The sequence below is a fragment of the Ranitomeya imitator genome, chromosome 6, assembly GCF_032444005.1.
Source record: "Ranitomeya imitator isolate aRanImi1 chromosome 6, aRanImi1.pri, whole genome shotgun sequence".
In the NCBI taxonomy this organism is placed as follows: Eukaryota; Metazoa; Chordata; class Amphibia; order Anura; family Dendrobatidae; genus Ranitomeya; species Ranitomeya imitator.
The window spans coordinates 364,641,594-364,713,682 of NC_091287.1; the positions used below are offsets into that span (position 1 = coordinate 364,641,594).

Sequence of the window (72,089 nt, forward strand, 5' to 3'; positions counted from 1 at the left end):
GCGTCTCCGTGCTGCGACATACTGTGCCCCCTTAGTTAATCCGGACCCTTCCGGTCCTCCGCTTCCGTCGGGATAGTGTAGATTCGTTCCGCTGTGCAGCAGGATCGATTTTCCCCTTGCTCTGATGTCAGAGCGCTCAGCTTGGTGCCGCCCACAATGACACGCCCCCTGCTGCTCCCACCCACCGCGCTCTGTAATTTCGGATTCTGAAGTTTTTCAGTTAGACTGGGGCTCAGGTGATGGCGTAGCTCAATTAACAGTCTCGTGCCTAACGGTTATGAAGTGATTACCTCAGGGGATGGCGGCCATCTTTACTCCATTATAACCAATGGGGAAAAGTCACTTTCAATATTTTTCAATGGGGAATGGATTTTTCTTTAATAAAGTCAATTTTCAAGATTTTTCATCCCAGTTTTCACAGTTTTGGGCTCCAATCACGGCACACAATACCCGGTATACGGGCTGGCTAGATCCTGTTCGTGACGCCAATTGTGACGCCCAAGAGACCGGGATACCCAGCACCGGACCAATGGAGTCTGTCTCTTGAGGGGGATGTCACGGGTGGCTTGACCCGGTGCTGTGGCCTCAGGCAATGCACAGTGTAAGGGGTATCATGAGGGGACAGGCACTTACTTGATCAGCAGCAGGTTCTCCCAGCGGTGACGATCTCGATCCTGGATAGATGGCTATTGTCCAAATGAAAGACTGAGGCACTGAAACGTTTAACCAGTTTACTTTAACATAAAAGGATTTACAACCAGTCCTGTCACCGGAGTCTGTATGGGAACTCTGAGTTACTTTGACCCTGCCGGGGTCTTCGCCTCTTATTGTGCGCAATTTCTGTGTGGCCCTGCTGCTGTATGTGAACTGGCTGCCGGCCCAATCTGTCCCCTCCGGGTCCTGGTTCGACGGGCAACCCGAGTCCTTTTATCGGTTTACCCCCTCTGGGAGTACCGCTGAACTCTGTGTCTTTTGCTGCATCCGACCCTAGTGAAGCTGATATCACCTCACGTTTTTCCGGTTGCTGTATTATATATAATGAATACAGCCACGGATCCGGTATCCGTCTTTGCGCCTGTTCTGGGTAGTGATTAATGCTACCCGGTTCTCACAATGTCCTTTTTCTCTATCCCTCTTCTCCTCAGGCCGGTGATTTAGGCCTGGTAACAGTCACAGGGCTGTTAGAGATTCAACTGTATGACCTCTCACTATGAGCTCCTTGGCCCAACTGCCATTTCTTCTCTCAGACCAGAATGGATCAAGGGGAGTCTCTGGAGCTCCCCCTTCTGGCCGGAGGTGGTAGTGCAGTCTTGCTATTTTAGTATTTGTACTTACTGTCAGTAACTATTTTTGTGGCAAATACCCCTATGGGTGCCACATAAGCTAAATTGGCAGCCTGATAAATCCCCAGCCAACAGGAAGCCCTCCCCCCTGGAAGTATATATTAGCTCACACATACCCAAAATAGACAGGTCATGTGACTAACAGCTGCCGTATTTCCTATATGGTACATTTGTTGCTCTTGTAGTTTGTCTGCTTATTAATCAGATTTTAATTTTTGAAGGATAATACCAGACTTGTGTGTGTTAGGGGTCGAGTTCCTGCCTCTGCACAGGGGGAATCTCGGGCCATCTCCGCTGCGGTCTCCCATTCTTCTCCTGCCGCAGTGGAGCTTGCTCAGCAGAGACGTTGATCCCAGCATCTCGCTCAGTCTGACTCTGTGCTTAGAGTTACTGCTGCGTTTCCTGCTTCTCCCATTGAAGTCAGTGCTGGGCAGCGGCGAGCGGACGCTTCTGGGGCTAAGTCCTGCTTTTCACATTCTGAGCATGCCCAGAGTAAGATCTCTCAGTGGGGATCGAGGGTCACATGATCAGATACTGCAGCTAAGGTCCTTGTAGCTGCTAGGACTAAATCCTGCTTTGCACTCTGAGCATGCCCAGGGCGAGATCTCTCAGTGGAGATCCAGGGTCACATGCTCAGGTGCTGCAGCACTCCATTGGTCCTTCTTTGGAAGGTCATAAACATGCTGCAGCTATTTAAGCCTCGCATGGCCGCACGGCCATGCGCTAGTATTGTCTTTTGTAAATGTGTGTGTGTTGTGAGTGAAAGTCGTTCTTTAAAATCCCCTCCCTATTGTATGACTGCTCGCGGAAGGTGGGTGATTGCTACCTAGCGCCCGACTTAGCCATCAGCACGGTACACACATTACAGCGTCTTATTGCTGTGACCGCCAGTGCGGCGTCGTGCGCTTTCCTAACCCAAGCCTGGGTGGATAGTGGCATCCGCCAGTGCGGCACCACACGCACTCTCGTGCCTCTAAAATATATTTTCTTGGTGCGGTACCGCGGCCCTGTGGCTCAACAGGGTTCGCTTCCTTCACACTGGGGGAAGTTAACCCAAGTGTGTATTCATATTGTACCGCCATCTCGTCCGTCTCTACTAGCAGCAGGGTTTTCACCTGCACGGTGGACCTCGGACAACGAACGCACCTAATACAATTACACCTTATACTTGGTGCGTTCCGCCAGTCCTAACATAATACTAGCGCCAAGGTCTGGCTAGTAATGACGGACGATCAGCGTTCACAGCGGTACATCCAGCAGCTGGAGGGAAGGTTGGCGGCTCTTGAGCGTTCAACCTCAGCTGTGGATGTTACTGCTGTCGCTGTTCAGGCTGCAAGTGTGGCTGCAGCTACCTTGTCCACTGCCGCCCCTGTACCGACGCTATCTCGCCTCCCGCTACCAGAGAAATTTTCTGGTGACAGTAAGTCCTGTAGGGGTTTCGTGAGTCAGTGCTCAATACATCTCGAGCTTCTGGCCTCTCGTTTCCCTACAGAGCGGGCTAAGGTGGGCTTTATCGTATCTTTATTGTCGGACAGGGCGTTGCAGTGGGCTACGCCGCTGTGGGAGCGTGGCGATCATGTGGTGCAGAGTGCTCCGTTATTCCTCAGCACTCTGAAACAGGTCTTTTTAGGACCTCGTGTCACCCATGATACGGCGCTCCAACTGTTGGCATTGACTCAGGGCTCGTCCTTGGTCAGTCATTTTGCCGTCCACTTCCGCACCCTAGCATCTGAGGTGGAGTGGTCGGATAAGGCCCTTATTCCTATATTTTGGAGGGGGCTGGCTGACCATGTTAAGGACGCCCTGGCCACTAGGGAGATTCCCGCCACACTGGAAGAGTTAATAACAGTGTCTACTTGTATTGACCCCCGTTTTCACGAGCGGAGGTTAGAGCGAGCCCAGTGTAGGCAGAGGTTTTGGCTGGCTCCCACCTTCGCCAAACCTTTAGAGTCTCCAGTCCAGGCTCCTGAGTCCCATGAGCCTATGGTAGTGTCACGAGCGGGATCTAAGTCCTGGACCGCTCGTGCACTCCAGGTTTGTCATGTGTGCCAACAGTCAGGACATCTTGCCACCAGATGTCTCAAGCGGTCGAGGAAACGTCAGCGTCTAGTGGTAGTAGGTGGAGGTGCAGTAGACACGGCGTCGTTTGCCTCCAAATTGTCCTTTAAGGGGACAATAACATTAGGCTCTTCCTCCCACTCGGTAGAGCTCTGCGTGGATTCTGGGGCGGAGGGCAATTTTATGTCTTCTGCCTTCGCCCAACGTCACGCAATACCCCTGGTTATGCTACCTCAACCAGTAACGGTACGAGTGGTGAATGGGTCGACACTGCCCGCACAGATAACACATCAGACCATCCCTTTTACTCTGTCCATGTCACCATCCCATCAGGAGATTATATCTCTGCTCATCATTCCTGAGGGGATTGATGAGGTCCTGTTGGGGATACCTTGGTTACGGTACCACTCTCCTCACATCGAGTGGTCCTCAGGCAGAATTCTGGGATGGGGTGAATCATGTGGGGGTAGGTGTCACCGAGAGTGCGTTCAGGTTGCTCCTATGGAGGTATCCGCAGATCTATCCTCTCTCCCCAAGCAATATTGATCGTATGCAGACGTCTTCTCCAAAAAGGCGGCGGAGACCCTTCCGCCCCATCGCCCCTATGACTGTCCGATTGATCTCTTGCCTGGTGCTGAGCCTCCCCGGGGTCGAGTCTATCCTTTATCTCTCCCGGAGACGGAGGCAATGTCTCAGTACATTCAAGAGAATCTGGCAAGAGGGTTCATCAGGAAGTCAGTGTCACCTGCTGGGGCAGGGTTCTTTTTCGTGCAGAAGAAGAATGGGGAACTACGTCCATGCATAGACTACAGGGGTCTTAACGCTATCACCGTTAAGAACAAGTATCCTTTGCCCTTGATATCTGAGCTTTTCGATAGGCTTCGGGGAGCAAGGGTGTTTACCAAACTAGATCTGCGGGGTGCTTACAACCTGATTCGCATCCGTGAGGGGGACGAATGGAAAATGGCGTTTAACACCAGAGATGGGCACTATGAGTATTTGGTGATGCCCTTCGGGCTCTGTAATGCCCCAGCTGTTTTCCAAGACTTTGTCAACGACATCTTCCGGGATATGCTTTCCACCTCGGTTGTAGTCTATCTGGATGATATTCTCATCTTTTCTCCAGATATTGACTCCCACCGGAGAGATGTTGGCAGAGTCTTCGACCTCCTACGGGCAAACTCTCTTTATGCTAAGTTGGAGAAGTGTATGTTTGAGCAGGAGTCTTTACCGTTCCTGGGCTATATCATCTCCGCCCAGGGATTGGCTATGGATCCTGCCAAACTACAGGCTGTGATGGACTGGCAAGAGTCCCATTCTCTTAAGGCGGTGCTGCGCTTTATGGGGTTCATTAATTATTACCGCCAGTTCATTCCCCACTTCTCAACTCTGGTAGCTCCCTTGGTAGCCCTCACCAAGAAGGGAGCAAATCCCAAAGTGTGGTCTGAAGAGGTCTCCAGGGCCTTTTCTTCTACTAAGTCTCATTTTGCTAGCGCTCCCATCCTACATCGTCCTGATGTCGATAAGCCGTTTATAATGGAGGTGAATGCCTCTTCCGTTGGTGCTGGAGCAGTCCTCTTCCAAAAGGATGCTCAAGGTTGGAAGCATCCCTGCTTCTTCTTCTCCAAGACCTTCACACCAGCGGAGAGGAATTATTCCATCGGGGACAGGGAGTTGCTAGTGATGAAATTGGCTTTCTCAGAGTGGAGACATCTCTTGGAGGGGGCTCGTTTTCCCTTTCAAGTTTTCACAGACCACAAAAATTTGCTATATTTGCAAACAGCCCAGCGGCTAAATTCTCGCCAGGCCAGATGGTCCTTATTCTTCTCCCGATTCCACTTCACCCTCCATTATCTCGCTGGGGAGAAGAACATTCGAGCTGATGCCCTTTCTCGCTCTGTTGTGTCATCTGAGGAGGAGGAAGGAGAGCCTCGGCTTATTGTTCCTTCTGAGAGCTTGAGAACCGTGGCTCCGGTGTCGCTTGAGTCTGTGCCTCCGGGCAAGACTTTTGTGCCCATAAATTTGCGACCGGAGGTTCTCTCTTGGGCTCATTCCTCCAGGGTGGGTGGACACTTTGGGACAAAAAGGACATCTGAGCTGCTGGCGAGGACGTACTGGTGGCCGCATATGCTCCGAGATGTCAGAGATTACGTTCTGGCGTGTGTCTCATGCGCCAAAAATAAGTCTCCTTGACAACGGCCGTCTGGGTTACTCTATCCCTTGCCGGTGGCAGACAGGCCCTGGGAGATGGTCGGGATGGACTTTGTAGTGGGTTTGCCCAAGTCTCGCGGCTGTACCATCATTTGGGCTATTACCGATCATTTCTTGAAAATGGTGCATTTTGTGCCGCTCCCACGGTTACCTTCTGCACGGGCCTTGGCAGCGTTGTTCATAAGACACATCTTCCGCCTACACGGCATGCCAGACAAAATTGTCAGTGACCGGGGTCCCCAGTTTGCGTCTCGGTTCTGGAGAGAGCTTTGTCGTCTTCTCAGCATTGAATTGAATCTCTCTTCCGCATATCATCCCGAGACGAATGGGTTGGTAGAGAGGGCCAATCAGACTCTGGTCACATATCTACGACATTTTGTTTCTGCCAGGCAGGATGACTGGGCATCTTTATTACCATGGGCAGAGTTCGCCCTTAATAACGCTGTAGCCGACTCCACTGGTCAGACTCCTTTCCTCCTTAATTACTGCCAGCATCCGCGGGTTCCTGTGCCTATGCCCGTGTCCTCTGCTGACTCCAGGGTGGCAGACTGGGCAGTGGAGGCACGGGACATTTGGGACTGCACTCAGGATGCCATTCGGGCCTCAAAGGAGAGAATGAGGTCCTCCGCCGATGCACATCGGCGCCCTGCCCGACCTTTGCTCCTGGCGATTTAGTGTGGCTCTCCGCCCGTAACATCAGGCTGCGTGTAGAGTCCACTAAGTTTCCACCTCGCTACTTGGGTCCCTTCAAGGTCCTCGAACAGGTTAATCCTGTGGTCTACCGTCTGGCCCTTCCTCCACGCCTTGGTATCACCGACACCTTTCATGTGCCCCTCCTTAAGCCCGTATACATGTCCCGGTTTTCTGAGTCATCTGCCGGGACATCGGGTTCGTCTACGGATGATTACGAGGTGAACGCTATTTTGGGGTACAAGGTGGTACGTGGTAAAAAATTCTATTTGGTGGATTGGAAGGGTTATGGCCCTAAGGACAGGTCCTGGGAGCCTGCTGAGCACATTCGGGCTCCGCAGCTCATTGCTGCCTTCGAACGTAGCGAGGCCCAAGGAGGGGGGGTAATGTTAGGGGTCGAGTTCCTGCCTCTGCACAGGGGGAATCTCGGGCCATCTCCGCTGCGGTCTCCCATTCTTCTCCTGCCGCAGTGGAGCTTGCTCAGCAGAGACGTCGATCCCAGCGTCTCGCTCAGTCTGACTCTGTGCTTAGAGTTACTGCTGCGTTTCCTGCTTCTCCCATTGAAGTCAGTGCTGGGCAGCGGCGAGCGGACGCTTCTGGGGCTAAGTCCTGCTTTTCACATTCTGAGCATGCCCAGAGTAAGATCTCTCAGTGGAGATCGAGGGTCACATGATCAGATACTGCAGCTAAGGTCCTTGTAGCTGCTAGGACTAAATCCTGCTTTGCACTCTGAGCATGCCCAGGGCGAGATCTCTCAGTGGAGATCCAGGGTCACATGCTCAGGTGCTGCAGCACTCCATTGGTCCTTCTTTGGAAGGTCCTAAACATGCTGCAGCTATTTAAGCCTCGCATGGCCGCACGGCCATGCGCTAGTATTGTCTTTTGCAAATGTGTGTGTGTTGTGAGTGAAAGTCGTTCTTTAAAATCCCCTCCCTATTGTATGACTGCTCGCGGAAGGTGGGTGATTGCTACCTAGCGCCCGACTTAGCCATCAGCACGGTACACACATTACAGCGTCTTATTGCTGTGACCGCCAGTGCGGCGCCGTGCGCTTTCTCTGCGCTTTCCTAACCCAAGCCTGGGTGGATAGTGGCGTCTGCCAGTGCGGCACCGCACGCACTCTCGTGCCTCTAAAATATATTCTCTTGGTGTGGTACCGCGGCCCTGTGACTCAACAGGGTTCGCTTCCTTCACACTGGGTGAAGTTAACCCAAGTGTGTATTCATATTGTGCCGCCATCTCGTCCGTCTCTACTAGCAGCAGGGTTTTCACCTGCACGGTGGACCTCGGACGGCGAACGCACCTAATACCATTACACCTTATACTTGGTGCCGTGCGTTCCGCCAGTCCTAACAGTGTGTGCTTTAGGGTGAGTTTCATGTGTCAAGTTGTGTGTGTTGAGTTGCATGTGGCTACATGCATGTAGCGACTTTTGTGAGATGAGTTTTATGTGGCGAAATGCGTGTAGCAACTTTTTGTGTGTCGAGTTGCATGTGACAGGTTAGTGTAGCAAGTTGTGTGCAGCACGTTTTGCGCATGGCGAGTTTTGCACGTGGCGAGTTTTATGTGTGGTGCGTTGAGTATGTGCAACTTTTGTGTGAGGCAACTTTTGCATGTGTTGCAACTTCTGTGTATGTGACAATTTTTCCGCGTGTGCAAGTTTTGCGTGTGTCAAGTTTTCCATGAGGTGAGTTTTGCATGTGTGGCGAGTTTTGCGTGAGCCTAGTTTTGCATGTGGTGAGTTTTGCGCGTGGCGAGTTTTAAGCGGCGACTTTTGTGTTTCGACTTTTATGTGGCAAGGTTGGTGTATGGGTGGTGAAATGTGTGCTGAAGGTGGTATATGTGTTCAAGCACGTGGTAGTGTGTGGCGCATTTTGTGTGTGTGTTCACATCCCCATGTGTGGTGAGTATCCCATGTCGGGGCCCCACCTTAGCAACTGTACGGTATATACTCTTTGGCGCCATCGCTCTCACTCTTTAAGTCACCCTTGTTCACATCTGGCAGCTGTCAATTTGCCTCCAACACTTTTCCTTTCACTTTTTCCCCATTATGTAGATAGGGGCAAAATTGTTTGGTGAATTGGAACGCGTGGGGTTAAAATTTCACCTCACAACATAGCCTATGACGCTCTCTGGGTCTAGACGTGTGACTGTGCAAAATTTTGTGGCTGTAGCTGTGACGGTGCAGAAGCCAATCCCGGACATACACACATACACACATAGACACACACATTCAGCTTTATATATTAGATTGGCCGAGAATCTCATAAATGATGCTAACTTTTATCCCCCAAAAATTTTTTCAATAATAATAGAGAAAAATAGAAACATTTAAAAAAATTGTATATAATCCTCCATAAATCCATGCTTCTCTCCGAACAAATGTAGTGACTGGTGACTAGTGTTGAGCGATACCGTCCGATACTTGAAAGTATCGGTATCGGATAGTATCGGCCGATACCCGAAAAATATCGGATATCGCCGATACCGATATCCGATACCAATACAAGTCAATGGGACATCAAGTATCGGAATGTATCCTCATGGATCCCAGGGTCTGAAGGAGAGGAAACTCTCCTTCAGGCCCTGGGATCCATATTAAAGTGTAAAATAAAGAATTAAAATAAAAAATATTGTTATATTCACCTCTCCGGCGGCCCCTGGACATCAGCGGGAGGATCCGGCGTCCGGCACGGCTTCTTTCTTCAAAATGCGCGCCTTCAGGACCTGTGGAATGACGTCCCGGCTTCTGATTGGTCGCGTGCCGCCCATGTGACCGCCACGCGACCAATCAGAAGCCGCGACGTCATTCCTCAGGTCCTAAAAGGCGCTTATTCTAGGACTTTAGCTGAGGAATGACGTCGCGGCTTCTGATTGGTCGCGTGGCGGTCACATGGGCGGCACGCGACCAATCAGAAGCCGGGACGTCATACCACAGGTCCTGAAGGCGCGCATTTTGAAGAAAGAAGCCGTGCCGGACGCCGGATCCTCCCGCTGATGTCCAGGGGCCGCCGGAGAGGTGAATATAACAATATTTTTTATTTTAATTCTTTATTTTACACTTCCGATACCCGATATCACAAAAATATCGGATCTCGGTATCGGAATTCCGATACCGCAAGTATCGGCCGATACCCGATACTTGTGGTATCGGAATGCTCAACACTACTGGTGACAATAAGTGATGTATCTGTAAGAAATTAAAAATAAAATTAAATATATCCATTTAAAAATTACAGTTATTTTACATTATAGACAACTACATACATATATAGATCCTGGATCTCAATCAGCTAAGTATTAAGAACAAAATATCCTGAAAGATTATTAAATAACTGAAAGAATCTTAAAATCCACATTAAGTCCTGACGGTTTCAAAGCATTGAATTCATATATCCATTTAAGTTCATGTTTTTTCAAAAGCCGCTCTCTGTCACCCCCTCTTCTTTGTATTGGAATTGCATCAATTATTTTGATTCTAAGCTGTTTTACCGTATGTTTAAAATCCACAAAGTGCTTAGGGACTGGGAGATCCACTCTCTTTTTCCTAATGGTATATTGGTGCTTGTTTATCCTCGTTTGAAAGTCACAGGTTGTCTCTCTATACCACAGATTGCAAGGACATTGGTAAAAAATTGTTTTAAATAGTATATTTTGTGTGTGATAGGATGCGCGAAGGTCGGGCGTTTTAATATAAGCTCACAATTCACACTAAGTGATATAAATGATATATCACTTAGTGACACCAGTCACTACATTTCATAAAGTCTGTATTTTCATGACTATGAAAATTGTACATTCACACTGAAGGCATCAAAACTATGAATTAACACATGTGGAATTATATACTTAACAAAAAAGTGTGAAACAACTGAATATATGTCTTATATTCTAGGTTCTTCAAAGTAGCCACCTTTTGCTTTGATGACTGCTTTGCACACTCTTGGTATTCTCTTGATGAGCTTCAAGAGGTAGTCTCCGGGAAGGTCTTCCAACAATCTTGAAGGAGTTCCCAAAGATACTTAGCACTTGTTGGCCCTTTTGCCTTCACTCTGCGGTTCAGCTCACCCCAAACCATCTCGATTGGGTTCAGGTCTGGTGACTTTGGAGGCCAGGACATCTGGCGTAGCACCCCATCACTCTCCTTCTTGGTCAAATAGTCCTTACACAGCCTGGAGCTGTGTTTGGGGTCATTGTCCTGTTGAAAAATAAATGATGGTTCAACTAAACGCAAACCGGATGGAATAGCATGCCGCTGCAAGATGCTGAGGTAGCCATGCTCGTTCAGTATGCCTTCAATTTTGAATAAATCCCCAACAGTATAACCAACAAAGCACCCCCACACCATCACACCTCCTCCTCCATGCTTCATGGTGGGAACCAGGCTTGTAGAGTCTATCCATTCACCTTTTCTGCGTCGCACAAAAACACGGTGATTGGAACCAAATATCTCAAATTTGGACTCATCAGACCAAAGCACAGATTTCCACCAGTCTAATGTCCATTCATTGTGTTCTTTAGCCCAAACAAGTCTGTTCTGCTTGTTGCCTGTCCTTAGCAGTGGTTTCCTAGCAGCTATTTTACTATGAAGGCCTGCTGCACAAAGTCTTCTCTTAACAGTTGTTGTAGAGATGTGTCTGCTGCTAGAACTCTGTGTGGCATTGACCTGGTCTCTAATCTGAGCTGCTGTTAACCTGCGATTTCTGAGACTGGTGACTCAGATAAACTTATCCCCAGAAGAAGAGGTGACTCTTGGTCTTCCTTTCCAGGGGCGGTCCTCATGTGAGCCAGGTTCTTTGTAGCGCTTGATGGTTTTTGCCACTGCACTTGGGGACAAAGTTTTCCCAATTTTTCAGACTGACTGACCTTCATTTCTTAAAGTAATGATGGCCACTCGTTTTTCTTTACTTAGCTGCTTTTTTCTTGCCACAATACAAATTCTAACAGTCTATTCAGTAGGACTATCAGCTGTGTATCCACCAGACTTCTGTACAACACAACTTATGGTCCCAACACCATTTATAAGGCAAGAAATCCACTTATTAAACCTGACAGGGCACACCTGTGAAGTGAAAACCATTCCCGGTGACTACCTCTTGAAGCTCATCAAGAGAATGCCAAGAGTGTGCAAAGCAGTCATCAAAGCAAAAGGTGGCTAGTTTGAAGAACCTTGAACATAAGAAATAATTTCAGTTGTTTCACACTTTTTTGTTAAATATATAATTCCACATGTGTAAATTCATAGTTTTGATGCCTTCAGTGTGAATGTACAATTTTCATAGTCATGAAAATACAGAAAAATCTTTAAATGAGAAGGTGTGTCCAAACTTTTGGTCTGTACTGTATATATATATATATCTCCTTGATGCCTATATGTTTATTAAGTATAAATGATGTAGCTCATATCTCTAAAAAAAAGTGCTAGTGCAAAAAACAATCAAGTAGCTGACCAAAGAATACAGACCACCCACACGTACACTACAGTTCCCAACACTTGTCTCACCATAATTTTGAAAAGGGAATGAAGTAATGAGCATATACTCAAATATTTACACCCAAAATGGCCAATCATATGAAGCAGTTAATTAAAGCCAATATAAACAGCTGATGTCAGCTCGTGAATATATCATGCATGGTATCGCCGTCATTATGTCCGCTCCGTGAGACGCATCTCCATAGAGCACATCAGCGGGGTGGAAAGTTTAGCGGCGTGCGCTCCAGGTTGGAATGCAGGAAGTGTTAGTGAAACGTTCCACCCTGGAACTCAAAATCCGTGATAGTGAAGATATGGAATAAATGCCTAATGTAAAAGAGGTGAGTTATGGTATTCAATCCCATTACCTTAAAAATCCATTTGTGGTGGACATGGAATAGGAATATACAGTGGTTGGACAAAATAATGGAAACACGTGGAAACATCAACAAAAGTTAGTTTAATATAGGTAGGTCCACCTTTTGCGGCGATTACAGCCTCAATTCTACTTGGTATGGATTCATACAAGCTGTGAATTGTTTCCAAAGGAATTTTAGCCCATTCTGCAGTTAAAACACCCTCCAGCGACGATGGCGGCGGAAATCGACGTCTAACTTGAAACTCTAAAATCAACCATAAATGCTCAATAATGTTGAGGTCTGTGGATTGTGGGGGTCAGATGAGATGCTCAACTTCATTAGAATGTTCCTCATGCCATGATTTAACTATTCTAGCTGTATGAATTGGTGCATTATCATCCTGAAAGATGGCGTTCCCCTCCGGGAACAGTGCTTGAACCATTGGATGCACTTGGTCGCTCAAAATGGCTATATAATCTCGGCTGTTAATTCTTCCATGAAGGGATATCATTGGCCTGGCGGATCTCCATGAAATAGCACCCCAGATCATCACAGAACCTCCACCATGTTTTACGGTTGGGAGAAGGCAGTCTGGACGGAATGCTTCTTTTATCTGTCTCCAAGCGTACACTCGGCCGGAGGTCGGAAAGAGGGTAAACGATGATTCGTCAGAGAATATCACATGTTTCTACTGCTCGAGGGACCAATTCTGGAGGTTTCTACACCACTCTAAACGCTTGGAAACATTTGTCATTGAGAGCAACAGTTTTCTAATTGCCGCTCTTCCGTGGAATCCAGATTTGTGCAGCTCCCGATGAACAGTTTTTGTGGAAACTGGGTTCTGTAGGTGTTCATTGAGCTCAGCAGTGATTTTCGGAGCCATGGTCTTGCGATCCTCTCTCACAATTCACTTTAGAGTCTAGCAGTCTCTATCAGTCAACTTCGACTTTCAGCCGGACCTGTGCTTTGCTGCAGACATTTTTCCTTCTCTTTCAAACGCAGTCATTACTTTGGAGACAGTACCTCTTGACACGCCAAGCACTTTCTGTTACACTAGTGCCTGCCATACGAGCACCAACAATTTTGTCTCTTTGAAAATCCAAGAGCTCTGCCATTGGTATCAGGTTCTCATCAATGTTCTTACAATTATGCAAAAGAAACAGTTAATTTACATACACATATAACATAACACACATAATCAACTACAAAACATTACCATATATCACATGTTCAAAATTATGATGCCAAAATGCTAGGTGTTTCCATTATTTTGTCCATCCCCTGTATATATATGTACATGTATATATATGTACACTGCTCAAAAAAATAAAGGGAACACTTAAAGGGAACCTGTCACCCCGAAATTTGCGGGTGAGGTAAGCCCACCGGCATCAGGGGCTTATCTGCAGCATTCTGTAATGCTGTAGATAAGCCCCCGATGTTACCTGAAAAAGGAGAAAAAGACGTTATATTATACTCACCCAGGGGCGGTCCCGCTGCTGGTCAGGTCAAACGGGCGTCTCCGGTCCGCTGCGGCACCTCCCATCTTCATTACAAGACGTCCTCTTCTGATCTTCAGCCACGGCTCCGGCGCAGGCGTACTTTGCTCTGCCCTATTGAGGGCAGAGGATAGTACTGCAGTGCGCAGGCGCCGGAATGGTCAGACGCGCCCGGCGCCTGCGTACTGCAGTACTTTGTCTGCCCTCAACAGGGCAGAGCAAAGTACGCCTGCGCCGGAGCCGTGGCTGAAGATCAGAAGAGGACGTCTTGTAATGAAGATGGAAGGCGCCGCAGCGGACCGGAGACGCCCGTTTGACCTGACCAGCAGCGGGACCGCCCCTGGGTGAGTATAATATAACCTTTTTTTCTCCTTTTTCAGGTAACATCGGGGGCTTATCTACAGCATTACAGAATGCTGTAGATAAGCCCCTGATGCCGGTGGGCTTACCTCACCCGTGAATTTCGGGGTGACAGGTTCCCTTTAAACAGCAGAATATAACTCCAGGTAAATCAAACGTCTGTGAAATAAAACTGGCCACTTAGGAATCAACACTGTTTGACAATCAATTTCACATGCCGTTGTGCAAATAAAATAGACAACAGATGGAAATTATTGGCAATTATCAAGACACACTCAATTAACCCCTTCCCGACCTTTGACGCATACGCTGCGTCATGAAAGTCGGTGCCATTCCGACTCATGACGCAGCATATGCGTCATGGAAAGATCGCGTCCCTGCAGATCGGGTGAAAGGGTTAACTCCCATTTCACCCGATCTGCAGGGACAGGGGGAGTGGTAGTTTAGCCCAGGGGGGGTGGCTTCACCCCCTCGTGGCTACGATCGCTCTGATTGGCTGTTGAAAGTGAAACTGCCAATCAGAGCGATTTGTAATATTTCACCTAAAAAAATGGTGAAATATTACAATCCAGCCATGGCCGATGCTGCAATATCATCGGCCATGGCTGGACACACTAATGTGCACCCACCCCACTCCTCCGATCGCCCCCCCAGCCCCCCGATCTGTGGTCTGCTCCCCTCGGTCCTGTGCTCCGCTCCCCCGTCCTCCTGCCCGCTCCCCCCGTGCTCCAATCACACCCCCCGTGCTCCAATCAAACCCCCCCGCACTCCGATCCCCCCCACACAGCGATCCCCCCCCGCACAGCGATCCCCCCCCGCACAGCGATTCCCCCCCCGTGCTCCGATCCACCCGCCCGCACAGCGATCCCCCACTCCGTGCTCCAATCCACCCCCCCGTGTTCCGATCCACCCCCCGTGCTCCGACGCCCCCCACGTGCCCTGATCTCCCCCCCTTATACTTACCTGGCCTCCCGGGGACCGTCCGTCTTCTTTCCTGGGCGCCGCCATCTTCCAAAATGGCGGGCGCATGTGCAGTGCGCCCGCCGAATCTGCCGGCCGGCAGATTCGTTCCAGAGTGAATTTTGATTACTGAGATAGGTTATATATCAGTGATCAAAATAAAAAAAAAAATAAATGACCCCCCCCCCCTTTGTCACCCCCATAGGTAGGGACAATAAAAAAAATAATTTTTTTTTTTCCACTAAGGTTGGGGTAAGAACTAGGGTTAGGGTTAGGGTTAGGGGTAGGGTTAGGGTTAGGGGTAGGGTTAGGGGTAGGGTTAGGGGTAGGGTTAGTGTTAGGGGTAGGGTTAGGGTTAGGGGTAGGGTTAGGGTTAGGGTTTCGGTATGTGCACACGTATTCTGGTCCTCTGCGGATTTTTCCGCTGCGGATTTGATAAATCCGCAGTGCTAAACCGCTGCGGATTTATGGCGGATTTACCATGTTTTTTCTGCGCATTTCAATGCAGTTTTACAACAGCGATTTTCTATTTGAGCAGTTGTAAAACCGCTGCGGAATCCGCAGAAAGAAGTGACATGCTGCGGAATGTAAACCGCTGCGTTTCCGTGCAGTTTTTCTGCAGCATGTGTACAGCGATTTTTGTTTTCCATAGGTTTGCATTGAACTGTAAACTCATGGGAAACTGTTGCGGATCCGCAGCGTTTTCCGCAGCGTGTGCACATACCTTTAGAATTAGGCTATGTGCACACGGTGCGGATTGGCCGCTGCGGATGTACCATGTACCATGTAAACATATGGAAAGCGGGAACGCTGCGTTGTATTTTCCACAGCATGTCAATTCTTTGTGCGGATTCCGCAGCGTTTTACACCTGTTCCTCAATAGGAATCCGCAGGTGCAATCCGCACAAAAAACACTGGAAATCCGCGGTAAATCCGCAGGTAAAACGCAGTGCCTTTTATCCGCGGATTTTTCAAAAATGGTGCTGAAAAATCTCATACGAATCCGCAACGTTGGCACATAGCCTTAGGGCTAGGGTTGGGTTGGAATTAGGGTTGTGGTTAGGGTTAGGGGTGTGTTGGGGTTACTGGTGTGTTGGGGTTAGGGTTGTGATTAGGGTTACGGCTACAGTTGGGATAAGGGTTAGGGGTGTGTTGGAGTTAGAATTGAGGGGTTTCCACTGTTTAGGCACATCAGGGGGTCTCCAAACGCAACATGGCGCCACCATTGATTCCAGCCAATCTTGTATTCAAAAAGTCAAATGGTGCTCCTTCACTTCCGAGCCCCGACGTGTGCCCAAACAGTGGTTTACCCCCACATATGGGGTACCAGCATACTCAGGACAAACTGCGCAACAATTACTGGGGTCCAATTTCTCCTGTTACCCTTGTGAAAATAAAGAAATGCTTGCTAAAACATCATTTTTGAGGAAAGAAAAATGATTTTTTATTTTCACGGCTCTGCGTTGTAAACGTCTGTGAAGCACTTGGGGGTTCAAAGTGCTCACCACATATCTAGATAAGTTCCTTGGGGGGTCTAGTTTCTAAAATGGGGTCACTTGTGGGGGGTTTCTACTGTTTAGGCACACCAGGGGCTCTGCAAACGCAATGTGACGCCCGCAGACCATTCCATCAAAGTCTGCATTTCAAAAGTCACTACTTCCCTTCTGAGCCCCGACGTGTGCCCAAACAGTGGTTTACCCCCACACATGGGGTATCAGCGTACTCAGGAGAAACTGGACAACAACTTTTGGGGTCCAATTTCTCCTGTAACCCTTGGGAAAATAAAAAATTCTGGGCTAAATAATTATTTTTGAGGAAAGAAAACGTATTTATTATTTTCACGGCTCTGCATTATAAACTTCTATGAAGCACTTGGGGGTTCAAAGTGCTCACCACACATCTAGATAAGTTCCTTTCAGGGTCTAGTTTCCAAAATGGGGTCACTTGTGGGGGGTTTCTACTGTTAAGCCACATCAGGGGCTCTGCAAACGCAACGTGACGCCCACAGAGCATTCCATCAAAGTCTGCATTTCAAAACGTCACTACTTCAATTCCGAGCCCCGGCATGTGCCCAAACAGTAGTTTACCCCCACATATGGGGTATCACCGTACTCAGGAGAAACTGGACAACAAATATTGGGGTCAAATTTCTCCTGTTACCCTTGGGAAAATAAAAAAATTCTGGGCTAAATAATTATTTTTGAGGAAAGAAAACGTATTTATTATTTTCACGGCTCTGCATTATAAACTTCTGTGAAGCACTTGGGGGTTCAAAGTGCTCACCACACATCTAGATAAGTTCCTTTCAGGGTCTAGTTTCCAAAATGGGGTCACTTGTGGGGGGTTTCTACTGTTAAGCCACATCAGGGGCTCTGCAAACGCAACGTGACGCCCACAGAGCATTCCATCAAAGTCTGCATTTCAAAACGTCACTACTTCACTTCCGAGCCTCGGCATGTGCCCAAACAGTGGTTTACCCCCACATATGGGGTATCAGCGTACTCAGGAGAAACTGGACAACAACTTTTGGGATCCAATTTCTCCTGTTACCCTTGGGAAAATAAAAAATTCTGGGCTAAATAATTATTTTTGAGGAAAGAAAACGTATTTATTATTTTCACGGCTCTGCATTATAAACTTCTGTGAAGCACTTGGGGGTTCAAAGTCCTCAGCACACATCTAGATTAGTTCCTTTGGGGGTCTAGTTTCCAAAATGGGGTCATTTCTGGGGGATCTCCAATGTTTAGGCACACAGGGGCTCTCCAAACGTGACATGGTGTCCGCTAATGATTGGAGCTAATTTTCCATTTAAAAAGCCAAATGGCGTGCCATCCCTTCCGAGCCCTGCCGTGCGCCCAAACAGTGGTTTACCCCCACATATGGGGTATCAGCGTACTCAGGACAAACTGGACAACAATATTTGGGGTCCAATTTCTCCTATTATCCTTGGCAAAATAGGAAATTCCAGGCTAAAAAATCATTTTTGAGGAAAGAAAAATTATTTTTTATTTTCATGGCTCTGCGTTATAAACTTCTGTGAAGCACCTGGGGGTTTAAAGTGCTCAATATGCATCTAGATAAGTTCCTTGGGGGGTCTAGTTTCCAAAATGGGGTCACTTGTGGGGGAGCTGCAATGCATAGGCACACAGGGGCTCTCCAAACGCGACATGGTGTCCGCTAACAATTGGAGCTAATTTTCCATTCAAAAAGTCAAATGGCGCGCCTTCCCTTCCGAGCCCTGCCGTGTGCCTAAACAGTGGTTTACCCCCACATATGAGGTATCGGCGTACTCGGGAGAAATTGGCCAACAAATTTTATGATCCATTTTATCCTACTGCCCATGTGAAAATGAAAAAATTGAGGCGAAAAGAATTTTTTTGTGAAAAAAAGTACTTTTTCATTTTTACAGATCAATTTGTGAAGCACCTGAGGGTTTAAAGTGCTCACTAGGCATCTAAATAAGTTCCTTGGGGGGTCTAGTTTCCAAAATGGGGTCACTTGTGGGGGAGCGCCAATGTTTAGGCCCACTGGAGCTCTCCAAACGCGACATGGTGTCCGCTAACGATGGAAATAATTTTTCATTCAAAAAGTCAAATGGCGCTCCTTCCCTTCCAAGCCTTACCATGTGCCCAAACAGTGGTTTACCCCCACATATGAGGTATCGGCGTACTCAGGAGAAGTTGCCCAACATATTTTAGGATCCATTTTATCCTGTTGCCCATGTGAAAATGAAAAAATTGAGGCTAAAAGAATTTTTTTGTGAAAAAAAAGTACTTTTTCATTTTTACGGATCAATTTGTGAAGCACCTGGGGGTTCAAAGTGCTCACTATGCATCTAGATAAGTTCCTTGGGGCGTCTAGTTTCCAAAATGGGGTCACTTGTGGGGGAGCTCCAATTTTTAGGCACACGGGGGCTCTCCAAACGTGACATGGTGTCCGCTAAAGAGTGGAGCCAATTTTTGATTCAAAAAGTCAAATGGCGCTCCTTCCCTTCCAAGCCCTGCCGTGCACCCAAACAGTGGTTTACCCCCACATATGAGGTATCAGCGTACTCAGGACAAATTGGACAACAACTTTCGTGGTTCAGTTTCTCCTTTTACCATTGGGAAAATAAAAAAATTGTTGCTAAAAGATAATTTTTGTGACTAAAAAGTTAAATGTTCATTTTTTCCTTCCATGTTGCTTCTGCTGCTGTGAAGCACCTGAAGGGTTAATAAACTTCTTGAATGTGGTTTTGAGTACCTTGAGGGGTGCAGTTTTTAGAATGGTGTCACTTTTGGGTATTTTCAGCCATATAGACCCCTCAAACTGACTTCAAATGTGAGGTGGTCCCTAAAAAAAATGGTTTTGTAAATTTCGTTGTAAAAATGACAAATCGCTGGTCAAATTTTAACCCTTATAACTTCCTAACAAAAAAAAATTTTGTTTCCAAAATTGTGCTGATGTAAAGTAAACATGTGGGAAATGTTATTTATTAACTATTTTGTGTCACATATCTCTCTGGTTTAACAGAATAAAAATTCAAAATGTGAAAATTGCGAAATTTTCAAAATTTTCGCCAAATTTCCGTTTTTATCACAAATAAACGCAGAATTTATTGACCTAAATTTACCACTAACATGAAGCCCAATATGTCACGAAAAAACAATCTCAGAACCGCTAGGATCCGTTGAAGCGTTCCTGAGTTATTACCTCATAAAGGGACACTGGTCAGAATTGCAAAAAACGGCAAGGTCTTTAAGGTCAAAATAGGCTGGGTCATGAAGGGGTTAAGGAGTGATTCAGCAGTTGGGGGTCACAGTCCACATCTCAGTACCAATGCTTTCTGGCTGATGTTTTGGTCACTTTTGAATGTTGGTTGTGTTTTCACACTCATGGTAGCATGAGACGGACTCTACCACCCACACAAGTGGCTCAGGTAGTGCAGTTCATCCAGGATGGCACATCAATGCAAGCTGTGGCAAGAAGGTTTGCTGTGTCTGTCAGCGTAGTGTCCATAGGATGGAAGCGCTACCAGTAGACAGGCCACTACACCAGGAAGACGTGGAGGGGGCCATAGGAGGGCAACAATCCAGCAGCGGGACTGCTACCTCACCCTTTGTGCAAGGAGGAACAGGAGGAGCACTGCCAGAGTCCTGCAAAATGACGTCCAGCAGGCCACATATGTGCATGTGTCTGCACAAACCGTTAGAAACTGACTCCATGAGGATGGTCTGAGTGCCTGATCTCCACAGATGGGGGTTGTGCTGACAGCTCAACACCATGCAGGATGCTTGGCATTTACCACAGAACAACAGGATTGGCAAATTCGCCACTGGCGCTCTGTGCTCTTCACAGATGAAAGCAGGTTCACAATGAGCAAATATGACGGGCGTGACAGAGTCTGGAGATAAACTGCTAAAGGGCAACTAGATCCCAACTAAAGGTGAAAATAAAACATAACTTTTAATTCTACTATTAAAGAATAACACAAAAAGGGAGATCTAGTAGTTATTTTTAGAAGCTTGCTTGTGGAATGTATATAATCACCTTATAAGAGTAGTGGTAGCGGCCGCACCATGCTTTAGGAATCAAAATGAATCAATAGGATACTGTAAATCCAGAGGATGAGATAGTTTTTCTTCAATATCCTAATAATTTAAATCCACTAGCAAAGCAATTTTTAGTGTTATTCTTTAATAGTAGAATTAAAAGTTATATTTTACTTCAACCTTTAGTTGGGATCTAGTTGCCTTTCGGCAAATTGTGATTATCGTATTTACACCACGCTGTTCTTTTGAACAGCAATTTTGTATTGGAGATAATTTGAACACTTTGCAGTTGACATACTTACCTTGAAGAAGACACAGTGTCGATACGCGTAGGTCCATGGTCCTGTTTAGCCTGACTGTCTGCATAGGGGGGCGACTAGAAGACTTGGCTTAGGATTGAGTATCTTGCTTTTGATCCCTATACTGTTTTTTTCTTAATCAGTGCCATGCCACATGATGACCAACCTCGTAAATATTACATTAGGAGATTATTATTAAGGGTTTCTGTGGCATGATAGGGCTATTATGCTGACAGCATATAGTTGTAGCAAATAGACTATAATTCTTTGCATATTCAGTCTTATTGCCTGTTTGTTAGGCAATCCCCACATTTATTCAAGCTGTCTAGCAGCCGCAAATCATGCAGCTGCATCGACAAACTAAATCTCTGTGCACGCCGAAATACTCTGAAACCACCCAAGCATGCTCGGGAACACCTGAGTAACGAGTATACTCGTTCATCACTAACAATCAGCAAAGATAACGCTGACAGCTGAGCACTGCAGTCAGCAGCTGTCAGTATTTCCTGTGCTGGTTAGCAAAAATAGAGGGGACCACATGCCATTTTTATATTTTATGTATTTATTTATTGCGCAGGCAACTGTTGATGAAAACTCTCATCGTACGCCTGCTCTTGCTGCTATGAGCGAGACCGGGCGTACGATGATGAGAGTAGTACTCCCATCAGCCAAAGCCTGTGACCAGTGGTAACCTTTTACCACCAGTCACAGCTGCTGGCTCACACGCTGTTATTTGTACGTCAGCATGGGAACCGCAGCTCTCTGACAGGCATTAATGAACTTACTGCTGATTAGAGTCAGTGATTTTCCTACTGTGACACAGATGACAGCATGGAAAACACTGGATGTTTGGTCTCCTGAACAGGAACACAGACTTCAGGAAAAAGTCAGTGGTCTGGGTCCATGCATGGACACTAGGTGTTCAGTACGGACCCCGAACTTTACCATTCAAGTTCGCCCATCCTTAAAAATGATCCCCAGAAAACTTGTTCCCTTGATTTTATATTGCACTCAATGCTTAGATGTCAAATTTGGAAACAGAGATCTGAAAGGGCAGGTGTCTCTAATAAAGTGGTCATTCAGTGTATAAAAGAAAATGTTCATGCTCCAGTATACTAGACTACTCTTCTGCTGATATTCAGCTGTCAATTACTTATGTCTGGGAATAGCATTTGTGCTGAAATGTTAACATTCTTGAACTGTGAACATGCGACTGGTACATTAATGATATAGCGGAAAAAGCTGTTACATATAACGTAATAGAAGGTTTCTTGACAGTTCTAAGCGGACTAAAAAAATGAAAGGAAGTATGCGTCAGAATGTGAAAATGTGTGCATTATTACCTACTTTTTCCAATAAACACATTTTCATAAGCTGCATCCACATATAATGTAGTGTGCCTGGGTGAATCTAATTGTGATTTTCCATGCCAGGAAATGTATATCCATGATATATTTTTCTACGTTTTTAACAGCATGATCCCCTCCTTGTCCCTTATGGTAGACTGTGTAGGAAAACCTGAATGCCATTCAAATCCCTTTCTGAAGCTTTTGGTGTTTGGCACCTTCCATTTCCTCTCATAAGCTTTCCCGATCGGGCAGCAGCAAGTTGTTCTCATTCAACAGCAGGAATACTGCAAGACACAATGGGACAAGATCCAGCTATTCATGAAGCCAATTTTTTGTCACAAACATTGATGTGTTCTGCCTCACACATATTATTTCTATAATTGAAATAACATGTCGAAAAAGGAGGACACATTTTATCTTGTAGTTTTATTCCTGTCTCCGGACCATCAAACCATCAAGAGTTAACTGACAGCTGAAAAAAACGTATTTAGATAAAATGTTACCTTGACATATTCGGTCCAATGGGCAATACTGCCATCTAGGGGTGATTACATTATAATTGCATCATAGTGTTGTCATTCAGTTACACTGGGGAAAAGTATACAAGTCAAAATAAGAATATATTCAATAGATATTATTCATCAAGTCCAGCAGAAAAAAAAAATTGCATTTATGGGTTTATGAGTGGAGTATGCGAAAACCTGAAGAACAAAGGACACATGGGACTAGCACACATATGTCATCCGGAGTGCCTGCATTTAGAGGTTCTCTAGCTGTTAGATGGATACAGATCCATCATCTTTCAAATTGATCTGACAGCCTTGCAAACATCATGTAATGCCAGCGCTTCCTTGTACTTCTTGCTTCCACATTTTAAGGGTCAGGAGTCTGTGCTGGAAAAAAAAGTGAAGATTGTGACTGCCTGGACTTCATATGGATAAGTATTGTAGTGACACCAGTATGTGTCATCAAGTCACCAACCATCTTTAACCATGGTAAGTTACCAGAACGGTTAAATGGTTGCAATGAGACACAGACTGTTATGTGCGGAAGAATCGTGCTGTGTCTTTTTCATCTTACAGTTGCGTAGTAAAGAATCAGAAGCAACGAATGATGAGAGAAATCAATATCAAGTGGACACAAAAGACACAAAGTGTAAAGTGAAAAAAAAAGTAAGTCCTTCATATTACTTCATGGCATCGCTTCCATCTTGTAGAGCTGTGCACAAATGCTTCTACTATTAATGCATGGGAAGATCGTTGAAACGGTATTTAACCATTTTATTTTTTAATGCGAGATCTGGAGAGAGATCGACTTTACAAAAATGCAGATATTACTGTAAGCAAAAGAAATATAAGTCTCAGTACCAGTCCTAGTGTGAGGCCATTTTTACAAAAAATTTTAAATCTAAATTTAGGAACATTCCCATGTGAAAATTATTATAGTGAAAGCTGATTTCTTGAATTTTTCAAAATGCTTATTCTCAAGATTATGGATTTTATGTCATTTGCTCCACCAATTTCCTCCAAAATTCTGCTGAGAGCCAGCAGAGGATTAAAAAAAAATATAGAAAGAATACCTCCGCGCTCACCTGTCCAGCCGCCTTCACTCCTCACTGCACGATGGCCGGTTCTCCATTCTTCTTTTTTACATTGTTGCGTGCCACTTCATCAGCCTCTCCATTCTAGGGTGGAACTTTGAGACACGACAGGCCTCAGTTATCCCTGCACATTGGAAGGATGAAAGGTACAGCATAATATTGTGACGTCACGACCATCCATATTAAAGATACACCTTCACATGGTTGGATGGTTTTAGTGCTCTTTGATAAAAAAAAATCTAGCTAATTACCTTACATAACGTTTACAGCAATGTTGGAGTTCATGTTTTCCTTAATTGCAGCGTAGTGACACACCATATAGGTGTCATGATTCATTCTAGGGTTTAATCCTGTCTGCAATTTTTTCCAGGCTGATCATGTCAAGGGTTAACTTTGCTCTGCCTCATTCTGGGTTCAGGTTTGCTATTTAGCTCTGATGCATCCTGCTGGTGGTGTCAGCCATAGTTCTGCCTTCGGTGTGTGAACCTGACTCTGGTAGCTTTTGATCTGTCCTGTTTTGATCCCTGACTTGCCCCGTGTCTGTTGACTCCCTCTGTCTGCCCTTTTCCTAGTGTTTCCCTGTTTGTTTGTTGGTTTGATTCTCTAGTTTTTTACTTGGCTCATATTCGGAGTCGCTTCTGCCTTCTGTCTTTGTCTGATCCGCTTCTTACCATTGCTGAACCACCTGGCTTGTTCCTTACCACGTATACTGCTGCTACCATTGGTACTTCTGCTTCAGGTGTTTTTTTGACTTGGCTTGTCTGACTACTCTCTCGCCACTTGGTGGTGCCTGTGCTGCTGCTCTATAGTGCTTCTCTGTGTGCGCAGTCTCACTTCCCTCTCAAGCTCCCTCTGGTGGAGGTTGCACTATACTGCCCTGCAATAGCATGACAATATGTTTCTCAATTGGTCACATAGCGCATTTCTGCACCAATACATTAATTTAATACCAAAGGTGTGTGAGCCCTATTTTTTCTTTATTTTGCGTATGCACTACGGAGATGTCCGAAGCCTGATTGTACTTGGGAGTCCCAGATAATGTGAAGAGGCTGGAGATACAGAATGTAACAATGAAAAATTGATCAGAGCCTTAGTCCTTTTTTTAGTTTTATGTTTATTGTGCACTGGGATCTTGGGAGATAATATGGAACATTCAATGTGCAGTGAATAATGTCACTGCAAATTTAATTTCCTGGTGAAATCCACATGATTCAGAGAATGTAAAATGTTATTATTGTAATTGTAATTATTGTAATTATTTCCCACTGTGGATTATTGAAAACCTTTGTTACTACCATATCAGCATTACCACGTTGGTCACTTTTGCAAATTGTCACCTGTTGTACACTGCACAAAAAGTCAACTTTTGAGTCAACCTTAAAAAGAAGAGAACTTAGTTGCCAAAGTTAACAAAATAACGTTATTTTAAGATATTTTGACAATAAAATAATGAAATCATTGTTATGTATAAAAATATTATTCATTTTATTAAGTTGTTTTTTGTCCATTCTCTATTTTGATTATCAGCAAAAAGACATACTTTTACAGACTAACTTATTAGTTAACTCAGCAGCTCAAAGTAGGAGACTGAAAAACTATATTCAACAGCCACAATGGCCACTGAAAATAACACCGCGCAACAATGATTTTGCTACATAGAGAAATACACGTGATTTATACTAAATTGCAGGTGCAGATTCCAAATATGAACTCCGAATTTGCCTGACACATTTAGCATTTTAAGTTGCATATTCAAAGCCTATTCATTTATAATATTAACCCCTTTCCTATGTTGGGCATAATAATACGCCCACGTCGGTATCCCTCCTTTTGATGTGGGCTCCAGCGCTGAGCCCACATCTTTTCTGGCACATGTCAGCTATTTTGAACAGCTGACATGTGCCTCTAACACCCGCAGGTGGAATCACAATCCACCTGCGGCTGTTAACCCATTAAAAGCTGCTGTCAATCTCTGACAGAGGCATTTAACACGTGATTGCGGGTCACCGATGGGTTGCTCATAGCAAGTGAGCATTTCTGCTACATACAGGTGATGTGATCATCGCCTGTGTGTAGCAGAGCTGATGGGACATCTGCGGCTTCTAGTCTCCCATAGAGACTATTGAAGCATGCAAAAATTAAAAAAAAATATAAAAGTTCAAATCATCCCCCTTTCGCCCCATTCAAAATAAAACAAATAAACAGATCAAACATATACATATTTGGTATCCCCGCATTCAGAATCGCCCAATCTATCAATATAAAAAATATTTAACCTGAAGGTAAAGAGTCAAAACGACAGAATTATGTTTTCTTTGGTCGCCGCTACATTGCAATAAAATGCAATAACGGGCAATGAAAAGATTGCATACACACCAAAATGGTAAAACTAAAAACATCAGTTCAGCACACAAAAAATAAGCCATCACCCAGCCCCAAATTATGAAAAATGGAGATGCTATAAGTCTTGGAAAATGGCACCTTTTTTGAATTTTTTTTCACCATTTAAATAAAAAAAGAACCAAAACATGTTTGGTGTCTATGAGCTTATAATGACCTGGAGAATCATAATAGCAGGTTAGTTTTAGCATTTAGAGAACATGGTGAAAAAAACAAAAAACAACTGTGGAATTGCACTTTTTTGCAATTTCACCGCACATGGACTTTTTTTTCCCATTTTCCAGTACACGATATGTGTGACATTCAAAAGTACAAATTGTCCGACAGAAAAAAAGTCCTCACTTGGCCATTTTGACCAAAAAATAAAAAAGATATGGCTCTGGGAAGAAGGGGAGAAAACAACAGGGTGGGCCATTTGTATGGATACACCTAAATAAAATGGGAATGATTGTTGACATCAACTTCCTGTTTGTGGCACATTAGTATATAGGAAGGGGATGACTTTTATACAGATAGCAACACCGCAGAAGAAATGCTAGCACAGGCTTCCATTATCCGTTGTTTCAGATGCTGCACATCTCGAATCTTCACAACATAGACTATTGCCTTCACATGACCCCAGCATCTGAAACAACAGATACTGGAAGCCTGTGCTAGCATTTCTTCTGCTGTGTTGCTATCTGTGTGTCAAGAGTGGGAGAAGAGGGTTGCATTCACAATCCAACACAATGAGCAGCACTTTGAACACATTTTATAAGTGGTCATAAATTTGTAAATTATTCATGAAAGAGTAAAGTTACGTTAAAACCAAGCACACCATTGTTTTTCTTGTGAAATTCTCAATAAGTTTGATGCGTCAGCTGATCCTATTCCCATTGAAAAAATAAAGTTGGATCCAAAATGGCCAACTTCAAAATTGCCGCCATGGTCACTCACCACCCATCTTGAAAAGTATTCCCCCTCCCATATACGAATGTGCCACATACTGGAAGTTGATATCACCAACCATTCCCATTTTATTTAGGTGCATCCATATAAATGGCCCACCCTGTATACTGAAAATATTTTATCGGACATGTCCGAATCTGTCTATCAGGTCTATCGGCCCTACCAGAGTCTGGTAGTGGTCTGTTATAGAGCTATCAGTTTTTAAACTTAAGATGGATAGAGGCATATGTGACTGTTAACATTCTGGACAATTTCTGCTACATATGTGGCAAATACGCTATTTATGATCAGCGCAAGAATCTGACAAAGTGAGTGCGTCTTGCTTACAAGTATTACTTTGACTGTCCATTCTGACTGTAATTTTTGCATGACTAAAATCGCCAGATATTCAAAGAGAAACAAATCACAAATTGTGTATCGTGACTGAGTTTGCTCTTAAGCCAGTACCACACGATGTAGAGAACTAATGCCTGTCCCCCGGAGCAGGACCGCAATTGAATCTAAAGGTTCTGATCCTGATGAAGAATAAGATGCTGATTGACAAGAAAAGTAAGAAGTGCTAGCTTCTAGCCTTCGGGAATGGCATTTGCTACAACAAGGTACCACTAATATACACTTTCCTCATCGACACACCAAGCTAGCTGCATACTATGAAATGGGAAGCAATGTCTGTTTTCATACCCATGTAAATGGTCTTATGACAGAGTTAGATGGTACACATGTTCCCGATGAATGGAGGCTATTCTTAGACTCTAGCAAAAAAAGTTTGAAAGCTGCATTGTTGCACAAGGGTAATTAAAAACCATCTGTTTCATTGGTTCATGGGGTTGGAACAAAAGAGACCCATGCTTTTATGGAGTTAATTTTAAAAATGGTCAAATACTCAGAACATGAATAGAAAATTTGTGCTGACCTGAAAGTGGTAGCACTGCAGCTCTGCCTACAGTAAAGGTACACAAAGCATATGTGTTTCTTGTACCTATGGAATAGTTGTGATGATAGCAATCATTACAAAATGAGATGGAGGCCCCTCAGAGTCAAGCACATAGTTGGTCGGTACAATGTACAATCCAGTAGTCGATACACTTCAAGTTTATCTTCCACCTCCTCATATTAACCTTGGTTTGATCAAAAAAATTAGTAGTTCCTATTGATCATGATGGAAATGGTTTTCAGTATTTGAAGGAGAAATTTAACACACTGAAAACTGAGGGTAAAATAAAGGCCAGAATTTATATTGGCCTTGAAATCAATAAACTATCGCATGATAACAAATTCAGAACAAAGCTCAATCTTTCTAGAACTTGAAGCTTGGGATGCATCTGTGATGTTAGTGCAGAACTTTCTTGAGAACAGACAAGCTGAAAACCATGCTGAACTAGCAGACAACATGCTTAATGCATATGGACAACTTGGCTGCTGAATATAATTGAAAATGCATTTCTTACATTCCCATCTTGACTTTTTTTCGACCCAATTTGGGACATGTACAGTAAGTTACGAAAATACAGAGAGATTCCATAAAGATATTTCTACAATGGAGAACAGATATCAAGGCAGCTCAAATCCCAACATGATGGGGGACTACTGCTGGCTTTTGCAATGGTAACAAATGAATGCTCACAAGTGCAAAAGAAAATGCCTGAAGTACTTTTAACAGTGCGGGACCTTGCTAAAGTAAGATCTAAATAATAAGTAAGGCTGGTTTCACACTAGCGTTTTTGAACGCATGCGTTTTTCCGCAAAAAAACGCATGCGTTTTTTCCCCTATATTTAACATTAAAAACGCGTGCGTTTTTTGATGTCCGCGTTTGTCCGCGTTTTTGAACGCATGCGTTTTTTAACTGCATGCGTTCACTTTCTAAAATGCAACATGTAGTATTTTGCAAAGCGTTTTTTTTTTTCAAAAAAACGCATGCGTTCACATGCGTTTTTTTTTGGAAAAAAATTGCATTGGAGTCAATGGAGACGCATGCGTTTTTTTGGACATGCGTTTGCATGCGTTTTTTTTGACGCATGCGTTTTTTTGACGCATGCGTTTTTTTTGGCACCATAGTTAAGATAAGGTTGTCTAGACACTGATAAGGCTCCCCCATAGCTGAAGGGTTATAAAAGGAAGGCTGGGGGAAGTTTCTGGTCACTTCTCATCAGACTCCAAGGAAGACAGCACCCTGCCCGGACGCATTGTTGCACAAGACACAGAGCAATGTGAGTATATCCTTGCCAATGCATTATTCTTCAATTTTTTGGATCTACATGTCCTAATTTTTTCAATGTTTTTCTTTCAACACGCATCAGAATGTCTTCTCCGGTTTCTTCGTCTGATGATGAATTCCAGCCACGGCAATCAGAAGTGGATCACGTGAGCGAGGTAATTTTTTGTTCCGTCAGCTTGGTAAGTATTGACTGTCACATCGACACATGAGGCAATTATATTTTTTTTATTCTATAGAGCACTTCAACTGAGGGACAGAGAGGTACGGAGCAGCGGAGTCAAGGTCCAGGTGGAAGACGGCAGCGGGTATGTATACCAGGCAGACTGTCCTTATTTAAGTTGTCTTTCATATTTCTGCCCTTTCTCATTTTTTTTTTTTTTTTTTAAATGTGGTTGAGCAAACTTAATTTTTTTTAATTAAATTTTAGGTTTCACAACGGGACGATGACCACATCGATAATGACCTGCTAATCACTCTGGTACAGGAGCGAGTCCCGTTGTGGGACAGCCGGGATCAACAGCACTCCGTCAATAGTGTTATCCGTCGTTTGTGGAGTGAGGTGGCCCAAGCGTTGTGGGATGGCTGGGAGAATTCAACGCCACGGGTCCGTAATGCATTTGGTAAGTATTGCACGGTAGTGTGAAGCAACAGACCTTGGCCATGCTCTCTTGACTGTGTGTGATGACAGAAACTTTTCGTAGTTTCTGTCATCACACACAGTCACGAGAGCATGGCCAAAAGTCCTGATTCTGACCATTATATTTTATTGTTATTTCACAGTGGACAAAGTAAGAACACGTTGGCGTTCCATGAAGGACCGCTTCAACAAGGACCTGCGTGCAGAGAAGAGTGCAGCTAGTGGTTCCGGAGCAAGGCACCGGCTGTACAAGTACCACCGTGTGCTGGCCTTCCTGAGACCGGTCCTTCTCTTGAGAACGTAAGTATTTGTCACATGCCTCCAGTTGTATTGCATTGACATAATCTGTCATTTTTAATTCCATAGGATGTACCGTCTTGTTATCGTTTGGTATTAATTTTCTGTTTTATTTTTTCACAGCACACACTGCACGACTGTCGCCACAGGTTCTGGAGCGGTCCTTCAGCCGACAGCCACGGACCCGTCCCAGCCATCCAGCAGCGCAGCACCAGGTGGGTCTTCCACAGTCACTGGAGACCAGGGAGCTGGCCCATCAGGTCTTCCCCTTTCGCAGTCCTCTTTCGCTGCACCCATTTTTGCGGGCTCATCCCGGCAGCGACAGAGGGCTTCGGATAGGTCCCTCATGCCCGAGTTTTTGCACTTGAGCTCGGTTTTACACGAAGCTATCAAGGCTTTAAGTGACAAAATGGATGTGTCCCATAACCTGTTACAGTGCCGCATCCAGGATGTCGCTAAAAGCCTTGATCAAGTTAAAGCCGACCTCCAGAAGCCAGCTCATCATTTTTTTAATAAAATCCACCAGAGCATGTCGGAACACCTTAGCCCTGATCTCCAGCTGAGTGTGATGCAGGCCTGCAATGTTGCTTTGGGGCAGGCTATGCAGCAGAGTCAGAGTCGTAATGTGGCGGCATATCCAACTGTGCCGTCACTGTCCGAAGTAAACACCATTCCTACCTCTGCTGCATACCACTGCACGGCCACCTCTATTCCCTCAACAGGTGTTCTCCAGTACAGCGCCAACACGATGACGAGTGCTGTTGGACATCCCACCGCCACCACCGTGACGACCGCTGCTCCGGCTTGGACCTCCTCCGCTGACACCTCTATGACGCAGGACCCTGGCGTGGCTTATCGGCCCGGCAACCTCCCGATGCAGCAGGACCAATCCATGCAATATCGGACCGGCCCACCCCCGATGCAGCAGGACCCATCCATGCAATATCGGACCGGCCCACCCCCGATGCAGCAGGACAGAGGCCTGGCATATCTGACCGGACCCACCCCGATGCAGGAGGACCGAGGCCTGGCATATCGGACCGGACCAACCCCGATGCAGCAGGACCGAGGCGTTGCTTTCCGGGCAGGAAACCCCCCGATGCAGCAGGACACATCCATGGCGTATCGCACCGGGCACCCCATGATGCATGACCAAGCCATACGTTTCCGGGCAGGACCCACCCCGATGCACCAAGAACAATCCATGGCTTTATGTTCCCCCCCACCAGCAATGCAGCAGGACGCTGGTATGGGATTTGTTTCCCCCACCCCAACGATGCCCCAGGACCCTGGGAGGGTGTTAAGTTCCCCCCCCCCCCAACGAGGCACCAGGATCCTGGGAGGGTTTTTGTTTCCCCCCCCCCAACGAGGCACCAGGACCCAGGCGGGACTTTATCTTTCCCCCCATTGGACTCAGAGATTGCCGAGCGCTCCACAATGGAGACCGACTGTGAAATTGTGGAGCCGGGTCCTGACGTGTCTCCCACCCAAAGTTTACACCCTAGCCCCAAAAGACTTCCCCCAACCCGGAAAACACAGAAAACTGGCAAAACCCATAAGAAACAGAAAACTTTGTTTATTCCTCCCCCATCACCTTCCGATGTGTCTCAACCGTGCAGTTTGTCTCAAGCCCCTCATGTTTTAAGCCCCATCCCCGAACTTCCAGACCCTTCAAGTTTTGTTGCCCATTCTCCTGCAACCTCTGCCTCCTCCTCCACGGTGAGCCAGGCTTCAGTTCTAAATACCCCCCAGTTACGGCACTCAACCCCAAGCCGGCGTGGTTCAACCCGGCGCGGTAAAAAAAAATAAATTTGTGTTTTTCCCCAATAAAAAAAAGTTTATTTTCAACAATTATGTTTGGTTTATTGTGTCTTTCACCGCTCTAAATACACACCAATAAACTGCGTTTACACACTTTTATTCTTTTGGCCTACACATATCTCCAGTAGTATAAAATACCAGACAACATCTATATGTGTTTCTTTAGTATACAGATATGAGTTGGCCAAAAAAATAGTAGTTATTTCCATACTCTTATTTTTAATTTTTAACTGGTGTAGTGTCACTGTACAAAGAGAAAATGGTGTAAATCAAGTTCAGAACTCAACTGAACCGGTCAGATGTCAAAATAGACACCTGACCTGTTTAGTTGATTACTGACTTGTATATTCACCATATTCTATATAGCACATTATGTGACAATGTTTGTCAAACTGATGGGACAATTGTTGGCACACGCTAACTATCTATCCTCACCTTGGCAGGTGTAAGAAATTTTGAATTCATGATCATGTTTATGTTCATCATGAATTCATTATTTCTTACACTTGACTTGACGGGAATAGAGAGCGTGCCAGTCGTGACGCAATGACGTCAAGAAGATTACCAATAAAGAAATTTAAATCTGGTTACATTATAAGTATGCGTGTTTATATCATTGTTTGTAAACCAAAATAGGGAGTGCAACAGAGGTCAATTATGATTAAAAAAATCAAATTATTACCTCATCAACTATCACCCACTCCTTGTTTTGGATTACAAATTATGATATACTACTACTGCCCATCTTTGTTCAACCTTTAGAGAGGAAAAAGACAGGAGACCTGGTGAACACAAAAAAGTTTATTAATTTGAAAAATTGGTATCAGTATTTAATATTTGGTAAACATTAACATACAACAGGACATTTAAACAACATTGTCCTGCCATGAAACCCGTCCAATATCGGACACAAAATAGGCCGCAAATTGGTCACGCATAAGACCAACGGCTGCAGTTGACCTCATCGGGTGATGATGAAAATCGGGCAATGGGTGTGAAATTGGTTCATCAAGTTCAATGTGGGGTCGCTCCTTAGCCATTATATAATTGTGTAGAACCACACAGGCTTTGACCACCTCGTCCACTGTTTCCACTTTTAGATTGATGGCTGTTGCGAGAATGCGCCATTTTGCAACCAGAATGCCAAAGCTGCACTCTACGGTTCTTCTTGCCCTGGTCAGTCTGTAGTTGAATATTCTGCGAGTATGGTCCAAGTCCCTACTAGAATATGGCTTCAGGAGATTTTCACACATCTGGAAGGCCTCATCCCCAACCATAACAAATGGCAGCGGTGACCCTTGAGTGTTGGGGAGAGGCTGTGGAGGGGGGAAATTAAAATTGTTGCCATACACACGGCGGCCCATATCCGAGCTCTTGAATGTCTGGGAATCATTGCCACGGCCAAAAGCTCCAACGTCCACGGCGATGAAGCGACACTCCGCATCCGCTATTGCCATGAGCACTATCGAAAAATATTTTTTATAATTAAAAAACTCAGATCCGGTTCTTGCAGGTTTAACAATGCGGATGTGCTTCCCATCCACCGCCCCTAAACAGTTTGGAAAATCACACACGTTCAAAAATGTTTTGGATATTTCCCGCCACATGTCCACGGTGGGTACGGGTATAAACTCCTCACGGAGTACATTCCATAACGCACGACAGGTGTCCACAACAATTCCGGACAGGGTTGAGATTCCAAGGCGGTATTGGAAGTGCAGGGAAGATAAACTCTCTCCTGTGGCCAGAAATCTAGAAGGAAAAGAAACCAAAAAAAACATTATAAAACGGCTCTTATTTTATGTTGTTTTTCAATAAGAAAAATTTTAAAAAAACAACCCAAAATACATGTCATAACCCCAAAATTTGACTATCATTGGTTTATTTTTGGAACGTACCGTAATGTCACCAACAGACGTTCCTCGGGTGGAATTGCTCTACGGAGCCGTGTGTCCTGTCGCCGTATGGAACCTTCGACACGAGACAGTAATTCACGGAAAGAATCTTGCGACATTCTGGTGTAATCCTGGAATTTCTCCGGGTTGGCATTCAGCTCCGCATACAGGGTGTGATATGCTCCGCGGGTCTCACGCACTTCAATGATGGGGTGCCTCCAAAAACGCCGACGCTGTCTCCTTCTCCATCTTTGGCGGTTTCGGTCTTGCTCCCAAGCAAAAACACAAGCAAGGAAAATCTTGAAGCTGAACTCCAGTTGGAAATTAAAGTTCGCTATTGAAAGATCCATCGTGACACCGGAAACAGTAGCAAGCTCTGAAACTTTATGTACCCCTAGGGTCTATATATTGAGTCCCAATCATGTACGCCCTCTCTAGCCCACTCTATTCTCATTGGTTGGTTATTGTAACCTTTTTTTTTTTTTTTTTTTTTTCCCCCAAAAATGCACAAAAAACGCAAACGCATGCAAAAACGCATGTAAACGCGTGTAAAGGCTGCGTTTTTTTGACGCACGCGTTAAACGCGTGCGTCAAAAAAACGCAGCGTTTACACGCGTTTACATGCGTTTTTGTACCATGCGTTTTTTTAAAAAAACGCATGCGTTCAAAAACGCTAGTGTGAAACCAGCCTAAGTCGAAATAATAATAATTGGTAATAAACTAGTTTGATGTTAATCCAGAAATTAGAACAAGTGATATGCGAGTGTCATGTGAGTGACATGCAAATACAAAGCAATTTTTCTTAACTAGCATCCATACGATATCCATATGCAATCTGTATGCAATCTGTAGGCAGTGCATTTTTAACATAATCTTTACATCCTGCAATTTTCTACGTAATTTAAAGCTAGTTTTCCAACTAATAAAGCAATCTTATGTACAGAATAGATATATACAATAGAAAGATAGCATAGATAAATACAATAGAAAGTTGTCCACGAGATATAGAATAGGGAATGTGCACAAATTTAGGAAATTTAAGACCATTAGTACCGTTGCCGGTAGAGGTCAGCCAACAAAGGTCACACCAAGAGCAAGGCATATAATAGTTTGTGAGTTTAAAAAGGAACCCAAGGTAACCTCTAATCAACAAAAGGCATGTTTCACGTTATTTTTGTTGCTCATGATTCCATGGTATGCATGGCAGAATTGCAGGGCGAAAGGCACTGCTATAAAAAAAAAAACATGCTGCTCATTTGCAGTTTGCTAATGTTCACTCAGACAAGAAAAAAGGATATTTGAACAATGTCTTGTGGATATAGCAAGATCAAAATTGAACTTTTTGGTTTAAATGAGAAGCATTATGTTTGTAAAAGTAAAAACACTGCATTACAGCATAAAATTTTCATCTGGTGATAAATGGCATGATAATTTGTGCTTGTCTTACAGTATCTGGGCTAGAATGTCTTGCCATCATTGAAGGGACAAGAATTCTGAATTATACCAGCAAACTCTAATGGCAAGGCTATGTGCACATGTTCTGGATTTTTAGCGTTTTTTTAGCGTTTTTTCTGCCATTTTCAGCTGAAAAAAAACGCTAAAAAATGCTTACATACACATCCCATTATTTTTAATGCATTCCGCATTTTTTGTGCACATGCTGCATCTTTTTCCAAGGCGGAATCGCATTGTGGAAAAAACTCAGTATGTTTATTCTTTGTACGGAATTGCGGCAATTCCGCACACATAGGAATGCATTGATCCGCTTACTCCCCGCATGGGGCTATGCCCACCATGCGGGAAGTAAGCAGATCATGTGCCGTTAGTACCCAGGGTGGAGGAGAGGAGACTCTCCTCCAGGCCCTGGGAACCATATATTTGTAAAAAAAAAAGAATTCAAATAAAAAATCGTGATATTCTCACATTCCGGCGGCCCCCGCAGCTTTCCTGCTCCTCGTGATGCTCCCGTTCCCAGTAATGCCTTGCGACAATGACGTGTGATGACGTAGCAGTCTCGTTTGATGCTATGTCATCTGGGGTCATTGCCGTGAGGTATTACTGGGAACGGGAGCTGCCGGGAGCAACGCGATGAGCGGGAAAGCTGCGGGGGCCGCCGGAAGGTGAGAATATTACGATTTTTTTATTTTCTTTATTATTTTTAACATGATATCTTTTCATTATTGATGCTGCATAGGCAGCATCAATAGTAAATAGTTGGTCACACTTGTCAAACACTATGTTTGACAAGTGTGACCAACCTGTCAATTAGTTTTCCAAGCAATGCTACAGATCGCTTGGAAAATGCTAGTATTCTGCAAGCTAATTACACTTGCAAAACGCTAGTGTTTAGCAGGAATATGCATGCCAATTCTGCATGCGTATTTCCTGCTGCAGGGAGTTGCAGAATTGGCGTGGAAATTTCCGTGGCAATTCGGCAACCTGTGCACATAGCCAAAATCTGTCCATGAGCTGAATCTTAAAAGAATGTGAGCCATGCAGCAAGACGAAGACCCAAAGCAGACAAGTAATTCTGCAAGAGGATGGCTAAAGAAAAATCAAAATAAAGCTTGGAATGGCCAAGTCATGGTCCACACCTTAATTCAATAGAAATGTAGACGGAACTGAAGCAAGTAGTTCTTGGGTGAAAACCCACAAACATAACAAAGTTGAAGCTGTTTTGTATTAAGGAATGAGATAAAATTTCTCCAGCCTGAAGTGCTGGACTTAGGAGTTTAGTATAGGCCATTGATTAAAAATCCAAACTCTTAAGTCGGCACTTACATGTAGAAGTGGGGCACAGCTTGGACTACATCTGCATGACAATATACACACAATTTTACACTAAATTAGCAATGTGATACTTTTTAGCATGGGTTTTACAGGTTGATGCACATTGAAAAAGCAACTTTATTATTTTGGTGACATTTGGTGTACAGTATGTTTGTTTCACATTTGCCTTGGGAGAATATGCATAGGGCTCATGAACACCCTTTAAGCTGTAGTGCTCTGTTTGCTCGGTCATCATTCTATCATAGCCAATATTATTAGAAATTTGAAGCTGTTATGTGGAATAGAACAAGGGGTTCAAGGCTTTGCTCCCCTTGTGCATTAATTAACCTTGGCAATCATCAGTAATCCTACCTTTTGGCACTGTAGGTGCTAACCACTCCACACTGGTAACAACTCCGTAGAACAAAGATGTTAAGACCCAGTCTTCTAGCCATCACAGTTGGCTCTTTGTATAAGTAGCTGAGATACTTGCACATGTCCATTTTCCAGTTTCCAATGCATCAACTAATCATCTGCTTATTAAGTATATCCCACCACTCAATAAATTTTACTACAATGAGATAAACCACTTATCAGTGGTTTTTAATGTTTGAGCTGATCAGTAATTGCTATTGAATAGTCATTCTGGTATTCAGAATTTTTATCTACTATCCATTTGTTGTTGTGGCCAACCATTCACTATTACTTATGCAATATCAGTTTTAAAATCGACAGTATACTTACAAAATAAATTTACAAAATACCGTATAAAGTAGACGCGACACATTGCATGTAGACAACATATCACATAGCATCTACAATAAATTGAATTCTGCTATGAATTTAATATAAAGGGGAATTGTAAAACCTAACTTTAATGATACATAGAGATCAAGCAAAGTGGATACAATAAAATCAATAAAACTAGCAATCTTGATCTGTCAAAATATTACTGCCTAAATAAATCTAACAGAATACGTTTTTCATAGTGAATCATAATTTCATTTACAAAATAATGAACAAAGTTTCTAAAACAAAATAATAGAATAGGAAATGTGACAATGGAGGTACACAGCATGTGCATAAAATAGGATATAATATACTACTCAGTGGGGAAAATAAGTATTTGATACACTGCCAATTTTGCAAGTTTTCCTATCTACAAAGAATGGAGAGGTCTGTAATTTTTATGGTAGGCACACTTCAACTGTGAGAGACAAAATCTTTAAAAAAAAATCCAGAAAATCACATTGTATCATTTTTATAGAATTTGAATTTTATTGCATGAAGTATTTGATACAATACAAAAACAGAACTTATTATTTGGTACATAAACCTTTGTTTGCATTTACAGAGGTCATATGGAGCGCCCCTGTAGGGCAGTGGGGTACTTGGTACCGGGCCCTTCGGTTCTCAAGGGGGATGTCACGGTGGCTGACCCGGTCCGTGGCCCTCAGGAGGTCTGTTAATAAAAGGGGAAAGGTTTTTAAAGGTGAAATGTTCGTGACGCCACCTATGGTGTTCGGTCAGGGTGACCGACACTGCTTAGGGGTCCTCTGGGGTGATGTTATGGCAGCTAGATGGCATACCTTCCCACAGGTGAAGTGTGTCCCCAGGGCTTCCCAGAGTGTAGATAGTGAATGGTGTGAGGCGCAGTGAAGAAGGTTGCAGTCTCTTTACCTTTACTGAAGGCTTCAGCATCCACAGTCCAGAGCACCAGATCACAGGGAAGGCAGAGTCCAGCCAGTCTGATCCAGAGTCCCCTTATCCAGGTGGAAATCAGTAGCCTTCCTCTAGCACCTGGGTGTTGTAGTCCCTTCCTGCTGCTTCTCGGTAAGGTCCCCATAACTGATGTTGGTGTTCTGGATGTTATGTCTCTCTCTCTGTCCCCCAGATGGATAGGAACAAACCCGTATGACTGGTGGACTGGGGCTTTTTACAGGGACTCTAGCACGCCACGGCCCCCACAATTTGCCACCGTGCCTCCTGGGTGTAGGTGCAGATCAGTAATGTGCAATTAGCTGTCCTGCTGGTCTCTGGAGCTAGGCATGGAGACGATTGCTCCCTCAGTGTTCTGGCTACCGGATTCTGCGCCTCAGAAGGAGGCAGCCTTTGCAGGGCAGAACTCCTTCTGGTTTCCTCTCCTTTTGCTATGACTTTGTTTCTCACCCTCTACAATACAATTCGCTGATCTCGTCTCTTTCTTAGGATGCTGCTGCATCAGTAGGCAGGCGAAGCTCCGTGTCCTTCCGTCTAGGCCTCTGGTAGGATCCCACCCCCGTCAGGGACCACTCTGTCGGCAACTGCTAGATGTTCCTCTCTGTCTGCCTGACAGGGACTGACTGGGTGAAGCCCAGTCAGCTTCTGACTAACTTCCTATCCAGACCACCAGTTTTACCTAATTGTGAAGAGTGCCCTAATAAATAGGAGCATGGCTCCCCCTGGTGGGCTGGAGTGTGAAGTGTGTTGTGTGGTTTGTGATACCTTTTAAAGCGATATCCTTTATTGCCCTCAAATGTAACATCACTCACCCCTAGAGGAGAATGATATTACTGCAATGACCAGGACCCTGGGGCGCTGCACATACGTTTTTTGTAGTTCTTGACCGAGTTTACACAGGTTGCAGGAAGGATTTTGGCCCACTCCTCCATACAGATCTTCTCCAGAGATTTCAGGTTTTGGGGCTGTTGCTGGGCAATATTGAATTTCAGCTCCCTCCAAAGATTTTCTATTGAGTTCTGGTCTGGAGACTGACTAGCTGACTCCAGGATCTTGAAATGCTTCTTACGGAGCCACTCCTTAGTAGCCCTTGCTGCGTGTTTTGGGTTATTGTCATTCTGTAAGACCCAGCCACAACTCATCTTCAATGCTCTTACTGAGAGCAGGAGGTTGTTAGCCAAAATCATGCAATAGATGACTCCATCCATCCTCCTTTCAATATGGTGCAGTTATACTTTCTACTTTGCAGGAAACCACCCCCAAAGAATGATGTTTCCCAACCATGCTTTACGACTGAGATACTATTCTTGGAGTAGTACTCATCATTTTTCTGTCTGCAAACACGGCAAGTGGCATTGATACCAAAAAGTTCTATTTTGATCTCATCTGACCACATGACCTTCTCCCATGCCTCCTCTGGATCATCCAGATGGTCATTGGTGAACTTCAGACAGGCCTGGACATGTGCTGGCATGAGCAAGGGGACCTTGCGCGCCCTGCAGTATTTTGATCCATGACAGCGTATTGTGTTATTAATGGTAATGTTTGAGACAGTGGTCCCAGCTCTATTAAGGTCATTGACAAAATCCTCCATTGTAGTTCTGGGGTTATTCCTGACATTTCTGAGAATCATCCTTACCCCACGAGGCGAGATCATGCATGGGGCCACAGACCAAGAAAGATTAACAGTCATCTTGTGTTTCTTCCATTCTTGAATAATTGCACCAACAGTTGTTGCCTTCTCACCAAGCTGTTTGCCTATTGTCCTGTATCCCATCCCAGCTTTCTGCATGTCTATAATTTTGTGCCTGGTGTCCTTTGATAGCTCTTTGGTCTTGGCCATGGTGGAGAGGTTGGAGTGTGAATTGTTGAGTGTGTGGACAGGTGTCTTTCATACAGGTAACAAGTTCAAACAGGTGCAATTAATATAGGAAATGAGTGCAGAGTAGGTCTTAAAGAAAAACTAAAAGGTCTGTTAGAGCCAGAATTCTTGCTGGTTGATAGGTGATCAAATACTTATTTCAAAAGGGGGTCCAGAGAACAAACACCCTCCCCTCCTCTATGAGTTTCATAAGCCCTAAAAGGCATATTCACAGGTATTGTCTTTATGCTGCTAATCGTTATAGCAAAACCTGTCATTTCAAATAACTTTTCTATAAAAGTTGTCATGAGTGTATTGCCGCATTTTTCACTATCTAAAATTTCTGCAGCCACTACTTCTGATTTTCAATTCTCCCTGACCTAGTAGGTGGAGACTATCATATCTCAAAACTGCAGAGCGCAAAGCCAAGAGACATTCCTGCTCTTTTTCTATTTAGCGCACGTTCTGAAATAGCAACAGCATAGAAGACGTCAGACAGCTGTAAAAGCAGAGTGTCTGTTAGTCCAGCTTTGGTGTGACATAAAATACTTAGTGAAAAGCAGCATCACTATTTCTTGTGTGTATCTCTTAGGCTATGTGCAAACGTTCAGGTTTTTTCGTGTTTTTTTTCGCAATAAAAACGCTATAAAAACTCATTAAAAACGCATACATTATGCATCCTATCATTTAGAATGCATTCTGCATGTTTTGTGCACATGATGCGTTTTTTTTCCGTGAAAAAAACGCATCGCGGTAAAAAAAAGCAGCATGTTCATTAATTTTGCGGATTTTCTGCGTTTGGGAAAAAACGCACAAAAAACGCACCAAAAATGCATAAAAAACGCATGAAAAAACGTGAAAAAAACGCATGCGGATTTCTGGCAGAAATGTCCGGTTTTTGTCAATAAAATTTCTGCAAGAAATCCTGAGGTGTGCACATACCCTTACTCCTCTTTTCCTCTCCCCTCACCTCCATGTACTTCAGAAATCAGCTGTAATCTGACACCTCAGTGAGCTGACAGTTTGTCTTTGCTTTCTTTAACCCCTTACCAATTAGCGCCTTACATGTACTGCTCTGCTGGAGCTGTGTTCCTGCAAACAGCAGTACAGGTGCAGCGCACCGATCACGTGGCCTCACGCTGAGCGCCACGCCAATTGTGTGCGTGATTGTTGCTAGCACCGATCACGGTCATTTAACCCAACTGATGCCGCTGTCAGTAATGAGTTCCCTGCGCACTACAATCATAGTAACATAGTAACATAGTTATGCTACGTTCACATTTGCGTTGTTGGGCGCAGCGTCGTAGACGCAACCCACAACGCATATACACAACGCAGCGTTTTCTGACGCATGAGTTGTCATAAAATAGTAAAGTTCTGGAATTTTGGCACAGGGAAAATGCTACAAGTAGCGTCATCCGCGCCCTGTCTGGTGCGTCAAAACGACGCATGCATCGTAAAACTCATTACAACGCATACCGGCGCATGTCCATGCGCCCCCCCATGTTAAAGATAGGGGCGCATGACGCATGCATTGGTATCCGTCGACGACGCTGCGCCCAACAATGCAAATGTGAACGTAGCGTTATTAAGGTTGAAGGAAGACTTTAAGTCCATCTAGTTTAACCCATAGCCTAACCTAACATGCCCCAATATGTTGATCCAGAGGAAGGCAAAAAAAAACTATGTGGCAAAAAGAGAGCTCCACACTGGGGAAAAAAATTATTTCCCGACTCCACATACTGCAATCAAACTAGTTCCCTGGATCAACACCCTAACAAGGAATCTAGTGTATATACCCTGTAACATTATACTTTTCAAGAAAGGCATCCAGTCCCCTCTTAAATTTAAGTAATGAATCACTCATTACAACATCATACGGCAGAGAGTTCCATAGTCTCACTGCTCTTACAGTAAAGAATCCGCGTCTGTTATTATGCTTAAACCTTCTTTTGTCCAGACGTAGAGGATGCCCCCTTGTCCCTGTCTCAAGTCAATTATTAAAAAGATCATCAGAAAGGTCTCTGTACTGTCCCCTCATATATTTATACATTAACATAAGATCACCCCTTAGCCTTCGTTTTTCCAAACTAAATAGCCCCAAGTGTAATAACCTATCTTGGTATTGCTGACCCCCCCAGTCCTCTAATAACCTTGGTCGCTCTTCTCTGCAGTCGCTCTAGTTCAGCTATGTCTTTCTTATACACCGGAGACCAGAACTATACACAGTATTCTAAGTGTGGTCGAACTAGTGACTTGTATAGAGGTAAAATTATGTTCTCCTCATGAGCATCTATGCTTCTTTTAATGCATCCCATTATTTTATTTGCCTTTGTAGCAGCTGCCTGACACTGGCCACTGAATATGAGTTTGTCATCCACCCATACACCCAGGTCTTTTTCATTGACGGTTTTGCCCAGAGTTTTAGAATTAAGCACATAATTATACATCTTATTACTTCTACCCAAGTGCATGACCTTACATTTATCCCCATTAAAGCTCATTTGCCATTTATCAGCCCATGCTTCTAGTTTACATAAATCATCCTGTAATATAAAATTGTCCTCCTCTGTATTGATAGCCTGCAGAGTTTTGTGTCATCTGCAAACATTGAAATTCTACTCTGTATTGCCCCCTACAAGATCATTAATAAATATGTTAAAAAGAAGAGGGCCCAATACTCCCCCTGTGGTACCTCACTGCTAACCGCGACCCAGTCCCAGTGTGCTTCATTAATAACCACGCTTCGTTTCCTATCCCTAAGCCAGCTCTTAACCCACTTACACATATTTTCCCCTATCCCCATTATTCTCATTTTATGTATCAACCTTTTGTGTGGCACCGTATCAAAAGCTTTTGAAAAGTCCATATACACTCCGTCCAGTGGGTTCCCTCTGTCCAGTCCGGAACTTACCACTTCATAGAAATTGATCAGATTAGTCTGACATGAACGGTCCCTAGTAAACCCGTGTTACATGTTGGTATTGTGTCTTCAGATACTCCAGTGTATCATTCCTCCAGGATTTTACCCACAGTAGTGGTTAAGCTTACTGGCCTATAGTTTTCTAGTTCAGTTTTTGTCCCCTTTTTGAATATTGGCAGCACATTTGTTATATGCAAGAATAAAGCTGCCTTACCAATTTTACCACACGGTATAAAAAAAAGCAATTCCTGAATTGCTGGTTTTTGTACATTCTGTCTCCCAAAAATCGGAATAGAAAGTGATCAAAAAATGTCATGTGTTCAAAAATGGTACTAATAAAAACGTCATCTTCTCCCGCAAAAATCAAGCCATAACATGTCTCTTTTGGCCAAAATATGGAAAAATTATAGCTCTCAAAATGTGGTGATGCAAAAACTAGTTTTCGGAATAAAAACCGTCTTTAAGTGTGTGACAGCAGCCAAACATAAAAACCCAATTATAAATCTGCTATCGCTGTAATTGCACCGATCCAGAGAATAACGTTGCCTAATAATTTATACCACACGAGGTATGGCATAAGAAAATAAATAAAACCAATTCTGCACATGCTGTTGATTTTTTCATTCTGCCTCACAAAGATAACAGTAAGGCTTAGGACACATGTATCCTGCGCTCTGCGCTGAGCACTTGCACCGGGGTTTCAGTGTAAATCTCTGAAATACGTGATGCAGACGGAACATCTGATGGAAGATTCCCTATAATGAGGCAGATGGAGGCACTGTGGACGCCATATGACCTGTGATCCAGCGGTGTCCATCTTTTTAGGATTGCATAAAAGTGCCGTCGGCCATAGTTTTGCGCACTTCTGAAAAGAAAGACACCCCTGAACAGAGGCTAGATGGAGTCCAGAGTAAGGGTGGTTTCACACTTGCGTTTTTGTCTGCAGCGTTTTTTACCCAAAAAACGCATGCGTTTTTCTTCCCTATATTTAACATTGAAAACGCATGCGTTTTTTGGTGTACGCGTTTGCACGCGTTTGTGAACGCATGCGTTTTTTTACTGCATGCGTTCATTTTATGAAATGCAACTTGTAGTATTTTGAGGGGCGTTTTTTTTCCCCAAAAAAACGCATGCGTTTACATGCGTTTTTTTTGGACAAAAAATGCATTGGAGTCAATGGGGACGCATGCGTTTTTTTGGACATGCGTTTGCATGCGTTTTTTTTACGCATGCGTTTTTTTTGGCACCATTGAATTAACTGTAGATAAGGATGTCTAGACACTGATAAGCCTCCCCCATAGCAGCAGGGTTATAAAAGGAAGGTTGGGGGAAGTTTCTGATCACTTCTCATCAGACTCCAAAGAAGACAGCACCCTGCCCGGACACATTGTTGGACAAGACACAGAGCAATGTGAGTATATCCTAGCCAATGCATTCATTTTCAATTTTTTGGATCTACATGTCCTAATTTCTTCAATTTTTTTCTTTCAACACGCATCAGAATGTCTTCTCCGGTTTCTTCGTCTGATGAGGAGTTCCAGCCACGGCAATCAGAAGTGGATCACGTGAGCGAGGTAATTTTTTTGTCCGTCAGCTTGGTAAGTATTGACTGTCACATCGACACATGAGGCAATTTTTTTTTTTTATTTTATAGAGCACTTCAACTGAAGGACAGAGAGGGACTGAGCAGCGGAGTCAAGGTCCAGGTGGAAGACGGCAGCGGGTATGTATACCAGGCAGACTGTCCTTATTGTAATATTCTTTACTTTTCTGTACCCTTGTTTTTCTTTACATTGTTCTTGTATCATCCTTTTCTGAAAGTTGTCTTTCATATTCCTGCCCTTTCTCATCTTCGTGTCTTATTTTTTCCAAATGTGGTTGAGCAAACTTAAATGATTTTCTTTTAATTTTAGGTTTCACAACGGGACGACGACCGGATTGATAATGACCTGCTGATCAGTCTGGTCCAGGAGCGAGTCCCGTTGTGGGACAGCCGGGATCAACAGCACTCCGTCAATAGTGTTCTCCATCGTTTGTGGAGTGAGGTGGCCCAAGCGTTGTGGGATGGCTGGGAGAATTCCCCGCCACGGGTCCGTAATGCATTTGGTAAGTATTGCACGGTAGTGTGAAGCAACAGACCTTGGCCATGCTCTCTTGACTGTGTGTGATGAAAGAAACTTTTCGTAGTTTCTGTCATCACACACAGTCACGAGAGCACGGCCAAAAGTCCTTATTCTGACCATTATATTTTATTGTTATTTCACAGTGGACAAAGTAAGGACACGTTGGCGTTCCATGAAGGACCGCTTCAACAAGGACCTGCGTGCAGAGAAGAGTGCAGCTAGTGGTTCCGGAGCAAGGCACCGACTCTACAAATACCACCGTGTGTTGGCCTTCCTGAGACCGGTCCTTCTCATGAGAACGTAAGTATTTCTCACATGCCTCCGGTTGTATTGCATAGACATAATCTGTCATTTTTAATTCCACAGGATGTACCGTCTTGTTATAGTTCGGTATTAATTTTCTGTTTTCTTTTTTCACAGCACACACTGCACGACTGTCGCCACGGGTTCTGGAGCGGTCCTTCAGCCGGCAGCCACGGACCCGTCCCAGCCATCCAGCAGCGCAGCACCAGGTGGGTCTTCCACACTCACTGGAGACCAGGGGGCTGGCCCATCAGGTCTTCCCCTTTCGCAGTCCTCTTTCGCTGCACCCATTTTTGCGGGCTCATCCCTGCAGCGACAGAGGGCTTCGGATAGGTCCCTCATGCCCGAGTTTTTGCACTTGAGCTCGGTTTTACACGAAGCTATCAAGGCTTTAGGTGACAGAATGGATGTGTCCCATAACCTGTTAGAGTGCCGCATCCAGGATGTCGCCAAAAGCGTTGATCAAGTGAAAGCCGACCTCCAGAAGCCAGCTCATCATTTTTTTAATCAAATCGAACAGGGCATGTCGGAACACCTTAGCCCTGATCTCCAGCTGAGTGTGATGCAGGCCTGCAATGTTGCTTTTGTGCAGGCTATGCAGCAGAGTCAGAGTCGTAATGTGGCGGCATATCCAACTGTGCCGTCACTGTCACAAGTAAACACTATTCCTACCTCTGCTGCATACCACTGCACGGCCACCTCTATTCCCTCTACAGGTGTACTCCACTACAGCGCCAACACGATGACGAGTGCTATTGGACATCCCACCGCCACGACCGTGACGACCGCTGCTCCGGCTTGGACCTCCTCCGCTCACACCACGATGACGCAGGACCCTGGCGTGGCTTATCGGCCCGGCACCCTCCCGATGCAGCAGGACCCATCCATGCAATATCGGACCGGCCCACCCCCGATGCAGCAGGACTGAGGCCTGGCATATGGGACCGGACCCACCCCGATGCAGCAGGACCGAGGCATTGCTTTCCGGGCAGGACACCCCCCGATGCAGCAGGACCCATCCATGGCGTATCGCACCGGGCCCCCCATGATGCAGCACGACCAAGCCATACCTTTCCGGACAGGACCCACCCCGATGCAGCCCACCCCGATGCAGTAGGACCCATCCATGGCTTTACGTTCCCCCCCCACGATGCACCAGGAACCTGGGAGGGTGTAATGTTCCCCCCCCAACGAGGCACCAGGATCCTGGGAGGGTTTTTGTTTCCCCCCCCAACGAGGCACCAGGATGCTGGGAGGGTTTTTGTTTCCCCCCCCAACGAGGCACCAGGACCCAGGCGGGACTTTATCTTTTCCCCCATTGGACTCAGACATTGCCGAGCGCTCCACAATGGAGACTGACTGTTTAATTGTGGAGCCGGGTCCTGACGTGTCTCCCGCCTACACTTTACAACCTAGCCCCAGAAGACTTCCCCCAACACGGAAAACCCAACGTAAAACTGGCAAAACTCATAAAAAACAAAAAACTTTGATTATTCCTCCCCCATCACCTACCGATGTGTCTCAACCTTCCAGTGTGTCTCAAGCCCCTCATGTTTTAAGCCCCATCCCCGAACTTCCAGACCCTTCAAGTTTTCTTGCCCATTCTCCTGCCACCTCTGCCTCCTCCACAGTGAGCCAGGCTTCAGTTCTGAATACCCCCCAGTTACATCACTCAACCCCAAGCCGGCGTGGTTCAACCCGGCGCGGTACCAAGAAATAAATTGTTGTTTTTCCTCAATAAAAAAAAAAGATTATTTGCAACAATTATGTTTGGTTTATTGTGTCTTTCACCGCTCTCAATACACACCAATAAAGTTTGTCACACACTTATTCTTTTGGCCTACACATATCTCCAGTAGTATAAAATACCAGACAACATCTATATGTGTTTCTTTAGTATACAGATATGAGTTGGCCAAAAAAATAGCAGTTATTTCCATACTCTTATTTTTAATTTTTAACTAGTGTAGTGTCACTGTCCAAAGAGAAAATGGTGGCAATCAAGTTCAGAACTCAACTGAACCGGTCAGATGTCAAAATAGACACCTGACCTGTTTAGTTGATTACTGACTTGTATATTCACCCTATTCTATATAGCACATTATGTGACAATTTTTGTCAAACTGATAGGACAATGGTTGGCACACGCTAACTATCTATCCTCACCTGGGCAGGTGTAAGAAATTTTGAATTCATGATCATGTATATGTTCATCATGAATTCATTATTTCTTACACTTGACTTGACGGGTATAGAGAGCGTGCCAGTCTTGACGCAATGACGTCAAGAAGATTACCAATAAATAAATTTAAATCTGGTTACATTATTATAAGTATGCGTGTTTATATCATTCTTTGTAAACCAAAATAGGGAGTGCAACAGAGGTCAATTATGATTAAAAAAAATCTAATTATTACCTCATCAACTATCACCCACTCCTGGTTTTGGATTACAAATTATGATATACATATCTACTGCCCATCTTTGTTCAACCTTTTTTTAGAGAGGAAAAAGACAGGAGACCTGGTGAACACAACAAAGTTTATTAATTAGAAAAATTGGTATCAGTATTTAATAATTGGTAAACATTAACATACAACAGGACATTTAAACAACATTGTCCTGCCATGAAACCCGTCCAATATCGGACACAAAATAGGCCGCAAATTGGTCCCGCATAAGACCAACGGCTGCAGTTGACGGCATCGGGTGATGCATCGGGTGATGCTGAAAATCTGGCAATGGGTGTGAAACTGGTTCATCAAGTTCAATGTGGGGTCGCTCCTTAGCCATTATATAATTGTGTAGAACCACACAGGCTTTGACCACCTCGTCCACAGTTTCCACTTTTAGATTGATGGCTGTTGCAAGAATGCGCCATTTAGCAACCAGAATGCCAAAGCTGCATTCTACGGTTCTTCTGGCCCTGGTCAGTCTGTAGTTGTATATTCTGCGTGTGTGGTCCAAGTCCCTACTAGAATAGGGCTTCAGGAGATTTTCACACATCTGGAAGGCCTCATCCCCAACCATAACAAATGGCAGCGGTGGGCCTTGAGTGTTGGGGAGAGGCTGTGGAGGGGGAAAATTAAAATTGTTGCCATATACCCGACGGCCCATATCCGAGCTCTTGAATGTCTGGGAATCATTGCCACGACCAAAAGCTCCAATGTCCACGGCGATGAAGCGACACTCCGCATCCGCTATTGCCATGAGCACTACCGAAAAATATTTTTTATAATTAAAAAACTCAGATCCGGTTCTGGCAGGTTTAACAATGCGGATGTGCTTCCCGTCCACCGCCCCTAAACAGTTTGGAAAATCACACACGTTCAAAAATGTTTTTGATATTTCCCGCCACATGTCCACGGTGGGTACGGGTATAAACTCCTCACGGAGTACATTCCATAACGCACGACAGGTGTCCACAACAATTCCGGACAGGGTTGAGATTCCAAGGCGGTATTGGAAGTGCAGGGAAGATAAACTCTCTCCTGTGGCCAGAAATCTAGAAGAAAAGGAAACAAAAACAAAAATTAAAATCTGCTCTTAATGGTGTTTTTAAATAAGAAAAAGGTAAAAAAAAACAACCCAAAATACATGTCATAACCAAAAATTTGGACTGTCATTGGTTTAGTTTTGGAACGTACCGTAATGTCACTAACAGACGTTCCTCGGGTGGAATTGCTCTACGGAGCCGTGTGTCCTATCGCCGTATGGAACCTTCTACACGAGACAGTAAATCCCGGAAAGAATCCTGAGACATTCTGGTGTAATCCTGGAATTTCTCCGGGTTGGCATTCAGCTCCGCATAGAGCGTGTGATATGCTCCACAGGTCTCACGCACTTCAATGATGGGGTGCCACCAAAAACGCCGACGCTGTCTCCTTCTCCATCTTTGGCGGTTTCGGTCTTGCTCCCAAGCAAAAACACAGGCAAAGAAAATCTTGAAGCTGAACTCCAGTTTGAAATAAAAGTTCGCCATTGAAAGATCCATCATGACACCGTAAACAGTAGCAAGCTCTGAAAATTTCTGTTCCCCTAGGGTCTATATATTGATTGCCAATCATGTACGCCCTCTCTGTTCCCATTGGTTGTGTCTGGTAACCTTTTTTTTTATTTATTTTTTTTTTTTTAAATCCCCCAAAAAACGCAAACGCATACAAAAACGCATGTAAACGCGTGTAAACGCTGCGTTTTTTTTTTACGCACGCGTTAAACGCGTGCGTCAAAAAAACGCAGCGTTTACACGCGTTTACATGCGTTTTTGTACCATGCGTTTTTTTTTAAAAACGCATGCGTTCAAAAACGCAAGTGTGAAACCAGCCTAACTCTGCTGCCTCTTTATAGTGAATGGGTCCTTCGGGGGTTTCATCTGTCATGTAACTCTGAGATTTAGATGGAAGCCTCGATGTAAGTGCTCAGTGTAGAGCGCTGAATAAATGTGATCATAAATGTTATGTAAAATGTTCCCAATAAAAGCTACAACTCAATACACAAAAGAGCAAGCCCTCACTCAGGTTTTCTCATCTGTTAACTGAAATATAGGGGGTTTCCAAGTTACTGGTAGGACAAAGGCTCTCAAAAAGCAAAATGGCTCCTCGCCCCCCAAAATAAATTCAACAAATTCTTCAATCCCAAATCCAAATGTCTTCCCTTCCTTCTGAGCCTCAGTGTGCCTAAACCACATTTAGCGCCTACATGTTTGGAATTTCTTTAGTGATGAGCGCCCGCCTAATTTACTGGTTTGTGTCTCTAGAAGCATGGGCTAGGCATAACGTAACATAACATAACATAAGGTCACAACAACGGCAGTTTTCAATTTTCACCAGCAACATCGACTGCTATTTGTTTCTGGAAAACACCGATGGAGTCAAAATCGTCACTACACCTGTAGATAAATTCCCAAAGGGGTATAATTTCCAAAATGGGTATAGTAAAAGAAACCAGGGTGCGCCTATGATGGAATAATATAGAGAAACACCAAGCTAAATGCACATAAGGGTGCTACACTTTGTATGGGAGAGAAAATACATGTAAAAGGGAGAAAAAGACCAATACAAAAATAGGTGTGTCCCTCTGTTAACCCCTCTGTGACCTTAGACGTACTATCCCGTCGAGGTGCCCTGGGCTTATCTGACCCTGGACGGGATAGTACGTCATAGCCGATCGGCCGCGCTCACGGGGGGAGTGCGGCCGATCGCGGCCGGGTGTCAGCTGCTTATCGCAGCTGACATCCGGCACTATGTGCCAGGAGCGGTCACGGACCGCCCCCGGCACATTAACCCCTGGCACACCGCGATCAAACATGATCGCGATGTGCCGACGGTGCAGGGAAGCATCGCGCAGGGAGGGGGCTCCCTGCATGCTTCCCTGAGCCCCCCGCAGCAACGCGATGTGATCGCGTTGCTGCGAGGGTCTCCTCACCTCCCTCCCTGCTCGAGCCCCGGATCCAAGATGGCCGCGGATCCGGGTCCTGCAGGGAGGGAGGTGGCTTCACAGAGCCTGCTCAGAGCAGGCACTGTGAAGCCTGCAGTGCTGCAAGTCAGATCAGTGATCTGACAGAGTGCTGTGCACACTGTCAGATCACTGATCTGTGATGTCCCCCCCGGGACAAAGTAAAAAAGTAAAAAAAAAATTTTCCAAATGTGTAAAAAAAATAAAAAAAAATATTCCAAAATAATGAAAAAAAAAAAAAAATATTATTCCCATAAATACATTTCTTCATCTAAATAAAAAAAAAACAATAAAAGTACACATATTTAGTATCGCCGCGTCCGTAACGACCCGACCTATAAAACTGTCCCACTAGTTAACCCCTTCAGTAAACACCGTAAGAAAAAAAAAAAAACGAGGCAAAAAACAACGCTTTATTATCATACCGCCGAACAAAAAGTGGAATAACACGCGATCAAAAGGACAGATATAAATAACCATGGTACCACTGAAAGCGTCATATTGTCCCGCAAAAAACGAGCCGCCATACAGCATCATCAGCAAAAAAGTAAAAAAGTTATAGTCCTGAGAATAAAGCGATGCCAAAATAATTATTTTTTCTGTAAAATAGTTTTTATCGTATAAAAGCGCCAAACCATAAAAAAATGATATAAATGAGGTATCGCTGTAATCGTACTGACCCGAAGAATAAAACTGATTTATCAATTTTACCAAACGCGGAACGGTATAAACGCCTCCCCCAATAGAAATTCATGAATAGCTGTTTTTTGGTCATTCTTCCTCACAAAAATAGGAATAAAAAGTGATCAAAAAATGTCACATGCCCAAAAATGTTTTCAATAAAAACGTCAACTCGTCCCGCAAAAAACAAGACCTCACATGACTCTGTGGACCAAAATATGGAAAAATTATAGCTCTCAAAATGTGGTATTGCAAAAAATATTTTTTGCAATAAAAAGGGTCTTTCAGTGTGTGACGGCTGCCAATCATAAAAATCCGCTAAAAAAACTCGCTATAAAAGTAAATCAAACCCCCCTTCATCACCCCCTTAGTTAGGGAAAAATAAAAAAAAATGTATTTATTTCCATTTTCCCATTAGGGTTAGGGCTAGGGTTAGGGCTAGGGTTAGGGTTAGGGCTAGGGTTAGGGTTAGGGCTAGGGTTAGGGTTAGGGCTAGGGTTAGGGCTAGGGTTAGGGCTAGGGTTAGGGCTAGGGTTAGGGCTAGGGTTAGGGCTAAGGTTAGGGCTAGGGTTAGGGCTAGGGTCAGGGCTAGGGTTAGGGCTAGGGTTAGGGCTAGGGTTAGGGCTAGGGTTAGGGCTAGGTCTAGGGTTAGGGCTAGGGTTATGGTTGGGGTTAGGGTTGGGGCTACAGTTAGGGTTGGGGCTAAAGTTAGGGTTAGGGTTTAGATTACATTTACAGTTGGGAATAGGGTTGGGATTAGGGTTAGGGGTGTGTCAGGGTTAGAGGTGTGGTTAGGGTTACCGTTGGAATTAAGGTTAGGGGTGTGTTTAGATTAGGGTTTCAGTTATAATTGGGGGGTTTCCACTGTTTCGGCACATCAGGGGCTCTCCAAACACGACATGGCGTCCGATCTCAATTCCAGCCAATTCTGCGTTGAAAAAGTAAAACAGTGCTCCTTCCCTTCCGAGCTCTCCTGTGTGCCCAAACAGGGGTTTACCCTCACATATGGGGTATCAGCGTACTCAGGACAAATTGGACAACAACTTTTGTGGACCAATTTCTCCTGTTACCCTTGGGAAAATACAAAACTGGGGGCTAAAAAATAATTTTTGTGGGAAAACAAAAAAAATTTTTATTTTCACGGCTCTGCGTTATAAACTGTAGTGAAACACTTGGGGGTTCAAAGTTCTCACAACACATCTATATAAGTTCATTGAGGGGTCTAGTTTCCAATATGGGGTCACTTGTGGGGGGTTTCTACTGTTTAGGTACATTAGGGGCTCTGCAAACGCAATGTGACGCCTGCAGACCAATCCATCTAAGTCTGCATTCCAAATGATGCTCCTTCCCTTCCGAGCCCTCCCATGCGCCCAAACGGTGGTTCCCCCCCACATATGGGGTATCAGCGTACTCAGAACAAATTGGACAACAACTTTTGGGGTCCAATTTCTCCTGTTACCCTAGGGAAAATACAAAACTGGGGGCTAAAAAATAATTTTTGTGGGAAAAAAATTTTGTTTTATTTTTATGGCTCTGCATTATAAACTTCTGTGAAGCCCTTGGTGGGTCAAAGTGCTCACCACACATCCAGATAAGTGCCTTAGGGGGTCTACTTTCCAAAATGGTGTCACTTGTGGGGGGTTTCAATGTTTAGGCACATCAGTGGCTCTCCAAACGCAACATGGCGTCCCATCTCAATTCCTGTCAATTTTGCATTGAAAAGTCAAACGGCGCTCCTTCCCTTCCGAGCTCTCCCATGCGCCCAAACAGTGGTTTACTGCCACATTTGGGGTATCAGCGTACTCAGGACAAATTGGACAACAACTTTTGAGGTCCAATTTCTTCTCTTACCCTTGGAAAAATAAAAAATTGGGGGCAAAAATATAATTTTTGTGAAAAAATATGATTTTTTATTTTTACGGTTCTGCAGTATAAACTTCTGTGAAGCACTTGGTGGGTCAAAGTGCTCACCACACCTCTAGATAAGTTCCTTAGGGGGTCTACTTTCCAAAATGGTGTCACTTGTGGGGGGTTTCAATGTTTAGGCACATCAGTGGCTCTCCAAACGCAACATGGCGTCCCATCTCAATTTCTGTCAATTTTGCATTGAAAAGTCAAACGGCGCTCCTTCCCTTCCGAGGTCTCCCATGCGCCCAAACAGTGGTTTACTGCCACATATGGGGTATCAGCGTACTCAGGACAAATTGGACAACAACTTTTGGGGTCCATTTTCTCCTGTTACCCTTGGTAAAATAAAACAAATTGGAGCTGAAGTAAATTTTTTGTGTAAAAAAGTTAAATGTTCATTTTTATTTAAACATTCCAAAAATTCCTATTAAAAACCTGAAGGGTTAATAAACTTCTTGAATGTGGTTTTGAGCACCTTGAGGGGTGCAGTTTTTAGAATGGTGTCACACTTGGGCATTTTCTATCATATAGACCCCTCAAAATGACTTCAAATGAGACGTGGTCCCTAAAAAAAAATGGTGTTGTAAAAATGAGAAATTGCTGGTCAACTTTTAACCCTTATAACTCCCTAACAAAAAAAAAAATTGGTTCCAAAATTATGCTGATGTAAAGGAGACATGTGGGAAATGTTACTTATTAAGTATTTTGTGTGACATATCTCTGTGATTTAATTGCATAAAAATTCAAAGTTTGAAAATTGAGAAATTTTCAAAATTTTTGCCAAATTTCCGTTTTTTTCACAAATAAACGCAGGTACTATCAAAGAAATTTTACCACTATCATGAAGTACAATATGTCACGAGAAAACAATGTCAGAATCACCAGGATCCGTTGAAGCGTTTCGGAGTTATAACCTCATAAAGGGACAGTGGTCAGAATTGTAAAAATTGGCCTGGTCATTGACGTGCAAACCACCCTTGGGGGTAAAGGGGTTAAATATCAAAGAATACAAAACTTTATTTCATAACTATGGACACACAAGCCCAGTAAAAACATAAAAAAAAACATGTGAACACAACACAATCATTATCCAACACCCCTGGTCCTATATCAAATGGCCACAAATGTCATAAGGAGCAATAAACAAACAATATTTGTAAAACTCTTGGTATATACATATATTCAGCACTATGTAGAATGTAAGTAATAATCATGCATGGTATAAAGGTCACACATAGACCAGGTAACATGTGCTGCATATACTGTATATATGAATGGAATGAAAACCACCAAAGAAGGCTGAATAATAGGAGCAAATTAAAAAGTGCTTCATTTGCATGCATAACCATAGATAGAAAGAGCCTTGTAGTCAATACTACCTCATACTCATATGCTCCATAAGAGCTCCAGGCCACAGGAAAATACCATAGTGAGCAAAAGGAGCGCAAGGATCAGAGGTGTAAGGAGAACTCTTCTGACCTCATGAAGTGACAGCGGTCAGAATTGTAACATTTGGCCTGGTCAGGAAGGTGAAAACAGGCTTCAGGGCAAATGGGTTAACAAGATATTGTCGTTTTTTTCAGAGTGAAGTATGAGTTTAGGAGTCACGGTGAAAGAGAAGAGCTGGTTCAAAAATGGAGAAAGAATCCAGAAATGCTACTTCAGAGTAGCCTATCTGACACGGCACCAGAAAGGCTACTGATATTTTAGCTCTAGTAATAATTGTATGTGACCATTGTGTGGCTATAACTTCCATTTAAATAAGACATCATCACTGTTTGTCAGTATCCAGAGGTCAGCATGGAAACAAGTTAGCATTACCTGGGTAAAAACAAACCAAAATCCGCACCGGTGTGGAGTAAGATGCATCAAATTCAGTAAGAGCTGTGTGGCTTTTATGATCTATGGACTGCCTTTACATAACACTTGAAAATTTACACCATCTATGAGCTGAAGTAGATTTTTGTTTTCTAATGTAAATTATATTGATGCTGCCAGACAGTCACCTGCTGATACAAAAAGAGTTGAACATTTTTGACACAATTTAGAACTTGTTAATTCTAGAATGCATGTGTAAACTCTCTATGAATTGTCTCTTTTGTAACACTGTAACTGAAGAATAAAAGGTAGAAAAGAGAAAGGGGATGAGAGGTGTATGAAGCCAAATTCTGGCTAAGCCTGCATGCGAGACTTATGCTGAAAGAAGGGAATAGGTAGAAGCAGAGCTAGATTAGACAGCTTATGTTTTCTTAGCTCAGCACCACTCAGCATAATTATAGAATGACAATGTAGATTTGTAGAAATAATGGAGACTAAAGAACAAAATAAAAAACATACCGTACATTATATACAGTGAAGGAAATAATTATTTGATCCCTTGCTGATTTTGTAAGTTTGCCCACTGACAAAGACATGAACAGTCTATACAAAGAAGTGGCTCAAAAAGAAGCACATTAAAGGGAACCTGTCACCCCGTTTTTTCAGATTGAGATAAAAATACTGTTAAATAGGGCCTTCGCTGTGCGTTACAATAGATGCAAACTCGGCTTTGGGAAAATGGCCGCCGCGATCTCCATCTGCGCACGCGCGGCATCCCGCGGCCATTTTCCTGAAGCCCCGTGCAGCAGAGCACTCCATCTGCGCACGCGCGGCCTCAGGAAGATGGCCGCCCCCACCGATGACAAGGGTAATAGCGCAGATCGTGCGCTTTTTCTTCACCTGCGCGCAGTGGATTCGGCACTTGGACATGCGCACACCACTACGCCACCAACGGAAAGCTGGGGAAGAAACAGCGATGTCACCATGCCCACCTGACCAGCCTGATTGACAGGCGAAAACGGCAACTTTGGTAATGTATTTCGCAGCATAGGTGGGGAATCAGGGTACACTACATACACTATTGTAACGCACAGCGCAGGCCCTATTTAACAGGTTCCCTTTAAGGTCATGGAGTGGCCTAGCCAGTCTCCAGACATTAATCCAATAGAAAACTTATGGAGGGAGTTGAAGCTCCGAGTTGCCAAGCGACATCCTCAAATTTTTAATGATTTAGAGATGATCTGCAAAGAGCAGTGGGCCAAAATTCCTTCTGACGTGCGTAAACCTCATCATCAACTACAAAAAAAGTCTGACTGCTGTGCTTGCCAACGAGGGTTTTGCCACCAAGCATTAAGACTTGTTTGCCAGAGGGATCAAATACTTATTTCTCACTGCAAAATGCAAATAAATTTAGATAATTAATACAATGTGATTTTCTGGATTTTATTTTTTATATTCTATCTCTCAATGTTAAAATTAACCTACACTTAAAATTATAGACTGTTCATGTCTTAGTCAGTGGGCAAACATACAAAATCAGCAAGGGATCAAATACTTATTACCATCAATATATATATATATATATATATATATATATATATATACATATACTGTATATAGTGGCTTCCGTGTTGTGAAAGAAGTTTATGTGCTGATTTAGCCAGTGGTATAATCCAATGTACAAATTTTTTATTCTGCGTTTTAGACTAAAACATAACTTTTAAGATATAGAATTATCTTAAAAAATTCCTTCCAAAATTATTCACCACTTACATAGAAAAAAGGTGCCAAGTGCATAAGACATACAACAATAAAAACACGTGGAGTACATATATTGTTGGGGCATTAGTCACACTCACACCCTATATGCAGAAAAAAGGGTGGCTGATTTTTAAGCGTATTTCTATATGGCATATATTTTGTACAGGTACTGTATTTGTGCGATCAGCTTTTTATAGGCAATTATTAGCCCAGCTGTATTCTATACACACAACCCTAATGTACACGGTACCAATGGTTAGATATATGTACCATATGTTAACTCCATGTTATCAAAGCCATCTGTTTACCACATATGAATTGTTGATTCTCATATCCATTCCTATACCACCTATACTATACACAGGTTCTCTATTGATGTAATCAACTTTTAGTGGACCCCAAGCCACCAGAAACAATCCTTCTTATATCCTTCACACAAACGCAACAGCTGGCAATTTATTTATACAGCTAACGGTAGATCCTATATCTATGCTTTCAGGATCATCTATTTGCCACATATGAGATGTTCTCCCATACCTAGGTGTCCCTTAGGATCAATGTACCATAGATCAAGGGGTCATGAAATGTCGGCAATACTCAATCCCAGGTGGAGCAATATATTCATATACCCAATCTTGCTCATACCTTCTGAGAGCTTAATACCACTCTCCTTCACCATATAGAGGGGATTGTAATGACACATATATTTTTAGTATGAATTGCAATTTTAGAAAGATCTCACCAATGTCAATGTTATTCTTATAAACATCCTTTACTTCAAACACCGTGGTGGATACTTTCTCCCCCTGTTCCAAACGCGTTTCGTTCTCCTCATCAGGGGATAAACTTGGGGTCAATATATTCTGCCATAAAACACGTTGTCTTTGTGCGTGTACTACCTCGCATTATCCAACCTTATAAATGTATTCAAATGCACACCTATTTCCAGTTCCGGCGCTGCGTAGTATCAGGAATCCCGGACTGCAGCCACCTAACAGACATGCGCTCAGTGGAACGCGAGCACCGTCAGCAGATTTGGTGCCCGCGTCTCTGAGCTACTCGTTCTGCGCATGCTCCTGAATTTGCGCATGCGCACATCGTCATGTACGCTTGCCGTTCATCATTGTCTAGTGGCAAAGGTTCGTACATGTGTAACGCCCCCTTAATCAGGGCGATTCAAGTAGCATTTCCATTCTCATTATTCCACTATGAATGGAAAAGATTCCACTTCATCATGTGCAGGATTTACCTATCGGGATACACCATATAGGGACACTGCTGGCATTAAGGGTCAGAGACTTGTGCACAAGAAGGGCAACCCCCATAACAGAAAAACACCACATCTATCAGTATAGAGACAATGAGATTGAAATAATCAATATATGAACACACTGTGCATGACATCCTGTGCATGACACTTGACACGACCACCCTCAGAACAACTTGATATGCCGAAAAAAAGATATAGGAAATAGGGGCATATAGAAAGAGGGGGGAGGGGCTACAGCCTACGATTTCCCTATGGCGCCCTACCCCAGCTCAACACTACCTAACGCGGAGGTTGGCACCCTAAAACCTGCGCAGTGGCGCCCCCACTCAACGGCGGCTGTCCCTCTCTGTCAACTTTATTTTATCCTATATTATAGGAAAGATGCAAAGGAGAGTTGGTTATTCAGACCCTTAGGATATACACTTTGTAACTAGAAAATCCATTTACACTCCTTTTGAAGGATCATCTGTTCCCAATTTCCCCCTCTTAATGGGGGATTAATTCTATCAATTCCCAAAAAGGAGATATTTTTGATGTTACCCTGATGGTATCTGTTTACATAGTTAGCTATAGAGGGGTATCTTTTGTTAATGATGTCTCTAATATGTTCCCCTATTCTCCTGTAGAATTCCCTTTTTGTTTTCCCCACATATTCCAGACCACATTCACATGTTGCTTTGTATACAACCCCTTTTGTTTGACAGTTAATGAATTGCCTGATCTGATATGTTCTACTGGTATTGTTACTCATGAACTTTTTACTAGTCTGAATGGAACTGCATGCTTTACATCTTCCACACCTATTACAACCTGCCGCTTGTGTACCTAACCAGGATTGATTTCTTGGGTTTTGATAGTGACTGTGGACCAACCTGTCCTTTAGGGATTTGCCTCTACGAAAAGTAATTTGTGGCGACGGATTAATTGAGTCCCTGATATCTGTGTCCATGCATAATATTTGCCAATGTTTTTGCAGAATTTTCCGAATTTCTCCTGCCCCATTTGAGAATTTAGTGCAAACCGTGTAACATTATCCTCCGTCTTAGACGGTGTGAGTATCAGTAAGTCTTTTTGGTCTCTTGAGAGGGATGACTTATAGGCTTCCTCCAAGATATCATCTGGATACCCCCTCTCACGGAACCTATATCTTAGGTCGTCTGCCTGCTCTTTAAAGTTGGATAAATCTGAACAATTCCGACGAATTTCGAGGTACTGTCCTTTTGGAATGCCCCTTTTAAGGGGTTTCGGATGACTACTTTCCCACCTCAAAAGGGGATTGGTTGCCATGGATTTACGGTAATTCTTTGTAATAAATTCACCGTTTTCCCCCCTGACCGAATACCACCGGTGGCGTCACGAACATTTCCCCTTTAAAGACCTTTCCCCTTTAGTATGGACGTCCCAGGGCCACGGACCGGGTCATCCACTGTTACATCCCCTCGAGAACCGAGGGACCCGGTACCGAGTACCCCACGGCCCCATGGGGGCGATCCATCCACCCCAAGGGTGTGCTTGGGAAAGTTAAATTGTCCATTCACTGTTTTTTTTTCTCTCTCTGTGGGTCTGGAGGCAGAATAGCTCCAGAGAAGTGTTTATGTGCAAATGTGCTGGAATCTGAGTGCACCTTGCGCTGGTGGATTCCCGCAGGCCTAAGGACTGTGCTATACATTATCTTTTTGTTTCCCGATTTGGCAGAAAGGCTACGTTTACTTTGTTGAACCCTGGACTGGTTTATGCCATGATTTAAATAAACTAGTGGAAGTAATTTTCCTGTTTCTACCTCTGTGAGCATCTGAATTAGTCGACCTACCACAGATGGTGTTTTTAATGGGGCAACATTCCAGGAACATTTGTAGTGGCTACAGATTTACTGCACGTCTTGGGTGAAGTTGACAGTGAGCCAGGAAGCAAAGTCAGATAGAATGGAGGGTCTGATGAAGCACCTTGTGATAGCCCAGCTGGAGACAAGTCAGCTACTTATGCAACAGATTCAGCAGCACCAGCAGCAGCTCCATCAATGGCAGCAGCAGCAAGACCAGCACCGACAAAAGCAGCAGATTGAATTACTCTCAGTGGTGATTTGTGGGAAGCGCGCAGCCTCTTCCCCAAGTCCAGGTAATGACTCACAGATCCGGAAGACTGTAAGACGGGCCATTCAGAAGATGACCCCTAGGGATGATGTGGAAGCCTTTCTCACAGTTTTCAAGAGGGTGCCTGATTGGGTGAGACTTCTACCAGAGCGGTGGGTGGAGGTGCTGGCACCATATATGACAGGTGAACCCCAAAAGGCATATTATTACTTAGCACTGCAGTATACCAAAGAACATGCCAAGCTAAAAACCAAAATCTTGGCATGCCTGAGAGAAAGTATGTCGATTAGAGCCCATCAAGTCCATCTCTGGGAATATGCCGTCTATAAACCCCCTCACTTGCAGATGTTTGATTTGCTACATCTAGTCCAGAAGTTGTTACAGCCAGAATCTTCCTCTCCTGCCCAGATGGTCGAGTGTGTGTTGATGGACAGAGTCATCCACTCCCTTCCTAAGCCAAAGCAGACCTGGTTTGCCCAGTGTGACCCTTGGAACGCTGACAACCTGGTTGGCCTAGTAGATAGATATCAGAGATTGTCGAGAAGTCCCTAGGGAAACAGGATATCATCACTTCTCCAAACTGGAAAATGCAAAAGAATTCGGGCTCACTATGGAGGGGTTCTAGAGCCACAAACAGGGGATATCCAAATTCTGCTGAGGGTCCTCCAAAGACTGTTTTTATGAACATGGTCTGTTGGCTATGTCACAATCCTGGACACTTAGCCACCTGGTGTCATATGTCCCCTGAACCGATGGACTGTGTCCCAGGGCGGTGTTGTTCCTATTATGCATATCTGGCCTGCAGTGTGGACTGTCAACCCGGGGAGGGACCACAGGCATGTGCCATGTCAGTTAAAGTGGCACTGTTACTTGGACTTTTGGACTCAGGAAGTCTGGTGACCCTGAATAGTGCTACAGTTCCCCACCAGTTGATCTCTGGCAAATTAGAGGGCATTCGCTGTATACTCAGAGATGCCAAGGACTACCTGGTAGCAAGAGTAACCATGGAAACAAACTGTGGTACTAAGTCTGGGTATTCAATAGCTTGTTACATCTAGTTATATTGAGACAGGGGGCCATATTGAGTATCGTGACAAAAGCCACACCCCTCGGGAAGAGACCCCATCAAAATCAAAGGTGGATGAGTTCCCCCTGTGAGGTTCTTGTTGGTGAGGAGGATGAGATGGTGACAGAGGAGACCAAATTCCCAGAGTCTAAATTGTCCAGCGAGAACTTTGGGACTGATCAACTTAGGGAACGTTCCTTCAAGAGGGCATTTGATAATGTTACCATTTGTAATGTGGTTGCTCAAGTGGTGGTAGCAGATACAAGGTTCCCACTCTTTGCACTCAATGAGGAGTTGTTGCTGTAATGAGTGACAAAAACGAGAGGAAATCATGGAGCAGCTAGGGTTGAGCGACTTTTAGTTTTTTAGGGTCGAGTCGGGTTTCACGAAACCCGACTTTCTCAAAAGTCGGGTCGAGTGAAATTGGCCGATCCTATTGAAAAGTCGGGGTCGGGGATCGGCCGAAACTCGAAACCCAATGAAAGTCTATGGGTTTTTTTTCTTTTTTTTATATTTCCTTCAGGGCGATATAGCAGGAAAGCCGGTAATTCAATTACTGGTTTTTCATTTCTCCTGCCAAAACCCAACATGATATGAGACATGGTTTACATACAGTAAACCATGTCATATCCCCATTTTTTTTACATATTCCACACTGCTAATGTTAGTAGTGTGTATGTGCAAAATTTCGGCGCTCTAGCTCTTAAATTTAAGGGTTAAATCACGGAAAAAAATGGTGTGGGCTCCCGCGCAATTTTCTCCGCCAGAGTAGTAAAGCCAGTGACTGAGGGCAGATATTAATAGCCTGGAGAGGGTCCACGGTTATTGGCCCCCCCTGGCTAAAAACACCTGCCCCCAGCCACCCCAGAAAAGGCACATCTGGAAGATGCGCCTATTCTGGCACTTGGCCACTCTCTTCCCATTCCCGTGTAGCGGTGGGATATGAGGTAATGAAGGGTTAATGCCACCTTGCTATTGTAAGGTGACATTAAGCCAAATTAATAATGGAGAGGCGTCAATTATGACACCTATCCATTATTAATCCAATTTTATGAAAGAGTTAAAAAAACACAAACACATTATTAAAAAGTCTTTTAATGAAATAAACACACCGTTTGTTTTAATATTTTATTGTACGCTCAATCCACTTACTGAAGACCCTCATTCTGTAACAAATAAAAATAATAAACCAACAATATATATACCTTCCGTAGATCTGTAACGTCCCATGTTGTAAATCCATCTGAAGGGGTTAAAATATTTTACAGCCAGGAACTCTGCTAATTCAGAGCTGCTCGTGGCTGTAAAACCCCGGGGAATGAAGGTAATGTAGGTCAATGACCTGTAGTTACCTTCATTTGCGGTGATGCGCCCCCTGCTGGATGTCCCTGGAGCGTGGGAAAAGTTCCCAGGCTCAAGGTCATATGAGGACATCCAGCAGGGGGCGCATCACCGTGAATGAAGGTAACTATAGGTGTTATGACCTGGTGGTCAGGACAATAATGGACCTGGTGGTTAAGAGCACACGGAATGACCTAATAGTTACTGATAATATAGGACGAGCTCTGAGACGTGGGAACTCTGCTGACCGCAATCCCTAATCCTATCACACACACTAGAAATAGCCGTGGATTGCTCCTAATGCTCCCTATGCAACTCGACACAGCCTAAGGATCTAGCTAGCCCTAAAGATAGAAAAATAAAGCCTACCTTGCCTCAGAGAAATTCCCCAAAGGAAAAGGCAGCCCCCCACATATAATGACTGTGAGTAAAGATGAAAATTACAAACACAGAGATGAAATAGATTTAGCAAAGTGAGGCCCGACTTACTGAACAGACTGAGGATAGGAAAGATTGCTTTGTGGTCAACACAAAACCCTACAAACAACCACGCAGAGGGGGCAAAAAGACCCTCCGCACCGACTAACGGTACGGAGGTGCTCCCTCTGCGTCCCAGAGCTTCCAGCAAGCAAGAAAAACCAATATAGCAAGCTGGACAGAAAAAATAGCAAACAAAAATAACACAAACAAAACTTAGCTTATGCAGGAAGACAGGCCACAGGAACGATCCAGGAGAAAGCAAGACCAATACTAGAACATTGACTGGAGGCCAGGATCAAAGCACTAGGTGGAGTTAAATAGAGCAGCACCTAACGACTTAACCTCATCACCTGAGGAAGGAAACTCAGAAGCCGCAGTACCACTCTCATCCACCAAAGGAAGCTCATAGACAGAACCAGCCGAAGTACCACTCACGACCACAGGAGGGAGCTTGGCCACAGAATTCACAACACTACACCTTTAACCTCTGCAGCAATATTTGTCTATTTTGAAAATAGCCTCTGGATATGACGCTGAGCACATGCACTCAACTTCTGTGATTGTCCATGGCTAGGTCTGTTCTGTGTGGAACCTGTCTTGTTAATCCAATGAATGGTCTTTGCCACTGCACTGCAGCTCAGTTTCTTTGTGTTGGCAATCTCCTTATAGCCTAGGCCATCTTTATGTAGAGCAACAATTCTTTTTTTCAGATCCTTTGAGAGTTATTTGCCATGAGGCGCCATGTTGACCTTCCAGTGACCAGTATGAGAGAGTCTGATAGCGATCACACCAAATTTAACACACCTGCTCTTCATTCACACCTGAGACTTTGTAATACTGAGTCACATGACACTCGGGAGGGAAAATGGCTAGTTGGGCACAATTTGGTCATTTTCACTTAGGGGTGTACTCAAGTTTGTTCCCAGCAGTTTAGGCATTAATGGCTGTTAATTGAATTATTTAGAGGGCACAAAAAATGTACGCTGTTTTACAAGCTGAACACTAACTACTTTAGATTGTATAAAAATGTCATATCTTCAGTGTTGTCTTATAAAAATATATAATAAAATATTTACAAAAATGTGACGGGTGTACTGACTTTTTTGATATATTGTACTTCACAGAGACCTAACATGCATGTGATCACTAAGTCCTTCAGAAGCATTTTATTGTCTGAAAGCTAGGAACCAGACTTGCTATTCTAGCTTGCAGGAGCAAGAACTTTAACTCCCACGCTGAAAATTTACAGTGGTGCAAGGTGAAAGCCGAGGACCAAATGCCTTAAACTTAAAGTGCTTGGTTGGTATTTGGTTATTATACCTTGCTGTCTTCACTAAAAAGGAGTGCTTGATTATAGGCTTACTTAAAGAATAAGCATAGTGTATGTTCTGTTATTGATGCTTTTTCCTTTGTCATAAATGAGATTGATTCATTCAGTATCTTCAGAACAAAGAGTTCAAAGACAATAAAGATAACAAATGGATCCCACCATAAGGACACGTGTAACATCATTGATAGTGTCAAAGGAAAGAAACTCACAGCTTTTCTCTATGTTATCTAGCACACATTATGTCTCACATATATTGTATAAAAGACCCCAGTAACTGAGTGACACAAATTTGGGAGCATGATATATGTTGCTTATTAAGGATTATTTTGGTTTTATTGACATTAAGACTGAAATATGATTCTAAAGGCCTACATGTCCAGGTATTATATGATTTTCCTCCTAAGGTAAAGTTGGTTGGTTTCTATCTATGTGATTTTTGGGTAATAATTTCCCTTGCAACACTTTGATGAATGATCAAATGATTCTTATTACATGTAGGAACATTGGCACATTTTCGCAATTTGTAATTTGTAATTTTATTTGATCATTATTAACATATTTGTTTTTGAATTGTCTGAAAAGCGATATGAATAGAAACAAGGTAAGTGCCAGAGCTTGTAATTGCAGTGCATTGCTTGACTCCTAAAATGTGGTTTTACTATCATCAAGTTTTTGCTACCCCATCTGAGAGCAGTATGATGTAGGGATTGATACCCTGATTCCAGAGATATGTCACTCACTTTGCTGATTTCTGCATTTTTGATAAAATCACTGTTGCATCTGCTGAAGATCTAGCAGTGCTCTAATACTGAGTTCACTATTACTCTGACCTGATTGGCAACTTTCTGTATAAGCTGTCCAAAGGCAGAAAGTTGCCAATCAGTAGTAAAGGTGGAGTTGTACTACATGGCCGCAGATTTACTAATCCTCTAGTAATAGTCTCATGCGGATAAAACAGTAATTTCATGAAAGCAGGGCAGTAAGTGACATGGCTGGAATGAGGGTCACGGTACATCATTTAGCTCTCAGATTATGTGGGAAAAATCTGTTGACACACTCCCTTTATAGCATACCAATCATACTTTTTAGGTGGATCTATATATATATATATATATATATATATATACAGTATAATGTCAACTCACTCAGCTGCTCACAGAGGTTGATACAGGAATGTTTCTTTTGCTGGTTTATTTAAATTATGGCATAGAACAGTGCAGGCTTCAACAAAATAAACATGGCCTTTCTAGCAAAATCAGCACACAAAAATATAACATATACCACGGTCCGTAGGCCCAGGGGAGACCACCCGCTCATGGTCCAAACAACAGAGTTCAGTACAGTTGCACATGAACACTTCTCTGGAGCTCTCCTGCCTCCATACCCACAGACAGAGAAAAAAAAGTGGCTGGAAATTTTACTCACATAACCACACTCTTGGGGTGGAGATATGGTGAGCAGCTTTACTGGCCATCTCTTACAACTACTCATAAAAAACAAAAACAAACCTGTCATGGCTGATTAACACCTCTCTGCACATCACATGCTGGAGAGAAACTTCTTGGTTTTCACATCACCGAAGATAGCATTCTTCATGATACATGTTTCCCCTTACATACAGTACACTGCCCAAAGTCGGGGGTTTTGGCAACTTTAGACACCAGACAGGGAATTCTGGAGAGGACATCCGTGTTACAGTGCATCTTCCTGCATTTATGTTATTTATGGAAGCTAAAGACCTGGAGACCTAAGAACCATCTATTCACACGGGCATTCTTATCCTTCTTTTCTCTTAATCACCTCAGATTTGCATGGTCCGACACTAGCTTAAAGCTATAGCCTAGTAGGTAATACTTCAGTGTATCCATAGACCATTTAATGGCCAATCACTCTTTCTCGAGAATGGCATAATTTTTCTCACATGAAGAGAGCTTCAGTCTCCGATACAGAATGGGATGTTCTTCACCATTTATCTCTTGAGGCAGCATGGCTCCCAACCCTACTTATGAAGCATCCGTCTGGACCACAAATTTTTTACTGGAGTCCAGTGTGACCAGGATTGGCTATTTACATAGGGTCAGTTGCGGCTCTTGGAATGCCATCTCTGTTTTAGCAGTCCATTTGGCCATCGTCGATTTGGTGCCTTTAAGAAGATCCATCAATGGTGCGGCAAACATGGTGAAATTTGGGATAAACCGCCGGTAATATCCCACAATACCAAGGAACACTCTCACCTGCTTCTTAGAATGCGGTTGCGGCCGCTTCTAGATTGCCGGGACCTTATTTACTTGTAGCTTGATTTCACATTCCTGACAATGTAACCTAAAGACTTTTCTTCTTCATTAGCCATGGAACTTTTTTTGGGATGTATGGTAACTCCCACCTTCCTCAAAGCATCCAGAATCACCTGTACTTTTGGTATGTGACTACCCCAATCTGGAATGAAGATCACTATGTTGTCAAGGTAGGTTGTGGCATACTTCTTATGGGGAGCTAGGATCCAATCCATGGCTCTCTGGAAGGTGGCTGGGTCACCCTGTAGTCCCAAAGGCATATTGAAAGCACCCATCTTGGCACTCTAGGACATGGGGAGTTGCCAGTAGCTCTTCATCAGGTCAAGGGTGGTAATGTACCTCGCAGGCCCAAGTCTCTTAATGAGTTAATAGACACAGGGCAGCAGGGTATGCATCAAATTTTGTAATTACAAAACCACCACTCACTGTTGGACTTTGGAGAGAGGATGATGGGTCTTGTCCACTCACTTTCGGATTCCTCTTTCATGTTGAGGACGAGCATTCTCTTCACCTCTTTTGAGATTACCTCATGGCATGCTTCGGGAATCCTATATGACTTAAGATTCACCCTTATATGTGACTCCGTCAGAATGTCATACTCCATCACCTGCATACGACCCTGCAACTCCTAGAATGGGTCACAGTTTTGCTGAAGCAGTTCTTGACACTGCTGCTTCTGGGCCAGTGATAGAGTCTCTGCAATCATAACATCCTCCACTTTGGCTTTGGGATGAGTTCCCAGGAAAGGGCTTCCAGTGATTCCCAATCTCTCCAATGGTTTACCAAGTTCACGTGGTATACTTGGTTAGGCTTCCTTCATCCTAGCTGGTGGACCTTGTAATTATCATTGCCCAGTCTTTCCACCAGCTCATATTGGCCTTGCTACTTGTCCAGAAATTTTCTCTCCACCGTGGGTATAAGCACCAGTAAGCGATCCCCAGGCTGGAACTACCTCAGCCTCACTGATCAATAATACACCCTTGCCTGCACATCCTGTCCCTGAAGGAGATGCACATTCACAATATGCACCACTTTTGCCATTCTTTCCTGTATCTGGCCAACGTGCTTTATGATGATCTGGTGGGGCATTACCTCGGCTCTATATTTCCTTGGCAATATTTAGGAGCATCACAGCCTGTGTGTGCTCTGAACTTCAAGGTCCATTGTGGTTCTGAATTACCTGTTAATAACAGTACTGGAGGCCCAAAGTACTAATGCTTCTCAATAGAGGGAAAAGAGAAGTTCTGAGACCATGTTTTTTTCTTTGCACTGTGTTCTGTCTTTCTTTTCCCCTTTACATCAGGGTGATTCAGAACACAGGTGTGGACATGGACATTCAGGGTCTGTTCTCTTTGATGGATAATCTCGCTATAAATGTACAGAATATTCAAGATTTAGTGGTTCAGAATCCTATGTTAGAACCTAAAATTCCTATTCCTGAGTTGTTTTCTGGAGATAGAGCTAAGTTTTTGAATTTTAAAAATAATTGTAAACTATTTCTGGCTTTGAAACCCCGCTCCTATGGTGACCCAGTTCAACAAGTTAAGATCATTATTTCTTTATTACGTGGCGACCCTCAAGACTGGGCATTTTCCCTTTCGCCAGGAGATCCTGCATTATGTAATATTGATGCGTTTTTTCTGGCGCTCGGATTGCTGTACGATGAACCTAATTCAGTGGATCAGGCAGAGAAAAATTTGCTGGCTCTGTGTCAGGGTCAGGATGAGATAGAAATTTATTGTCAGAAGTTTAGAAAGTGGTCCGTGCTCACTCAATGGAATGAATCTGCGCTGGCAGCTATTTTCAGAAAGGGTCTCTCTGAAGCCCTTAAGGATGTCATGGTGGGATTTCCTATGCCTGCTGGTCTGAATGAGTCTATGTCTTTGACCATTCAGATCGGTCGACGCTTGCATGAGCGTAAATCTGTGCACCATTTGGCGGTATTATCTGAGCATAAAACTGAGCCTATGCAGTGCGATAGGACTTTGACCAGAGCTGAAAGGCAAGAACACAGACGTCAGAATGGGCTGTGTTTCTACTGTGGTGATTCCACTCATGCTATCTCCGAATGTCCTAAGCGCACTAAGCGGTTCGCTAGGTCTGCCACCATTGGTACGGTACAGTCGAAATTTCTTTTGTCCGTTACTTTGATCTGCTCTTTGTCTTCCTATTTTGTCATGGCATTTGTGGATTCAGGCGCTGCCCTGAATTTGATGGACTTGGAGTTTGCTAGGCGCTGTGGGTTTGTCTTGGAGCCCTTGCAGTGTCCTATTCCATTGAGAGGAATTGATGCTACGCCTTTGGCCAAGAATAAGCCTCAGTATTGGACCCAGCTGACCATGTGCATGGCTCCTGCGCACCAGGAGGATATTCGCTTTCTGGTGTTGCATAATCTGCATGATGTGGTCGTGTTGGGGTTGCCATGGCTACAAGTCCATAACCCAGTATTAGATTGGAAATCAATGTCTGTGTCCAGCTGGGGTTGTCAGGGGGTACATGGTGATGTTCCATTTCTGTCTATCTCATCATCCACCCCTTCTGAGGTCCCAGAGTTCTTGTCTGATTACCGGGATGTATTTGATGAGCCCAAGTCCAATGCCCTACCTCCGCATAGGGATTGTGATTGTGCTATTGATTTGATTCCTGGTAGTAAGTTTCCTAAGGGTCGACTGTTTAATTTATCTGTACCTGAGCACGCCGCTATGCGGAGTTACGTGAAGGAGTCTTTGGAGAAGGGTCATATTCGCCCGTCATCGTCGCCATTGGGAGCGGGGTTCTTTTTTGTGGCCAAGAAGGATGGTTCGCTGAGACCTTGTATTGATTACCGCCTTCTAAATAAAATTACGGTCAAATTTCAGTACCCCTTGCCGCTGCTGTCTGATTTGTTTGCTTGGATTAAGGGGGCTAGTTGGTTCACCAAGATAGATCTTCGTGGTGCATATAATCTTGTGCGTATTAAACGGGGCGATGAATGGAAAACAGCATTTAATACGCCCGAAGGCCATTTTGAGTACTTGGTTATGCCATTCGGGCTTTCTAATGCTCCATCAGTGTTTAAGTCCTTTATGCATGACATCTTCCGAGAGTACCTGGATAAATTCCTGATTGTATACTTGGATGATATTTTGGTCTTCTCGGATGATTGGGAGTCTCATGTGAAGCAGGTCAGAATGGTGTTCCAGGTCCTGCGTGCTAATTCTTTGTTTGTGAAGGGGTCAAAGTGTCTCTTTGGTGTTCAGAAGGTTTCATTTTTGGGGTTTATTTTTTCTCCATCTACTATCGAGATGGACCCTGTTAAAGTTCAGGCCATTTATGATTGGACTCAGCCTTCATCTCTGAAGAGTCTGCAGAAGTTCCTGGGCTTTGCTAATTTTTATCGTCGATTCATCAATAATTTTTCTAGTATTGCTAAACCGTTGACTGATTTAACCAAGAAGGGTGCTGATGTGGTCAATTGGTCTTCTGCTGCTGTGGAAGCTTTTCAGGAGTTGAAGCGTCATTTTTCTTCTGCCCCTGTGTTGTGCCAACCAGATGTTTCGCTTCCGTTCCAGGTCGAGGTTGATGGTTCTGAAATTGGAGCAGGGGCTGTTTTGTCACAGAGAAGTTCTGATTGCTCGGTGATGAAACCATGCGCCTTCTTTTCCAGGAAATTTTCGCCTGCTGAGCGAAATTATGATGTTGGCAATCGAGAGTTGCTAGCCATGAAGTGGGCATTCGAGGAGTGGCGTCATTGGCTTGAAGGAGCTAAGCATCGCGTGGTGGTGTTGACTGATCACAAGAACTTGACTTATCTTGAGTCTGCCAAATGGTTGAATCCTAGACAGGCTCGTTGGTCGCTGTTTTTCTCCCGTTTTGACTTTGTGGTTTCGTACCTTCCGGGCTCTAAAAATGTGAAGGCGGATGCCCTGTCTAGGAGTTTTGTGCCCGATTCTCCGGGTTTGCCTGAGCCGGCGGGTGTTCTCAAAGAGGGGGTAATTTTGTCTGCCATCTCCCCTGATTTGCGGCGGGTGCTGCAAAAATTTCAGGCTAATAGACCTGACCGTTGCCCAGTGGAGAAACTGTTTGTCCCTGATAGGTGGACGAATAAAGTTATCTCTGAGGTTCATTGTTCGGTGTTGGCTGGGCATCCTGGAATCTTTGGTACCAGAGATTTGGTGGCTAGATCCTTTTGGTGGCCGTCTCTGTCGCGGGATGTGCGTTCTTTCGTGCAGTCCTGTGGGATTTGTGCTCGGGCTAAGCCCTGCTGTTCTCGTGCCAGTGGATTGCTTTTGCCCTTGCCGGTCCCGAAGAGGCCTTGGACACATATCTCTATGGATTTTATTTCGGATCTCCCCGTCTCTCAGAGAATGTCGGTCATTTGGGTGGTTTGTGATCGCTTCTCTAAGATGGTCCATTTGGTGCCCTTGTCTAAATTGCCTTCCTCCTCTGATTTGGTGCCATTGTTTTTCCAGCATGTGGTTCGTTTACATGGCATTCCAGAGAACATCGTTTCTGACAGAGGTTCCCAGTTTGTTTCGAGGTTTTGGCGAGCCTTTCGTGCTAGGATGGACATTGATTTGTCTTTTTCCTCGGCTTTCCATCCTCAGACAAATGGCCAGACTGAACGAACCAATCAGACCTTGGAAACATATCTGAGATGTTTTGTTTCTGCTGATCAGGATGATTGGGTGTCCTTTTTGCCTTTGGCTGAGTTCGCCCTTAATAATCGGGCCAGCTCGGCTACTTTGGTTTCGCTGTTTTTCTGCAATTCTGGGTTCCACCCTCGTTTCTCTTCAGGGCAGGTTGAGTCTTCGGACTGTCCTGGTGTGGATACTGTGGTGGATAGGTTGCAGCAGATTTGGACTCATGTAGTGGACAATTTGACTTTGTCCCAGGAGAAGGCTCAACGTTTCGCTAACCGCAGGCGCTGTGTGGGTCCCCGACTTCGTGTTGGGGATTTGGTTTGGTTGTCA

General features: G+C 44.1%; 1 long non-coding RNA gene across 1 annotated transcript; it reads left to right on the plus strand.

The window, feature by feature from the left end:
• The first annotated feature begins 29,290 nt into the window (after positions 1-29,290).
• On the plus strand, positions 29,291-30,167 carry LOC138641411 (uncharacterized). The gene is made up of 3 exons (XR_011313824.1): positions 29,291-29,601; positions 29,724-29,916; positions 30,077-30,167. It is a non-coding gene; the product is annotated as an uncharacterized lncRNA (long non-coding RNA).
• Positions 30,168-72,089: the final 41,922 nt, after the last annotated feature.